This window comes from Lactuca sativa, chromosome 3, assembly GCF_002870075.4.
Source record: "Lactuca sativa cultivar Salinas chromosome 3, Lsat_Salinas_v11, whole genome shotgun sequence".
Lineage (NCBI taxonomy): Eukaryota > Viridiplantae > Streptophyta > Magnoliopsida > Asterales > Asteraceae > Lactuca > Lactuca sativa.
In genome coordinates, this window is record NC_056625.2 from 8,315,198 (window position 1) to 8,387,286 (window position 72,089).

Here is a 72,089-nt window from a genome sequence, read left to right on the forward strand (position 1 = left end):
GCATGCAAGGGCATAAAGTTGCCAACTTTATGCCTTAGGACGTCTTAATGAGTTCAGATTTGAAATAGGACGTTGAAATTCCAAGTATTAAGCACTTAATGGTCGTGATGCTTAATATGATTGTATGTTGGGCGTAATTTTGTGTACGTTGCGTGTACAACCAATGGGATCAATACACTAAGCGTACTAGAGTAGTATGTGGAGCATACACACTTAGTGGGTTTGGGCTTGTAAGCTTATTGAGCCTTATTCAGTTTTGGGCATGGTCCCATTTAGAGTTTTGGGTTGATATTCTGTTTTGGGCCATAGTTGTTTTGGTTGGGCCTTATTGGGTCAAGCGGCCCATTAATGGTCTTTATCATGGGCCTTAGGCCCATTAGCAAAAGGGAGACTTTTGGGCCATTATGGAAGGACTTAGACTTAAGTGTTTAGACTCTTTGATCAGGTTGTGTATAATCCTAATTTAGGGTTAATTGTATTATTATTCAGCATGTGGTTTCAGACTGTTAGGCAAGCAACTTTTGTGTTCAGCGGATTGAGGTGAGTCTTCTCACTACACTCATGGGTCGAAGGCACCAAGGCCGACCCATTAATTAATATGAGATGATTAGTAATGAAGTATGTAAATGTTGCTATTTGATCTACATGTGGATTTATGTGAAGACCATGGGAAGAGCCCATGGCATATGATTAGACCATGGGAGGAGCCCATGGCTCGGGGATACAAGACCATGGGGGTAGCCCATGACATTCCAAATGAAGACCATGGAGGGAGTCTGTGGCAAACTTATATGTATATATGTGTGCATGGTATTATGTGATTATATGATTGATGTGTCTTAGGAAACTCACTAAGCTTGTGCTTATAGTTTTATTGAATGTTTCAGGTACTTCTGGGGATAAAGGCAAGGGTCTGGCTTGATGCGCAACGTGCATTCTTCAGTGTTTGACATTTAGTTTTCAACTCTGAATTTAAAACACTATGGCTATGTAATGAGATTTTTGGACACATTGTGGTTGATATTTATGAAATTAAAAGTTAAAAATTTTCTGAAAAATTTGGACTGTTACAAAATAATCGAAATTTTTCTGTTTAAAAAATAAAAGTTTTGATTAAACCGTAAACTGACCCGAAAAATTAAAACTTTATTGGAGATTTATCTACTTAAAGTTCTAAATAAAAGATAATTTCATTTCATATCTATTTAAAATCCTTAAATTGCACTAGGTAGATTATGCATTTAACTAATACAAAAGGGGTTTGACCCTTGATGGGAAATCACCGGAAAAGTCCCAATATTTTACCCTAGTTTACGAAAAAGTCCAAAACTAAAATTTGTTTATGAAAAAGTCATAATTACCGGTAAAAATCACGATTTGGCCCTAATTTCCCGATTTACTGGTTTCATTATTTAACCAGTTTTTAATAAAGTCTCACTATTTTACCTTAATTTACGAATAAGTCCAAAATTATGGTTAAATAATAGGACTTTAATGAAAATTATGATAAAATAATGAGACTTTAATGTTTCCGGGTAAGTAATGAAACCGGTAAACCGAGAAAATAGGACCAAATCGTCATTTTTACCGGTTTTTTGGACTTTTTCATAAACCAATTTTAGTTTGAAACTTTTTCATAAATTAGGGTAAAATATTGAGACCGAACCTTGATTCACTAACTTCATATATTTACCTTTGGTACTCGCTTTTATAGGTTTAGTTCTTGATCAATTTGTGATCCTCAAACGTTTTTAGGGCTTAGCATCACTGATAGAACACTATGTAGGTCGTATGTATGAACGACTTCGTGAATGGACATGTAGAAAAGGTAAACTCTGAACAACACAGCAGGAGAATTATAAAATGCTTTGCAGTTTATTAGCTTATTGATTCTTGAATTCCTACTTGCATCACGGATGCTACAAATGAGAGATCCCATTTGTGATTTGACAACTATTTATGTATCGGAAATTCTATGAACAGATGAATAATTGAATGATGAATTAAAATTCTTGAAATGAAATCTTTGACCTTCAAATCTAAACCTCAACAGTTGTCCGATTAAGCGCCATATATCTCCACCTTTCTTTCTCCACAAAATCTGCATCCAAGAACCTTGAAACGAACACCCACACTCTATAAACATCTTCAAAATTTGTCAAAAACCCAACTGTAGCCATGATCACAGGTATCCCTACCTCTATCTTCTCTTTCCTTTTGTTCATCGGACTATTACGCCCATCATTCTCAATGCCTTTTACCTCTACTAATCTTTCCTTCTCTTCACAACTCTTGTCCACAAAACTAACATGTTTTAAAGTCGCATAACTAAGAGAAATGTTATGTCTATCTGCTAACTTCTGCACAAGTGTAGGTTCAACCTTTTCACCTTTCCAATCAAACACATTAAAAGCCACCACAGGACCTCGATCCACCCTCACTTTTGGCCCATAAACCCTAACCAAAGGCACCCCATCTTCCGAATGTGGATGTTGAAGACTACCGAATGCATTGACCAGCCAGTTGACCAGGTACCTTACCCTCGTACTTATCAATATCAAACCTAACGAGTCTGCATGATCTAACCCACGAAACTCGATATCTGAGGTAACCCCACTGGTGCTTGCTTCGTTTTTGTCAACGGACTTATCCAGTTTCCAGAGATCAGAAAAGGACAATTCCGTCTTTTCTTTATTAATTCCTTTGATTTCTTGGATTTCGAAGGTTTCTTGATTGGAGATTGATGAGCTGGAGGTGGAGCTTGAGCTTGCCATGGCTATGTCTTCTCGTTTTCCCGGATTGTTGAGACTCCCGGATTGTTGGAGAAACAGAGGGCGGTTAGAAGCTTGAACAATGTTAACCAATCCTGTGGTTGTAGATGAGTTATTGAGAATCGTTGATCTTGTTTTTTTAACAAAAAGACACCCGAATCCAGATGGGTTTTCTCCAAAAATCTTGTAAAATGAACAGATTAAGAAATCTGGGTGGAAAAGGGAGAGTCCTAATGTCTCCATGTCTTTTGCTCCAAATGCATTGGCATCAAGACAAACATGCCACCCGTTTTCTTGAGCTAAACTCATCCAAAGATACGAGTATCGTGTTCCCGTAACTTTAGATTGAAGCGGGAAAACGAAAAGTCCCTTTTTTTTCTTTTTCTTTTTGTTTTTATCCACAACCGAAACCGATTTCCTGAGTCTTTTCGATTGGATTCTCATGTTAGGCCACGAGAACAGGGCCGAGTCAACTCGCCCTGACCTTTTCTTACAACTCTCAATCATGGTTTCCACAGCTTCATTTTCATGGTCATATACAGTCAAAAGATTACGATTTGTATGAAAAGGGTAATTATCTGCCAACACTTTGAATGCCGATGACTGGTTAGCTGTAAAAACCAAAGAGTAATCATCCGATGAAATATTCATAAACCTAAAAATCCTCTCTTTAATAACCGATTCAAATTCCTGTTCTTGACCACCATGCGTAATCTGTGCATACAAATTCACTGATTTGTATATAATATTAAAAAAAGGCGCATTGGAATGTAACTGTTGCGAATACGAAAACAACCCATGACCAATGTAATCAAGACATACATGGTTATTGTTGGAGAGGTGATAGAATTCGTCACTCCGGATTCGGTCAGCTCGGTCAGTCTCTGGGTAGTGAGGGTAAGCTTTTTTCATGGTGGAAAACGATCGTTCGAGGTCGGGTAATGATTCATGGTTAGTGAATTGAGCATTTGGAGGAAGCGAAAAGGCTGTTGCAGCAATGAAATCATACCTGGAAGGTGAAATCGCTTGTTTGGGACTCTGTTCCTCGGGCAGCCCGAGTAGTTGAGTGGGGCAGCAACGTCTGAAACAGGCTCTAGAGACTTCCTTGATGCAAGGTGAAGTCATTTTTTTCGCTCTCAAGTTTCAAATTTGGTGTTTTGATTCATAAATTTCTTGTTTTTGAGAAGTTGCCTGATGAAGAGGGTGTTTGGGTTATAAATGATGAGGGGCACGGGGCACTTAACAATTAACATTGTCTTACTTTTCTTCACAATGTTACATTGTTTATATCATTTTAGTTGTTAATAATAAGATAAATAAAGCTCTGTTTGACTTGTATTATCAAATAGCGGATTCCAGGAAACTCGAAATTTCATATTGTTTTTAAAGCAAAATCCGTGTACTTTTTAGTAATTATTTGTTAATTGAGATGTGGGAATTGAATTTGAAGATTGATAATTTTAAATAAGCAATAATTGTGTCATGAGAACAACAACTTTATGGTCAAGTTGTATTTTACGTGGATGATGATTTTAGTGGTCCTTAAAGGAAATTCTTGCACTCCACTATTCCATGAAGTGGCTCATATTCGATAGCAAAAAGTAGTTTGTCTTCAGGGCAAAACGTTACCTCGTTAATTGACGTGTAATTAGTTGTGTATTGTCAATTTTATTATAAACTGTTATTAAATACTTGGGTTTAAAAAGAAAAGAGACGTAGTAAATTGAGTAGAGGAAGCCAGGAAGGGTCAGCATGATATCATTGGTCTATAGTTTATACAGCCTTAAAAAAAGTTATAGCTTAAACTAAGTTGTTCTCACATAAATGAAATAATAAGAAAATTGTAAATGCATAAAAATACACCAAATATCATTTGACATGTTTTATTTTTATTATGATAACTTCATTGTTTTTTTTTTTCTTTTTCTTTTTTGACTCGCTATAACTTGTAAGTATTATATAGCAAAAATTATTTTATTCACACCTAAAGAAATTAAACGTGTAGGACGGAGAAAAGAACATACTTTTTTTTTTCTTTTTCATTTTCGTCTATTTACTTACTTTTATGAAAATGGCCGGCAACTTATCTTTTTGTAGGTCAATGGCCTGGCATATGTAGTGGGTTTCCACAACTTGCCCTAAGCAATTATCCCTTCGAGGGTGATTTCGTGAACTAATTGCGGATATAAGTATATTTTTTGGTAAAATTAACTTATAGTTAACCAGAAATTAACTTGTAGTTGAAACTTAGAAGACAATAGGTGGAAGATGGAAATTGTAATTTTTTGTTTGTGTACAAATGTATATGAAAAATATGGTTGAACTCGGACCGGAACCGTATTGATCCGGTATCGAACCCGAAAATACCAACACCGAATTATGGATTGCATATCGAACCGATATGTACTATATGGTACTGTTTCGATTCCGATTCTAGTCATTTGGTATCATTCTCATTTTAATATCGATTTTCAGTTTGCAACTACAGAACTCGGTGCTCAAGTTTAACAAAATAGAAGGTTCTTGATCTGAGATGATGATAAAACACCAAAGACCACATAAAAAAGATAAGCCCAATCCGAGTACATATTAGAGAGCTATGAGTGTTCAAAGTTGAGGAAAAATTATACACATGTCTAGTAAGAAAACAAATGACCGAAAATTTAAGATTTGTGAAAATCACTTATATGCCCTATAAAATTTCTAGGGTTGATCATTTTAATTATTTAACTTTTTAAGTAGCTTTATGAGGGAATGAAGTGTGTAGAAACCTAACAAGTTAGTCTCTCTTACTTATTATGCCCGATAACCCTGCCACATCATCCCCATTTGACACATCATCGATGACATGGCAAAATTGTAATTACATCCAACGGCCCAAACGATGTCGTCTGGAATGTGAATCGTAAAGGGCATGTATGTACTATTCCATCCCCCTCCGTATAAAAATAGAGGATTGTTCCCGAAAATGGCACAATTTGAAACCTGGTTACCTTAACTGCACCTTTAACTTAAATCCCAATCGGCAAAACCACGCCTTAATGATCATCTCCAAATCATAGCTAGTCACTCAACTACAGTCGGCACATGGCTGAGAATATCTCCAACGGAGTCACCCATGAAGACATGGCAATCAATCTTCTTCATACATAGTTTGAGATGTCGCTTATAAAGGAGAAGATTGCAAACAACATTCATGAACTACAAAGAGACGTCACTAGAGACTTGGACACCCTAAACCATGAAGTCGATGATGTTAGGGCATGTCAGCTCGATCTGTCTAACATGGTTGTTGATTTGAAGAACTATTTATATTCACTACAAGCATCATATGTCAACATCGTCTTGGGTAAAAACAAGTGTAATAAAGTCAAATGGGTTGTTAGGGGTTTTTGTTGTCGCTGTTGTGGGGGTGTTGACCCAAAAGTTCTTAAAATGATTGAAGAACTTTAGGTTACAACATTTATGTCGTGGGTTTGTATTTTGTTATGATGTGCATATGGTTTATTGTCCTTGTTAGTAAAGCATTTTGTTTCTTGTGTTTTTGTTTCTGGTGGTAGTAGTTGGTGGTCGTGGTTGGTGTTTTTGTGATCATGTTGTTGTGATGATCAGTTTTTTGATGGTAATTATAGGTGATGGTAGTCGTATGTAGTAAGATGGATGTATAAATCATGTTTTAACTTGTCTAATAAATGTAAAGATGTAACACAATGTGACAACTCGAGAATTTCATTCGGTCAAACCCTAAAAGTCAATCACTCCACATTATAAGTCAAGTTCACTTTTACTTGTTTTTGGGAAAAATAAGTTCAATTGATTATTTTAATATTATTCTTGAAACGAACGGGTGAAAGAAAGTGTCGTCTCGGGTTTTGAAATTTAAAAACCGCAAACACCTCGTGTCTTAGAAGTTTGCGGCCAAACTTTTAAGTTTGGGTCGAAAAATCATCCAAAAATCGTAAACTCATGCATAAGCATGAGTTTACTCCCCAAGACTAGTCATTCTTGTGTTTACTCCCCAAACACCAAAAGAGTAAACTCCAAAATATCCTCTCAAGTATCATCTTAGATTTTATTCAAGATCTTCAATCTAGTAAGTGTTTCTAGCCCTTTCAAGTTAGTATATCACTTAATCTAGTGATTGTACATCCTTTAATCCATCCATTTTTGTGTTTTGATTAGTTTTTCCAAAACACCAAGAACACCAAGAGCACACACTAGTGTTCTTGGACTTTAAGTTCATTTAAAGCTTCCAAAATGTAAGTACTTCTATCCTAGAGTCATTTAAAGCTTGCTATACATGTTTATACCAAAGAAAAGTCCCAAGAACACCAAGATAAAGGTGTTCACGGTTTTGGGAGGTCCCAAAACCGTAAACACCAAGAATAGGGCCAAAATGGTGTGTTAAGGTGCCTAGATGCTTCACAATGCCTTAGAGACTTGTCTAGATTCATCCTTGAAGAGTTTATCACACAAAAAGCACCAAAACTTTCCATTTTTATGTGTTTACGGTTTGGGGATGTCCCAAAACCGTAAACACCCCAAAAGGTGTGTAAATGTCCCATAAAAGTCCCATGGTTGTTCCTTATGGCTAAATCTAACCTAGACTAGTGCCATGATTGAGCTAAGGACTTGAAAACCCCAAATACCATAAACTTAGGAGTTTAAGGTAGTAAACTCATGAAAAATGGTCCTTAGACCGTAAACTCCATTTAGGAGTGTTTTGATGCCACACGACACTTCCTAAGGCTAAATAATGAAGTAGGAATGCTTGGAATAGCTTAGAAGACTTCAAAACAACAAATGGTAAAAAGGTTAGGAGTTTATGACCGTAAACTCAAGAGTTTGCGATCGTAAACTCAAGGGGTGTTGGTCCTTAGGGAGTAAACTCATTTTAAGAGTGTTCCTTGAACCCCAATCATACTAGCCTTTCCCTACAACACTTAGATGTACTCCTTAGCACTTATAACACTTATACAAAGTGTTTGTCATGTCCTAGAGTGTATTCACTTGTTTATTATTTGTTTAAAGACTAATTGTTTATATACATATGTAATTAGGATCTTTGTGCGTGTCTAAGTCTTCACTTGACACCAAGCACTTATCCGACACTTCCTTCCGATCCACTCGCAACATGTGAGTTCATACCCCCTTAATCAACGTTTTAACTATTTTTAAATGTTTTATGGGGGGATACAAGTAGAATCATACTAGTTATTATATCAATCACATGTGATTGATAAGCAGCATTCAAATGATTGGCTACTCATTAGCCGTTTTACCAAACAGTTTCCTTCAATGATTTTCATAAACACTTCATATGTTTAAAACTCCTTAATAAACTGTACATTTTACTCTGTATGTTCCATTTCAAACTCATTTACAATTGTGTTTCAAATAAATGTTTATTTATACTTAAACTGTTTTATCAAACCCATGCTTTCAAACTGTTTTATAGATTGACATCAAGTCGATCTTTTCTTATATAATGATTATGTTCAAAGGTTTTACAAAACTTATTTTATGCTTTTATATTATCAATTGCATGCCTCTATATGTATAGTTATATAAGAAATGTTTAAAAGACTTAGGAAGGCTATCCACCCTATTTCTTTTTCGCGCTTGAGATGTGGTCTGGTGGGCTATCGGGTATCCGTCCGAAGGTTGTTTAAATATTAGTTATATATCATATGTACATATATAGTCATAAAGGTCCTTCCAGTTCATCCAATGCCCTTGGGTAGCAAGGGTATACATTCCCATGTTCATACGTACCAGTTAAATTACTAGAAAGCTACCATATGGGTAGTTTAGGAAGATACTAGAACTATTACTAGAACACGATATTATATAATGAGTCAGTTCATTCATGAGTCAATACTTGCTAGATAGAGCGAGAACACATTTAGCTAGTACACACAGTACATTACTATACATGCTAGATAGAGAGAGAACACACATTACAGCTAGTACACGCAGAACATTACAGTACATTTACATAGATACATCTACATGAGTACATTTACATGAATACGTTTACATATATACGCTTACATGACTACATTTACATAGATACATTTACATGAGTACACTTACACGAATTACTAGTACATTTTATATGTATAGATTCTGTTATATAATCCTCATTCTTATCTTTACCTTGTGATTCAATCACATAATCGACGAGATAGATTGGATTTAATATCCTAGTACCAAAGGATACGTTGCGGGATTAACCATTCCTAGAATCTCTGTTAGCTACAGAGGTAAAAGCACATCCACGGATGTCAAAGGTTGATACCATTACTGGTATACTTTAGGGGACTAACTATTCCTATACCCAGCTGTTAGCAACAGAGGTAAATGTACATCTACAGATGTCTTCAGTTAACATTGTTAGTTACCCTAGTACCAAAGGGTAATACTAAGGCTACATTCAGAACAGTCGGGTCTTGGTAGAAGGCTACATTCAGAGCAGTTAGGTCTTGGTGGAAGGCTACATTCAGAGCAGTTAGGTCTTGGTAGAAGGATACATTCAGAACAGTTAGGTCTTGGTAGAAGACTCCCTTTTATAGTAGTAGGAATCATAGGGATTTCTAGGGTTTTTCAAATGTTTACATTTGTTCTACAAACATTTTCATACTTATAGGAGTTTCCTTTCAAAACAATTTCAAGTCTTTCATTACAAGTTTTACAAATTAAGACACACTAATACTTATGATCTCACCAGCTTTAAAGCTGATACTCTCTTTCAAAATAACTTGTATCCTCAGGTTAACGATAGACAGGTACCGATGCAAGGTTTAGAGAAGATGGAGCTCGATCAAGACTCATCTTTCATTTTGTTTATACTTTAGTGTCTATTATAATTTGACAGAACACTTGTATTAAAATTATATTATTAATGCAATGGATGATGTTGTTGCTTGTTTACTACTTTTCATTGTTGTGATACTGTACATGACGTCCTCCGCCCCAGAACGTTTCCGCCGTTCTTAGTTTTGGGGTGTGACACACAAACCCATGAATGAAATGTTGGTTAAATTAAAATATTGTTGTTATAGATGTGAATGTGCATGTAATATGTATAGAAACAAACCATCAATCAATCATATATGTGATTAAGTAATACCTAGATTTGTTGATTTTCTTCCTGGGATAACATGACAAAGTCAAACTCTTTTAAACAAAACAAAACAAGGGTCATAATGTTTCTGTTGGGGACAAGGGAAAAAATAGAAGAATCTAATAAACGAGGCATCTTCTAGGACCACTGCAAAGTCCTTGTCTTTAACCATGAAATGGAAAACCATGGAAAAATTCTTTTTTGTTGTTTTAGTGCTTGCCCACTTGGATAATTGATTGGAAACCTGACATACCCTAATGGGTTAAGTCACATAAAAAGTACCGATTGAAATGCCCACAACACCCCTTCAAGGTCACCTGACACAAATGACTAAAGTACCTCTAACGGGTTGGCAGCTTTAAATAACTATATCAAGTGACTAAACTACCTTTACTACTGTAAATACTTAAAATGCCTAAACTATCCCTAACTTTTTAAATATTTGTAATGCCTAAACAAACATTACTGCCTAAGTATCTCAAATGACTAAACTACCCCTACCTATTTAAATATTTGTAACGACTAAAGTACCTCGTACACACTAATATAAAGAACATCATACATAATGTAATTACATACACAAATCCAAATATCAATTTTTAAGACTATTATAACACAAATTAACATAACAAACATAAATTACTTGTTCCCAACCACAATAATAACATTACTTAATCCACATAACACACATACAATTAAAACTATAATTAATCCAAGTCCATTGAAGATCCAACACTACTACCTTCACCTTCAACCCTTTTAACAAGTTTTAGTTTAAGAATTCTCTCAGACTTTTTCCGCTTGCTTAGTTAACCTTTACTATACATATGCCCAACAACTTCATTAACGCTACCCAGTTCCTCACCTTCATTAAACCTCACCACTTCCTCAGATTCATTTACCCTCACAACTTCGAGTCAACTTGTGGCTCAACTGCATCACCCATAACATCATCTTCCCCACCCCCATACATATTCACCAACTTTTGTGTTTTCATAACCTTTTGTTTCTTTGTGACATTAGTTTTAGGAGACCTTGGCACTTGAGTGCATGTGGTTTTGTTGTGTCCTTTCTATTTGTATATGTCACAAGAAACCTTTTTCCCTACCTTTGAAACCATATGTTTTCTAGACCTTTTAGAAGCATCCCTTATTCTTTTCATGGTTGGCCTGCCTGGAATTCTTCTTTTCAATGGAGGCAATGGGGGTATATAGTCTATAGAAGGCCACATATTCATTCCATTCATGCCATCAATGGATTGTTTATAGGTATTATGGAAGAACACTCCCAGGTACAATGGGTCTACATATGGTCCACCAGGTGTAACATTTAAATATGCTAATGTAGCTACTGAATGAACGCAAATATAGCCATTTAGTTTCCATAACCTACAACTATATTCCTTTTTTGTCACATCAACAATGTATGACTCATCCATTTTCCTTGTTTCAAACATCATACTCCTGATGGGTTTTGAGAACTACAACATTCCTATGGTGTACATGCAAACCCTAAAGCTTTGGATCTAGTTTGTCTAATGAACATGCAATAATCATCCAAAGCTATAAACCCTAGATCTAGCATACAATAATGATATTAACATATGAATTAGGGTTTAGATCTTACCTTGATTGTTATGTAGGAATAACAATCTCAATTCCTCCTTGTAATTGGCTTCTGAAAGCTTAGTGTCACAAATGTCACACCTCTAGTGGCTCACAAACACCAAGAGCAAGAGGATGAAGAAGGAGAAGATGAGAGGCACTCAAAAACGTCTAGAAACCCTAAGGAAACTCTTAGCCACATTTTTGGTACCCTAGGGGTCCTTAAATAGTGAAGTTATTAGGGTTATCTAACAAGGAAACCCTAATTTGACTGCTTAGGCCCTAAGCAACCCATGTACTCCCTCCTTAGAGGCCTTGGAAGATTTCTAATGGGTTTCCCCATAGAATTCGTCCATTCCTCTAATATGGAGTCCATTAGCCCAATATTCAACTATCACACAATTGATAGTTCTAGTCCCTTAAGTTTAATTAATCTCTTTTAGCCACAAAATTAATTCTTAATTAATTATTGACTAATATTAATTAAACAATATGATTTCTCCTTTAATATATTATTCTCATAATATATTAATAAATCATAATTAATCCTCTCTCTCCATAATTCATCCTATCAAGTTGCTTTGGTGAAGGTAACCCAAAAGGACCATGCACCATCGGGTCAAGTACATACCAAAATAGTTATGGACTTAGACACTAATCCAACAATATCCCACTTGGATAAGTCTAATAATTATTCTACGTATGACTTCAGATCATGATCCGCAATCATAGCTTTCAAAAGCCGCTGTCAACTCTGATCTTATCAGAAGCGTGTCCTTTAGATAAGGGATCATATATTCCTCCATTCTAGATATCGTATAGATGTGAGACATGGATTTAAATCATTCTCTTAGTCTATGTGTTGTTTCTTGATTTCCGATTTATGACGACTGACAACAGACTACAATTTAACACATCAACTTAGTCTCGGCTTGGCCAAGCACTTTAGGTGTCATCACCAAATCATCGAGGGGCCCAAAGATATCGCTCTTATCCCACTTTGGGTAAAAGGAACGAATAAACTTCTATTTAATGCTCGCTTATACTCACTCACCGAATCACACACAACAATACGTTTTATAACACCAAGTTACTGGTGCATTTATATATTATCAATGTGCAACTGATTTGCAAGATACAACTCACACATCTCGGTTTCAAGAATATAAGAGATTATTGTCTCACAAATCACTCGTGATAAAATCCATGAAGCGATCCAAGTGAGCGTGGATTTTAATCTAATACTCTAATCTTATAGCAGCACTCATGAAATCTATAGCAAACTTGTGTTATGACTAAACGCTTTAGTCAATCTACAGGAGGATTCATGATAGTCTTCATTCATTCTTACTTCCAAAGAACGAGCGGTTGTGGAGGGTTTGAATAATCTTATTATTCGGGAAGTCAAAACATGTAAACTGAAACACAAGAATAATACTAATCCTATATGGCCTCAAACCTTTGAGTATAAATAAAACACCTTTTATTTATAACCATATTGATTACTCATTATTTGTTATTTCGAGTAATCAACTTCTTACTTAAATTATAACAACAATTGTCCCATGCTCGTAGCATGCACACTATGTTTTTCTATGGTCCTTACTTTGTGAAATAGATCAAATGAACACATTTCCAATGATGCTTATTTCACAATTCCTAATCCATTAGTGTAAGAATACAAAATTCTCGCCACTACTAGACTATGTTAGATTCTAAAATTTTATGCAACGGTCCTTTCATAATATCATAGCGCTAAAGTCACCAAGACTTTGCCAATGAAATTACAAAGCACTTTATTGGAGATTATTACAAGACAATTCCATAGTTATGACGTCTCGTATTTAAAGTACATTCCTTTGAACATCCTTCTTGCATATAAGTTTCTAATTTAGACATAGATTCTTAACGTCCAACTCCCAATAAGGAAACATTTCCATATGACAACTCATTCTAAATAGAGTCTTATCTATTCATAATAATGTCGATATTGTCTATCTATTACTATATTTCCAACTGCTCATAAGCGACCAATCCTTGGCGAACCTTAGTTTGTCCTTTGATAGTTGTTTAATAAAGTTAGTCATGTCTGGTTCCAATCCTTTTTCCCTCTTAATGCCCTAGGCATTTGGAAAAATTTAAGAATGGTCAATTATTACAGCATATGCGATTGATCCTATACCCGAAGCGTATGGAACATGAAGCATAATGTCTTACATAAAGACATGATACTTTACCAGTCTTTTGCCATAATATTTCTATTTTACAAGTCCTAAAAACTCGAATTATAAAAAGGGATGCCGTAATCATAATCGAATTTTTGAGAATGCAATTCATTAAAATTTCTCGATCTAAGCTCTTAGATTTCGAAACAAAGTATAAAATTCTCTCCCTTAATTATAGCAAAAATGACTTTTCTACCCCTTGCAACTTTGCAAAGTGAAACTTATGTTTTTCTATAATTAATATTGCCAACTTGCAATACTTAAATAATAATCATGCGCCCACTAACATGATGATTATATCCATTCCAGCATAACATTTATGCTCCCACTAGCTTTGACACGTATTTAGATACTAGCTAAACTTCTAGAAAACAATACTTATTGACTTCCAAAGTTCATTGTTTCTAATACAATTTTCTTTGATAAGCCTTTATCTATGCTTCTCAAAATCACACACATTTCCATAGACAGCTCACATGTGTGTCTAAACTAATTCAGAACTTATTTTACTAAGTCCCAAATGTTCAGACTAATTGCCAAATCTCACAATTCGAACTACGAAAAGGGATGTTGTAATCATAATCGAATTTGAGAATGCAATTTACATAATCGCTATCTTCTTAAAATCTCTCTTAGTGAAAGCGTTTCCTCACAATCATTTTCATAAAGGAGAGAAACCTTATGACACTTAGATTTTATGGTGTATGTGTTCCTATTCATGTGAATTTGCCATAAATATAATCGAAAGATAATTTTCGTGACAAATTCAAACTCTTATGGATAGAACTTGTTTATTCTTAATTTCTTGCCATCAAGGGTCCCACCATTACTTCCAAGTTATCTAGCAGCTCACCTATACCAGTCAATGTACTTTCATTGAATATGGTGCTTGCCTTATGCAGTCTATTGAGAACTCATAGAACTCATATGCATAATCACTGATGTGCACAAAAGTACCCACTAATTTTAATATTTATAACCTAACAAACTTAGACTATCTATGCACTTATAGGCAGTGTACCTAGTCAGATTACAGTATAGTTTAGGTAAGTCGGGTGTCGATCACAGGGAACGGTTGATTAATTTAATATATTTAATTATAGGTTATAGGTCACATGAAAATAATAAAGAAATATCAAACTAACAATTAATTAACTACTCTCGATAAACTAACAGGAAAACAAATCTCTTCAGGTACTTTGGTTTAGACAAATTACACCTTAAAAACATAGACAATTGCATATATAAATTCATTTATTCATATTCACCGATTCCTAAAATGATTAGATTCGCGTTCACTATAACTAATCCTTTAGCAAACAAGTCAATTCAAACAGTGATCAGTTGATTAAACTAACATGCTTCCTAGTGTTCAGTTCGTATCAAGCAAGACTTGTAAATATAGTTAATCAATTTCGACATTTAATTAACCTCTTGTTGATGGTCATCAAACAAGGATCACACATTAACTTACTTATTCTCAAATTAATTCTAGTTTCACATTCGTTATTTCTAGTCTTATAATCTCGATGGTCATCAAAAATCATAAGAGACAAGCAAATCAAGCAGATGTTCATACAACTTAATTCACTTAACAATTAACAGAAAATAATCATCATTAATACATGAGGATCTTTTAACAAGCTTGGCAAGATAAATTAAACGCAAATAAACTATTTAATATAGCAATTAGTCTAATAATCAAAGCTTCATTCAATCATAAACACAAAATAAAAGGTTTTTATACCTAAATCAGAAACTAAATACAGAAAAGTACCACAATGGAATGCTAAACATGGTCACGTCAACAACCCATATGATTACCGACATGTATCCGCTCTCTAACCCTTCCGATCTCTGCTCCCGTTAGCTTAACGGCCTTCCGACCGCCTTCTAGACCCTCAAAATGGCTTAACAAAAGTTAATTGTCGACTAAATTAGGTTAGAAGTCGAATCCCCCCTCCTGGTTAGCTGAAAATCGACTTTTATAATCTTTGTGTCCGACCTAAGTACGCTGGGCGTACTTAGGATTACGCGGTGCGTACTCAAGATAATTACGCGATCAAGTCTATCCGGTGCAAGCGTGTACGCGGCGCGTACCATTAATTTATGCGGGGCGTAACCGCTTTGGTCATTACGCGGGGCGTAATGCGACTGTACACGGGGCGTAATCCACTTCTTCAGCATATTTAATTTCTTTTAGCTCCTAAGTCCGGTTTCCGCTTTGGTCTTTTCTTTTGTGCTTTATTGACAACGAATAGCTGCAAAACATAATTCAAAACATTATAAGTACTTTTTAGTTCTAAAATAGAATAAATAAGGCCAAAATATTAAGATAAAGTGCATAAAAATATATATATAAATACACATATCAAAATACCCCACACTTAGCCTTTGCTTGCCCCCAAGCAAATTTACTTTAATTTTACCAATATTGCACTAAACAATCCATTTAAAACTCAGCCATTATGCCAAGACCTCAACGCACACATTTGTGTCTAAAATTTTTCCTAAAGTACCCCCCATATTTTAAATACTCACAATCTTCATAAACACTCGCCCACTTTTTCCTTACAATGCTCATTTTATGCAACCCTCCGAATCCATCCTCAGAAAACCTCCTAACCTCAAGGTATTTTTAGTTGAGCAACCTAAGCATACATAATCTAGAATTACAATTATCGATACCACTATGGAGCTCTATTTGAATTCTTCATTTCTTTGACATTTGATCTTTGATCTCTTTGAATTCACCACCTTATTTGATTTGATTTCTGGTATCTTCAACTTTTGAATTTCTTGGAATTTTGATCTTTTGATCTTCACTTTAATTGCTCCAAAATTCTTCACACTTTACTCGTAATTCTCTCTCTTTTTTTTACACATGTAACTCACTTTTTTTTCACTCAAAACCTACATGCTTAAGCAGAGGCGCTCAACCTCAACCTTTATTGGCTAACGATAATAATTTTCCTGGATACATTTCAGGTTTAGGCTGCTAAACATATTGCATCCCTCAAACCAAGCGGGGTTATGTTTTTGTTCCATGATTTCACTAAAATAAGGGAGGCCACAAATGCACTATAACGTATATTGGCTCAACTAAACATTTGAGTTCTCATCGGATCATTTCATACAATATTAGCAAAAATTTAAATTATCACTAGATTTTTCTAAATTAAACTATTATTTCAAGTTTTCAAATTTTTAAATTTAATTCACTTTTACCGACCCCCTACCCCACACTTATTTCATACAATGCCCTCATTGTATGCTAAAACAAATTAAGAACATAAAAAGGGAGAAAAGGGAACAGACTCCCCTGGGTAGTTGTGGCGAGATCGAATGAGGCTGCTACAAGTTGTTTCAAATATCGCCGAAAGACTGAAAACTGGAACTGTTGCTTCTGAATTTGCCGAAAAATAAAATCAAGACCGCCATCTTCGAAAATGTGGTGCAAAATATTGCAATTAAATGCAATGTATAGTAACCATGACGTGGGAAAGTGTCGACCACGTCGTCTCGTCAAAAATGACATCCTCTTCTCGCGATGAAAAATCCCCCATAACATAGGAAAGTTTCAACCATGTCGTGGCAGCCGGGACGATACTTCTTCCTCGCGTCAAAATAAAACTCTATGGTGTGGGAATTGCTCATCCATATCATAAGAGTCAAAACATTGTGAAAATGCCAATCTTCAAAACGATCGCTCACGAAATAAATATGCACCCCACACTTATGACAAATTGTGGGTCTTGATTATAATCTTGAACTCTCATACTGCTCTCTCTAGCAACAGTCGGACCTAGCTGCTGAACTTACTGCCAGCTTCCTAAGGGCGAAAATTCTGCAGAAATCTAAACAACCAAAGAGCATCAACATGGAAAACAAAAGTAAAACAAACTAAATCAAAGTTTAATTACATACCAAATACAAAAAAAAACTAAGCTAAACTAAAAATAACACAAAACAAAAAATAAACAAAATAAAAAGGATCACTCGTCATCTCCATCATCATGTGGCTGTGTCCCAGAAGTACTGTCCCCATCAAATCGTGACTGGAATGGTGGTGGAAAGGGAACCGAATACTGAAACCCCTGGTGGGCAAAGAATGCGTCCAACGCATTCCCATACCACTGCTGTTGCCTGTCCACATGTGCAACATACTCGCTAAGGTTCTGGACCCTCATGTCAAGACGGTCAATACCCTGAGCCAGGTAGCGCATATCAATCTCCCGCTCAGGTCCCTGCTGCGCTCCCCAAGGAGCAGGTCGACGCCGCTGGACCCGTCTCAGCTGTGGCTCGGCGGCACCCTCCTCATCTGCCACATCATCTGCTCGAACCCTAAAAACACCATCACCACCCCGCTCTAATACGCGCATCGAATCCAATAGCTGAAGACTCATCGGCCTCTTGTCGTGAAACACCATCGATCTCGTGATCTCACGCATCAGCAACTGATATGACCGAGCTAACCGCGTGATAAAATGCCCTCCGCATATCGGGCTATCCCCCCGAAGTCCCCTGGCCCTCCGTCCCAAATATGCAGCTAACGCAACTGGAAGGTTCAGGTGCCTCCCTGGAGTAACTAGTGCCCATAAGAAATTCAAGTCCGTCGAAGGCACTCTCTCACTATTCTTATGATGCGTGAGAGACATAGAGATCAACTGGTGCAACATTCGGTATGTAGTAGACCGAATCATCCCCCCTCGAGCGGTAGATGGTGTATAAACTCCTCCCGTAATCTCGGCCCAAAAGGTGTTCTCGTTATAGTCCTCCGGCCGGTCCATGAGACAATCAGCAAGGAATGCCGGGAAGTGGACACTCCTCGTCTCATCGACTGTGTAAATACCAACCCAAGTCGTAAGCTCTATGACGCTGCATTCCCGGCTCACTCCCCCCAATATGAAGGCAAAAGTTGTCCTGTCATCGAGTGCCTTCCTAGGATCATAGGAAACTGTAGCGTAAAACTCCAGCAAAAACTCTCGATATACAGGCTCTTGGATCCTGAACAAACGTGCCCATCCCTGACACACAAACAATTCCACACCACTCGCGTCCAAGTGTGTGTATTGCAAAAATTCCTGGATCAATGCAACAAGTCCAGTCCTGGTAGCCAATTCCCAATCAAATGAGGGTGCAATATCAATCTCCTTTGTGAGAAGCAAACTCAAGTTGGTAACATAACGCGCCCGGGTAGCATCGTTCAGCGTTTGCGGAAATTGTAAAAAACGATGATCGGTCACATCCTCAGGTGGGTTGGTTCTTTGTGTCCTTCGGGCCATAATCTGCACAAACAAACACAAGCACAAAACAAAACACCATTTCACAGAATTAACAACCTTTTAAACCAACAAAATGGAACTGGATAGGGACAGTACGCTGGGCGTACATCCAGCATACGCTGGGCGTACATCCAGGTTCCACAGATCTACGTCCCGATTACTTTACTTGTGCTAAAATCATAACCCAACTTAAGATAAACACAGCAGGGCAGCAGACTGTTAATATTTTCGTGGTCCAAATGCAGTAGGAACAAAAAAAACGTGACCACCCTTAAAAATCAATCCCCATTATCCCGTAACTAGTGACAATCAAGTGTAGCAGTCAAGAACTCGAAATCAGTCAAGAACTCGAAGTCAACAGGGGTACGCTTGGCATACACCCCCGAGGTCAAATCAATGGTGTGGGACGGGGTTAAGACGAAATTAGGTCCTAGGGTTTAGTTTATTAACCGAAATCGGTCCATTCAAGCCCTAATCAACACTTACATTTGCGAAATCGGCCCTAATTCAAGAACCCCATAAACCCTAGATTTTGAACAAAGGCTAAATGCAACTTATTCCATCGATTGAAACACAAATACATAACATTGAGTAACCGAAAAACTTACTTGTGTGTTGATTTTGACAAGAAAAGAAGCAAAATTGAGATTATTGGAAGGGAGTTGTCGTCACAGTTCGTGTGCGAGAGAGGAGTTGTGAAAAGAATAAAGAAGAAGTCAACGGGTCAAAAGATATACCTGGTCGCCGTGTTACGCGGGGCGTAACATTAACCCCCTGAAATGTCTATCCGCGATCAGATGTTGAATTATGATGGGCGTAATATAACTTACGCGGGGCGTAAGTTTAATTGAAAATTTTCTTTTTCTTTAATTTAACTTCCTTTTCTTTTTAATTATTTAATCTAGGGACTTAAAGCTTATTTATTTTTTCCTTTTTAATTTCTTAAGCTAATGATGCCTTCATGATGAGTGATAATAAAAAAAACGGAGATGTCATAATCACTTATCTTTGTCAAGATCAAACAACAATGGTTGATCAAAAACCTTTGCATGCAAGAATTGGTTTGCGAAAACACCCACTTTTGGGACCCGTTAGAATATTTCCTTTGTTTTCCTTGCACCTTTAACTAAAAGCGGAACAAGAAGTGACCTAACTAGTCAAGAACAGCAAGAGCTCGGTCTTCCACTTAACCACCACAATACGCCTTGCTATACTACGCCTCATGGATTGAGTTGGACAAATCAACAAAGTAGTAGGCTAAGCAGGTCAAGAATTCCCTAATCGCTTTCATCCTCGAAACCCATGCAAAAAGTAAAGTCAAGCAATGTGTAAAATCCCAAATTCCTGCAAAATAATAACAAGAACCTTCCCGACAAGTGAAATGATATCATCGAAAATCAAACTAAAAATAAAAACTAACTAAAAACAAATAACGAATAATCAAATAAACTAAATTAATGACAAACCGTTCCCCGGTAACAACGCCAAAAACTTGATGTGCACAAAAGTACCCACTAATTTTAATATTTATAACCTAACAAACTTAGACTATCTATGCACTTATAGGCAGTGTACCTAGTCAGATTATAGTATAGTTTAGGTAAGTCGGGTGTCGATCACAGGGAACGGTTGATTAATTTAATATATTTAATTATAGGTTATAGGTCACATGAAAATAATAAAGAAATATCAAACTAACAATTAATTAACTACTCTCGATAAACTAATAGGAAAACAAATCTCTTCAGGTACTTTGGTTTAGACAAATTACACCTTAAAAACATAGACAATTGCATATATAAATTCATTTATTCATATTCACCGATTCCTAAAATGATTAGATTCGCGTTCACTATAACTAATCCTTTAGCAAACAAGTCAATTCAAACAGTGATCAGTTGATTAAACTAACATGCTTCCTAGTGTTCAGTTCATATCAAGCAAGACTTGTAAATATAGTTAATCAATTTCGACATTTAATTAACCTCTTAATGATGGTCATCAAACAAGGCTCACACATTAACTTACTTATTCTCAAATTAATTCTAGTTTCACATTCGTTATTTCTAGTCTTATAATCTCGATGGTCATCAAAAATCATAAGAGACAAGCAAATCAAGCAGATGTTCATACAACTTAATTCACTTAACAATTAACAGAAAATAATCATCACTAATACATGAGGATCTTTTAACAAGCTTGGCAAGATAAATTAAACACAAAGAAACTATTTAATATAGCAATTAGTCTAATAATCAAAGCTTCATTCAATCATAAACACAAAATAAAAGGTTTTTATACCTAAATCAGAAACTAAATACAGAAAAGTACCACAATGGAATGCTAAACATGGTCACGTTAACAACCCATATGATTACCGACATGTATCCGCTCTCCAACCCTTCCGATCTCTGCTCCCGTTAGCTTAACAGCCTTCCGGCCGCCTTCTAGACCCTCAAAACGACTTAACAGAAGTTAATTGTCGACTAAATTAGGTTAGAAGTCGAATCCCCCCTCCTAGTTAGCTGAAAATCGACTTTTATAATCTTTGTGGCCGACCTAAGTACGCTGGGCGTACTTAGGATTACGCGGGGCGTACTCAAGATAATTACGCGATCAAGTCTATCCGGTGCAAGCGTGTACGCGGCGCGTACCATTAATTTACGCAAGGCGTAACCGCTTTGGTCATTACGTGGGGCGTAATCCACTTCTTCAGCATATTTAATTTCTTTTAGCTCTTAAGTCCGGTTTCCACTTCGGTCTTTTCTTTTGTGCTTTATTGACAACGAATAGCTGCAAAACATAATTCAAAGCATTATGAGTACTTTTTAGTTCTAAATAGAATAAATAAGGCCAAAATATTAAGATAAAGTGCATAAATATATATATAAAAATACACATATCAATCACTCAACATGATTGGCACTGAAATAGAATTTGTTTAACACGATAGTTTACAAACCTCAAGTCGTATGCTAGTGTTTAATAGGTTTACTCTTGATTAGTTCTTGAATCTTTTCAAGATCTTCAGACTCCCACTGACCTCTTGACATATTAGATTCTCTTATCAAGAAACATTTCTTGATAAACAAATCTCCAAGAGTTAGTGGGTGTCTATATCAAGACAAACACTACACACCAATTTCAAACGTGCAAGAGTAAGAGATACAATTTTCTTCTTCTCATTTGAAGAGTGTGCGTCACTCAATTCACAATCTTGGAGTACGATTCTAAGACTTGATTTTGGAACGAAGTATAACTCATCCTTTTGATTTAACCATTTCAACAATTTCCAATTCCTCCTCTTAGCCATACTAGTGCACTAAGATGTCCTTTAGAGGATCAATTGTGATATGGTTCTTAATCATTAATACGATCATAACACTGATATAAAAGTACTCACCCTTCTTCTTAGATTGGAGAAACTTTTATCTTTCTGCCTTCATTGACTCTTCTTATTCGTTCTGCTATTCATTGAAACTTTTGATTGATTAAGAATTACACTTAATCTTGTAAGTATAACCACATTTACCATACTTTTGGTAAATTATGATGAATAGTCTCATTTTTATTTGTGGTGGACTTGACTAGTGCACAACATTGTGTTCGAGTCCTTTAGTCCTTCACTTGACTCACATACTTGTGTGATCAAGGAATTAGTCTTAATTTCCTAAGTACCAAGATTTCCATACATCATATGATTCTAATTTTTTGTCCAATTGCAACTTAGGTGATTGGAATCTTTCCTTACTTAGAAAATTTTGACATTACCATAAATAACATAACTAAGAATCACATCCATTTATAGAAATACACAAACATCAAATTTTCACAATGATTTCATTGCAAGGATATATATATATATATATATATATATATATATATATATAAAAGACAAATCAAAGTTTATGTTATTCATAAAAGTAGTGGAAAACATGTCCTTATAATGCAAAATCAACTGAAAAACTATGTAATCAAATATTCCTAACAACTATATCATAACTTTCTATGCTCAAAATCTGATCTTCGAATCCATGCAATTGTGATCCATTTCTTCGTGATTAGAGTCATCTTGCTCTTCCATCAAGCTTTCTCTCTTTTCTCTGATCCTGCAAAACATTCAAATGTAATCTTATCACATTATGTATTAATAATCAATGAATAGGAACTTAATGGAGTTAGATAGTGGGTATTATTTGAAGTAGAGCCATACTTCTTGACTCTCCCATCTCTTAGATTCTTTAGGTCCTCTGGGCTGCTTCGTATCCAACGCCCTTTCTCTTGGCAGCAGAAACAGGTGGTTTCTCCTGGAGCGACCACGGAAGCAGGGTTGGTTGAATTACCAGACAAATATGCTCCATTACTTTGCCAAATCATTTCTGATTCGGCAGCAATAAGCATGTAAGTTAGGTCAATGAGTGCCGCGTCAAGATCCATAATATAATACTCTCTTATAAACTTATCATATGATTTAGGGGGTGACTGAAGAACCCAGTCTACAACCAACTTCTTTGGAAAAGGTACACCCAACATTGTCAACCTATCGATGTGTGATTTCATCCCTAGGACGTGAGCACACACGTATTTTCCATCTTCATGTTTCATTGCTAACAGGGCTTGAGTGATTTTGAAGTTTTCAATTCTTCGATCTTGTGGGTTTGGGAGAACAAAAAGAGGAGGTGGAGGAAGTGAAACCAAGCTAGTCCACAATGCAGGGATCGATCTTTCACCTTCATTGTAACAGACTTTCACTTTGAGCAGGAAAACCTTTTCCATGGGATTCAGGAAGACCACGGTTAGATTCAGACATCTACAAAACGGGAGAAAAATCAAGTTAGTTGATTTATTGAGTCCCTAATAAATCACCCAAATGAGATATTAAGGCTAGGATCCAACACAATACTCTACAACTTGGGAGAGGGATGTCGTAACCCAAATTGCAGAACATTTAAAGGTAAGTGAATGACGATTCATTAATTTTCCATCATGAAAAACAAAAAAGAGATTAGGTTTTAAATGTATTGAAAAACTCCTAGATCCTTTTAGATTCATTGAACTTTTCAATGGCATGTTTAAATCTCGATATGCCCCTTGATTTGTGACTGGGATGCTGAGGATCACAAAACATGGTGTGAATAACCATGCAAACTTACATGGTGCCCCCAATTTTACAGTCACATATTCGATGTGCCAGTTAACCACACACACTCCACCGAACTATGACAAACATTGAGTCACCCTTTGCTAGCTTTGCTTAGAACCATTTAATGTGCCAGTTAACCACACATGCTCCACTAACGTCTTCGCAAGAGTGTAATTTCATGGAATTGCATCAAATTCACTTTTGCCTAAAGTAACTAAGATTGGGAATTTTTGTAAAAATAAAATATTTAGTTACTTTATACTTCATTATACTTTTAATGGAAAGGGTTAGCTCTATCCTACCCGTTCGGCTAACGACCCTCCACCAATCAAGGAAGCGGTGGGTGAGAGTGGACATCCATTAAGCGACCATTTTATAGGCCATAACCTTAGACCCCCCTTATAGATCGACTTCGTGAATGAGGCCTACTAACGGTAAGACTAGCAGTTTAAGTTATACATATATAATATTAGACCTTTAATGTTATATATAGTATAAGGGTGTATTTTACACTTTTAAAATACTAGGTGATCTAATTTAATAAATTGCACTTTTAATTTAAATAAATGCAAACCATATTACTATAAATTTATTAACTCTCTTTTAATTATACACTTGATTAATTTAATAAAACCATAAGGGTGCAATTTGAACTTTTTCAAAAATTAGGGTTTTAAAATTTAAAATTTCAAAAATTAAACTATTAATCAAACAATTTTAAATTCCAAAACTCGAGGGCAAGTCTTGAAACATTTCAACACATTAGGGTTTAGGATTTAAATATTTCAAAATTAAACTTTTAATCAAAAATTTAAATTCCAAAACTTGAAGGCTAGTTTTGAAACTTTTCAAAACATTATCAAGAATATTCTAGATCAAAAATTTAAATACGATAGTTAACAATTATTTATGGTTATCTAATTTTGACCTAGTCCAATTACTTGCAAGATAATTCACCAAATAACTTAAATAATTAAACATTATCTTATAAGGCAACAAATATTTGATTAATTGGCAATTATCTACTATTTTGACAAGGATAATCACCCAATATCATAAAAATCCAATTCTTATCAATAAATCGTTTTGGTAATTATCCCACAGCAAAAGAGCATAAAATCCCGAGTTTCCCTCTGTCTGTCCCCCGGACTCGCTAAGTCGACCTGACTCGCCGAGTTCATCCACTCACTCGCCGAGTCAGTCAGGCAGAGAGGAAAAAATTCAATTTTCAGGCAATAAACGATCATATATGCATCAAATTCATCAACAAACAACCCTAGGCTCTGATACCACTAATGGGTTTTGAGCACTACAACATTCCTATGGTGTACATGCAAACCCTAAAGCTTTGGATCTAGTTTGTCTAAGAAACATGCAATAATCATCCAAAGCCATAAACCCTAGATCTAGCATACAATAATAATATTAACATATGAATTAGGGTTTAGATCTTACCTTGATTGTTATGTAGGAATAACAATCTCAATTCCTCCTTGTAATTGGTTTCTGAAAGCTTAGTGTCACAAATGTCACACCTTTAATGGCTCACAAACACCAAGAGCAAGAGGATGAAGAAGGAGAAGAGGAGATGCACTAAAAAATGTCTAGAAACCCTAAGGAAACTCTTAGCCACGTTTTTTGGTGCCCTAGGGGTCCTTAAATAATGAGGCTATTAGGGTAATCTAACAAGGAAACCCTAATTTGACTACTTAGGCCCTAAGCAGCCCATGGACTCCCTCGTTAGAGGTCTTGGGTGATTTCTAATGGGTTTCTCCATAGAATTCGTCCACTCCTCTAATATAGAGTCCATTAGCCCAATATTCAACTATCACACAATTGATAGCTCTAGTCCCCTAAGTTTAATTAATCTCTTTTAGCCACAAAAATAATTCTTAATTAATTATTGACTAATATTAAACAATATGATTTCTCCTTTAATATATTATTCTCACAATATATTAATAAATCATAATTAATCCTCTCTTTCCATAATTCATCCTATCAAGTTGCTTTGGTGAAGGCAACCCAAAAGGACCACGCACCATCGGGTCAAGTACATACCAAAATAGTTATGGACTTAGACACTAATCCAACAACCCCCACAAGACACAACCTGCCAATGCCTACATAATGTAATGCAAATATTTAGAGTTGAGAGAGATAAGGTATGTATGAATAAATAAGTGTAGAAACCTTTGCTCAGTTTGGAGAATATTCAATATTGTTCTGATATTTTGACAAACAGAGTAATGATTCCATCCTTGACCTGTTAGTTTCATACTCACCATCCTTTGCTTCACATATATACGAATGTCCGCTAACATGTTGATAATAGGTTTCTTCTTAGCATCCAAAATGACACTATTAAAGCTCTCTGAAAAGCCATTCTCCACAGACTCACAAGATGAATTGTGAACTTTGAAAAAAGCTAAATACCAAGTCTTTGGATCTCTATCAATAAGATGCATAACAGCTTCAAGATTTAATTTTTCAGTCTATTGCATGACTATGATAAAATGTGCTTTAGTTGTTGCCTTGCTTGCAATCTAAAACAAATTTTCAAACTTGGCTCCAGTAAACTTCTTTCTAAAATTGGCATAAATATTCCTAGCACACTGTCTATGTTCTGCTGTTGGGAATACTTCTTTGAGTGCCTCAACCAAACCCTTCATATAAAGAAGGAACGAAGTTTGAAATGTAAATATTAATTATACTACGTTTAATATTTATGAAACATATTTTTTGTTGATCATAAATTAAAACCAAACCACTTCCATCATCCCAACATTGCAAATCTTTTGAAAGATTTTCAATGAACCATTTCCAATTCTCCTTGTTTTCCACACATACAACCACCCAACTAACTGAGAATATTCCATTGTTACCATCCCTACCAACAACACAAAACATCTCACCTTTGCAAAAACTTTTCAAAAAACAATTTTCCAAGTTAATGATCCTTCTACACCCTCCCCTCCATCCCTCTTTGACTGCAGCAAAGCATATGTCAATCTTGTTGGAGTAGTTCTTACCATCAGGCATTGCATCCACATAAAAATTTAAATAGTGGATCCAATATTTGATCTTTTAATCTCCTTACCATATAACTAGATTCTAGCATAATTTTCTACAACGGTGCCTTCAGCTAGAGTCAATGTATACTTCTTGGCTCTCTTACACTAACTCATACTCACATCAACGCCAAAAGTAGTTTTCACCTCCTCTGTAAGAAATCTGACACCCATCTTTTGATTGTCATTTTTTTAAGTAAAGTGGGTACCTATCCATTTATAAGTGACAATTGTTCCGAATTTTAAATTCTTTGCCCAATTATGGTCACTAATAAGAGACTTGATTTGGAAAGACTTATCATCACTCATCCATGAACCCCAAAACCTAAATGTAAATTTTCCATCACAACATTTGGCTAGCAACCGTCTACTATCATTTTTCACAAAACATAATTGGTAACCATTTGAAACATCATAGTTATAGAGCACGTCTTTCAATTGTTTATGACTCTCAAACCTCATACCTAACACAGGTTCCTACTCCTTCTAATGTAGATTTTTATTGAAAATGTTTGGCAACTCAGGATAAACATCTTCATTGTTATCCATGTCTTCTTCCAAAGGCTCACCCACACCTGCATTTTTACCCATGTCAACATCAGGCCCATTATCCTTTTTGAAAAAAATAAGGGCTGCCATGGTCATCCTCATCGTCATCAACATCTTCATCCTCAGCTCCATGGTCATCCTCATCCTCATCTTCATCCTCATCCTCATCCAAATGCCCTGTATCAACTTCCTTAATTAGTCCCACACCATCAATAACTTATTCCTCTATGTTATCAACAACCTTTTCTTTGTGTTCATCCAACCATTCCTACATGTTACTATTACCAAAATGGTCTACATACTTAGGGAGTATAACACCACATTCATAAGAAATTGATATAAAATGGGCATAATCCATCGATCTCATTGGTAATTAAGGTCAAACCTTTTGGAAAATCAATATTTGGTTGGTAGTAATAGAGCTTCTCACACTTTTCTCCAGTGAACATTTCGATAAACTCATAACACCCATTCTTGTCTATGCCTGCAAAATCGATGTCCGACAACCTCTAAGTAATCCCACCGGTGTAGCGTATGGGGTATTTGGCGAAAACTCCTTGGAAGTGCACATCAAATTGGATGAATACAGGATCCATGTTTGAGGTTTGAGGAGACGAAAACAAGTAAGAGTTTATCGAAAGAGATGGAAGTGGTGAACAGTCGAGGGAAAAAGGTCTCGTTTAATATCTGTAAAGCTATGTAATGAATAGTGAGTGAACAAATTATTATGTGGCATTATTTAATGACATGTCAATGGACGAACTACACATTTATCACGATATGTCGTTTAAGTAAAACATGTGGCCTAAATATGACCGGCTGACCCCTTCATAAATGAAATAATGACGTAATCGACCCGACAAAATATAGTTTCTTCCCTCATAAAGCCACTTACAAAGTTAAGTGACTAAAAGGGCCAACCATAGAAATTTCATAGGGCGTATGTGCCATTTTTCAGGTACCTATATTTATGGGTATGTAACTCAAGCTATATTTATCCAAATCGGTTGATTCTTGTGCATAACATGTAACCAAAGAAAATGCAAGAAAAAAAGTTAAACTAATTTCTAACATGTAACCAAGACATGGAAGAAAATGAAAAAAATAAAAAAAACTAATATGTGTTCACATGAGAGAGTTGTGAGTGTTCAAAATATAGGAAAATTATTATTAGAGTATTTAATAGTAAGTAAAACAGGAGGAAAATTATGCACATACTTAGTATGAAAATTTTAGTTTTCAAGTACCTATGTTTAGGGCTATATAATTCATGTTATACTTATCTAAATTAGTAGCTTCGTGAGCTTAACATATAGCCAAGACAAAGAAGAAGACCCAAGAATAAAATTAGCTTATTTGAAGCTTTTACGAAAGAGTAATCAGGGTTGTAATATGGCATGGTTTGGTAACTTTTATCCAAATCCGCAGACAACAACCGGGTAGCACTGAGAACAAAAAAGTGGAAATACGAGGAACCAAATACCAAACCAATAAATGACATATGGTATGGTTCGATACCAATACCGACTCATGGTACTTAGTTCAATACTTTCGGTCAAATTCCTTACCCATAGACAAAAGTAGCCATAAACTTTTAAAAAGGGTAAAATGGCATATAAAATGAAAACTAAAAGATAAAATATTTTAAAAGTTCTATGAATTTACTTCAGAAACATTTTATTTAAAATAAAATATTTAAGTTGGTATTCCCAAACAAAACTTTTTTTGATTCATATTTTATATTAAAAAACAAAAGTCTTAAAAGCTAGTATCCGAACATACCTTACTTTGCAAAAAAAAAAAGGAAAAAAAATAATTTTTCTTTTCAAGTAATCACAATATGAAGGAATTCAAAAACAACTATTGATTTATTAGTTTTTGAGTGTGTATATATATATATATATATATATATATATATATATATATATATATATATATATATATATATATATATATATATATATATAAAGAGAGAGAGAGAGAGAGAGAGAGCTATATTCAAATGTGAATTGATATATATTGTGTTAATGCTATTTTGTAATAATGAGAAAGAATATGTTGTTTGATAATGTGAATACGTTCAATCTTAGATAACTATTGTCATTATCATGCATTCTCACCAATTAAATCGTCTATAAGGTTATTATAGACATTTTTGTATTATTATTCTCATTCTATCAAAATGTTGTCAAGATGTTTATTGAGTTGTATTCTGTAAGAATGAGAATGCGTGAGAACAAAAATGAATAAAAATTAGTGAGAATGCATGTAAATGACAATAATTATGAGAAGATGAGGTTCAATAGAAAATCATTATTAACGATGGAACCAATTAACCAATTTTTTTTTTTCAACTTTTAGAGAAGATTTTTATCAATAAAAAAACTAAAAATACAAAAATTCATAATTTTTTTTTTTATCTTTTTCCGATTAGGTCAAATTTGATAAAAAAAAATTTACTCATTTTTTCGTTAAATTCACAGTGTAAATCTGTGTAGATTCACAATGTGAATCTAGATTCACACGGTGAATCCGGAAAATATATAATTTATTTTTTAGCATTCACAATGTGAAGTTATGAATTTAGATATTTTTTCGATAAAAAATGAACTCTAAAACTTGAATAAATATTTGGTTCCTTGAAGAACCATTTATAGTGGTTCTCTATTAAACTTTTCCGTGTGTGTGTATATATATATATATATATATATATATATATATATATATATATATATATATATATATATATAGAGAGAGAGAGAGAGAGAGAGAGAGAAAACCTTACTTTTTAGTCATCAAAAATCATAAGAGACAAGCAATCGAGCAGATGTTCAAGCAACTCAATTCACTTAACAATTAACAGAAAATAATCATCATTAACACATGAGGATCTTTAAACAAGTTTGGCAAGATAAATTAAACACAAATAAACTATTTAATATAGCAATTAGTCTAATAATCAAAGCTTCATTCAATCATAAACACAAAGTAAAAGGTTTTTACACCTAAATCAGAAACTTAATACCGAAAAGCACCACAATGGAATGCTAAACATGGTCACGTTAACAATCCATATGATAACCGACATGTATCCGCTCTCCAATCCTTCCGATCTCCGCTCCCGTTAGCTTAACGGCCTTCCGGCCGCCTTCTAGACCCTCAAAACGGCTTAACAGAAGTTAATTGTCGACTAAATTAGGTTAGAAGTCGAATCCTCCAATCGATCTGTGGAATTATCTTTAAATATACGAATCGACTCGTCGAGTCAAGTGGTGACTCGTCGAGTCCCTCTCACATTCCCCGTATTGCGATAACTCTCTGGGATCCCGAGTCATTATCTTCTCGATTCTTCGATTGGACTCGCCGAGTAGACGATCTGACTCGCCGAGTAGGTGCCTTTTTCAGTGTTTTTCTTCTTTATTCCATTCTCAATCTTCTAACTGTTTCTCCCGCTTCCTTTCGCTTCCGAGCTTCATCTTTGGACTGAAAAACATAATTTAACACTTTTAAGTACCTTTTGTCCATAATATGCGATAATTAAGTTAATAAATGAATAAAAATGTATACTTAATATGAACTAATTATGCACATATCAAAATACCCCACACTTGTCTTTTGCTTGCCCCCAAGCAAAACTGAATTTTAAACATATTAGAATCATATATAACAACTCCAATCTAACCCAGCCATTATGCCAAGACCGCAACGCATACATTTGTGTCTAAAATTTTTCCTAAAAACCTCCCATACTCCAAATACTCACAATCCTCATAAACACTTGCCCACTCATCCCGAACTATGCTCATTTTATGCAACCCTCTGAATCCATCCGCAGAAAACCTCTTACCCTCAAGGTGTTTTTAATTGAGCCACCCAAGCATACATAATCTAGAATTACAACTTTTTGATACCATTATGGAGCTCTTTTGAATTCATCTCTTCTTTGATATTTGCTTTGATCTCTTTGAATTCACCACCTTTATTGTTCGATTTCCGGGTATCTTCAATTTTTTTGGATTTCTTGGAATTTTGATCTTTTGATCTTCACTTTAATTGCTCCAAAATTCATACAATTTCTTTTGTATTTTTTTTTCACATGTATACCTTATCATTTTTTTTTCACTCAAAACCCTACATGCTTAAGCAGGGGCGCTCAATCTCAACCTTTATTGGCTAATGATAAAAATTTTCCTGGATACATTTCAGGTTTAGGCTGCTAAACATATTACATCCTTCGGGCTGAGCAAGATCGTGTTTTTGTCTCATGATTTCACTGAAATAAGGAAGCCACAAATGCACTAGAACGTATATAGACTCAACTAAACATTTGGGTTATCATGCAATTATCAACACAACTCTAACATGGAATCCTAATTTTTTTACCAAAATTTTCTAAATAAAATCCTAAGTAATACTTTTGGTATGCAAAATTTTAAAATTATCCTAAATTAAGACTCTAGATTTTCTATTATGTAACCAACCCCCTACCCCACACTTATTTGATGCAATGCCCTCATTGCATATTATGCCTAATATAAACATAAAAATAAACTAAAGAGGGAATTGGAACAAACTCCCCTGGGATAGCAGTCGATAGGCTGATCACTTCCATTTTAGTTCCAACTTCAATTAACTTTAGACATGGTAACATCTCATCCATGCCTTGGGTGTCAAAACTCGTGTGGGTCGCTCCAAATACGCGGAAAACAGTGTAAGATCTCCAGGAATGATTACGGAAAAGATAAATAGTCAAGTGGTACTCTAATTAGCATCAAATCAGCAGCCCCTTCGACATGAAACCAAACGACTCGTCGAGTATATACCAGACTCGTCGAGTTACTTCGGGAAATCTTCGGATTTATGAGAATTAAGGGCGACTCGTCGAGTCAGTTTAGTACACTCGACGAGTTGGTCACTGAATGAAAATTATAGAATTCTGCATCTGATCTAGCTTCCAATAAACTCTCTATACTTTCTGTTCACTTCTAGACTCCCTTGCCAACATCTCTAAGGACCGGACTCAATAGTTTAACTCTAACGCTCTTCCTTTCTTGACTCTCTTTCTCACTTTGATTCCCTGACTCTAAACCCATTTGAAGCTAGTACTCCTAATTCAATTCTGAAAGCATCTGAAGGGTAAAAGTTTTGCAAAGATCTGAAACATCAAGAGCATCAACATGGAAAACAAAATTTAAACAAACTAAAAATAAAAATAAAAACTCACTAAAATAACTAAAAAAACAAAATAACAAAAAAAGGATATCATAATCACTCGTCTTCGTCGAAATCAAGCTACAATTGTTGATTAAATCCCTTGCATGCAAGAGGTAGTTTGTGAAAAAGAACAGCAAGAGCTCGGTCTTCCACTTAACCACCACGACACGCCTTGCTATACTACTTCTCATAGATTGAGTTGGAAAAATCAACAAAGTAATAGACTAAACAAGTCAAGAATTCCCTAATCGCTTGCAATCTCAAAACCCATGCAAAAAGTAAAACCAAACAATGTGTATGATCACGAATTCCTGCACATAGCAACAAAAATCTTCCCGACAAGTGACATAATATCAACGAAAATAAAATAAAAATAAAAAAAATAAAAACAAATAACGAATAATCAAATAAACTAAATTAATTGATAGTCGTTCCCCGGCAACGGCGCCAAAAACTTTATGTGCACAAAAGTACCCACTAATTTTAATATTTATAACCTAACAAACTTAGACTATCTATGCACTTATAGTCAGTGTACCTAGTCAGATTACAGTATAGCTTAGGTAAGTCGGGTGTCGATCACAGGGAACGGTGGATTAATTTAACATATTTGATTATAGGTTACAGGTCACACGAAAAGAATCAAGAAATAGTTTAATAAATCTCAAACTAACAATTAATTAACAACTCTCGATAAACTAACAGGAAAGCAAATCTCTTCAGGTACTTTGGTTTAAACAAATTACACCTTAAAAACATAGACAATTGCATACACAAATTCATTTATTCATGTTCACCGATTCCTAAAATGATTAGATTCATGTTCACTATAACTAATCCTTTAGCAAACAAGTCAATTCAAACAGTGATCAGTTGATTAAACTAACATGCTTCCTAGTGTTCAGTTCGTATCAGGCAAGACTTGTAAATATAGTTAATCAATGTAGACATTTAATTAACCTCTTGTTGATGGTCATCAAACAAGGCTCACACATTAACTTACTTATTCTCAAATTAATTCTAGTTTCACATTCGTTATTTCTAGTCTTATAATCTCAATGGTCATCAAAAATCATAAGAGATAAGCAATCGAGCAGATGTTCAAGCAACTCAATTCACTTAACAATTAACAGAAAATAATCATCATTAACACATGAGGATCTTTAAACAAGCTTGGCAAGATAAATTAAACACAAATAAACTATTTAATATAGCAATTAGTCTAATAATCAAAGCTTCATTCAATCATAAACACAAAGTAAAAGGTTTTTACACTTAAATCAGAAACTTAATACCGAAAAGTACCACAATGGAATGCTAAACATGGTCACGTTAACAATCCATATGATAACCGACATGTATCCACTCTCCAATCCTTCCGATCTCCGCTCCCGTTAGCTTAACGGCCTTCCGGCCGCCTTCTAGACCCTCAAAACGGCTTAACAGAAGTTAATTGTCGACTAAATTAGGTTAGAAGTCGAATCCTCCAATCGATCTGTGGAATTATCTTTAAATATACGAATCGACTCGTCGAGTCAAGTGGTGACTCGTCAAGTCCCTCTCACATTCCCCGTATTGCGATAACTCTCTGGGATCCCGAGTCATTATCTTCTCGATTCTTCGATTGGACTCGCCGAGTAGACGATCTGACTCGCCGAGTAGGTGCCTTTTTCAGTGTTTTTCTTCTTTATTCCATTCTCAATCTTCTAACTATTTCTCCCGCTTCCTTTCGCTTCCGAGCTTCATCTTTGGACTGAAAAACATAATTTAACACTTTTAAGTACCTTTTGTCCATAATATGTGATAATTAAGTTAATAAATGAATAAAAATGTATACTTAATATGAACTAATTATGCACATATCAGCCACATATTCTGCTTCTGCGGTAGAAAGAGATACACACATTTGTTTTCTTGAAGACCAGCTTACAAGTCTTCCTGCTAGAAGTTGGCATCTACCTAAAGTACTTCTTCTATCGAGCTTACAACCTGCATGATCCGCATCGATGAAGGCTTGAAGACTGAAGTCATTGCCTGCAGGATACCATAAACCCATAGATTTTCTTCCTTTAAGATACCTAAGAATTTGTTTGGCTGCGGTCATGTGAGACACTTTTGGATCAGCCTGGTATCTTGCACATACACCAGTTGCGAAGACAATGTCAGGTCTGCTTGCGGTGAGGTACATCAGCGAACCGATGATACCTCTATAAGTCTTATGATCCACAGATTCACCAGAGGGATCAACAGAGATCTTCTAACCGAAGGCCATAGGGACCTTAGCGGAAGAGCAGTTGTCCATTGAATATTTCTTCAGAAGTTCTGTGGTGTATTTTTCTTGATGAATGAAAATTCCTTGCTAAATTTGTTTAACTTGAAGACCTAGAAAGAAGTTGATCTCTCAATTCATGCACATTTTGAATTTGTTGGTCATGAGCAAATTCATCTACCATACCTTGATCAGTAGACCCGAAAATGATATCATCCACATATATTTGTAGCATCATAAGGTGGTCACCATTTGCTTTTCTGAATAATGTGGGATCAATCACTCATCTTTTGTACCCGTATGAGACAAGAAAATCAGAGAGTGTCTCATACCAAGCCCTTGGAGCTTGTTTCAGGCCATAGACTGCTTTTTCAAGCTTATAGCAGTGGTCTGGAAATTCAACATTTTCAAATCCTGGAGGTTGCTGAAGATAAACCTCTTCTTTTAGTTCACCATTGAGGAAAGCACTCTTAACGTCCATTTGGTGTACCTTGACATTTTTGTGGGATGCGTATGCTAGAAATATCCGGATGGTTTCCATGCGTGCTACCGGAGCATACGTTTCATCGTAGTCAATTCCTTCTAGTTGACTGTAGCCCTTGGCAACAAGTCTTGCCTTGTTTCTGATGATTGCGCCAGATTCGTCTAGCTTGTTCTTGAAACCCATCTTGTACCAACAATAGTATGACCTTGTGGAAGAGGAACAAGTTGCCATACTTTATTTCTTTCAAAATTTTCTAATTCTTCTTGCATTGCAGCTATCCAGTCTGGTTCAAGCAATGCTTCTTTGATCGTTCTAGGTTCAACCGAAGACATAAATGCTGCATAATGGCAGTGATCAGATAAGTCCTTGGAAGACCGAGTCTGGATACATGCGGATGGGTTGCCAATAATTTGACCTGGTGGGTGGTCTCTTGTCCATACATGAATACCTGGCATCAGATGATCAGCAGCTGCGGTAGAAGAAATATGTTGGATGTCAGAGGAATCTGCGGTTGGGGATTGCAATTCCCCCTGGATTTGAGAGCATCCTGCTGAAACATCTTGATCTATTGGAGCATAATTTCCTTGAGGAATCGGCAGAGGTTGAGGTTCCCCTTGGATTGCGGATGGGTGTTCCTCTGGAACCTGAGAAGGTTCCCCCTGAAATGCAGATGAAAGAGTGACAATTCTAGGATCAGATCTAGTGTCAATATTATCTATGAGTTCGTCATCTGAGTCCTCCGAAGGTTCGTTTGATGGAGAAGCTTCACTTTGGGCAGGAATGTAAGCAGCATCAGGTACTGGAACCTCAACGGTTGCAACAATATCCGGAGTAGAGCTTTCCCCCTCAACCGGAGAGGTAGAAGTATTGAGCGATACTACTTCAGATAGAGAAGGTCCAGATACATCGGCATGTTGTTGTTGAGCTGTGGGTGACACTAGGACTTCGGATAGTTTCGCTGTTTCAATGGGATCAAACAAATCATCATAGTTGATTTCAACTAGATTCAGAGGTCCGGAGGTGGCTGGAATGTCACTTTCCATGATTGTAGTAGTTTCGGTGGACGGAGGTGCAATGCGGATGTTAGAGTCATCAAATTTCACATCAAAGCTTTCAATGATCAACCTTGTTCTTCTGATGAGCACTCGATATGCAACCTTGTTAGTGGAATAACCAAGGAAGATACCTTCGTCAGACTTTGGTGCAAACTTGTCGAGTTGATCTCTATTGTTGATTACGAAGCATCTACATCCAAAGATATGAAAGAAACGAACATTGGGTTTGTGATTGTTGAGACCTTCATATGGTGTTTTATTGAGACGCTTGCACACAATACTTCGGTTTTGAACAAAGCATGCGGTTGCTACTGCTTCGGCCCAGAAGTAGAGAGGAAGATGGGCGAAGTTAAGCATGGATCTGGTTGCTTCAATGAGTGTGCGGTTCCTTCTCTCTACTACACCATTTTGTTGCGGTGTATAGGGTGTTGAAAAATTGTGAAAGATACCTTTGGAAACTAGGAAACTATTTAGAAGATGATTAGTGAACTCAGTTCCATTGTCACTGCGGATGCGTCTGACTGGAAGCTTGATTTGAAGTTCGATTTCTTTGATGAAGTTAATGAAGATTTGCGGGGTCTCTGATTTGAGTCTGAGAAAGAAGACCCATGTGAAGCATGTATAGTCATCAACAATAACCAGTATATACTTTTTGTGGTGAAGACTAGCTTCGGTTGAAGGACCGCAGAGATTGATGTGTAATAGCTCCAGTGGTTCAGAGATAGAGGAATCCATTATCAGAGGATGGCTTGCTTTTGATTGTTTACCGCATTCGCACGCTGGACTAAGAGTATCATTGCTGAATTTGAGAATGGGGAGACCACGAACTAGTTCTCCACTGACGAGGTTGTTGATGTACCGAAAGTTGAGATGAGCTAGCTTGTGATGCCATAGCCAGCAGACTTTGGATACAGCTTTAGACAGAAAACACAGCTGTGGTTAACCAATGATGAGAGAAACATCTAGAGGATACATCGTGTCTTCGGAGCGAGACTTGATTAAACAAGTGCTGCGATCATTCGTCATTATGTAACAAAATTGATTGTCAAATTCAACTCGATGTCCTGCTTTACATAGTTGGCCAACACTGATAAGATTGTGTTTAAGACCTTCTACATAAGCAACCTTCTGAATGGAAAAGTTCCCCGTAGTGAGAACACCGTAACCTCGGATGACACCGTTCGCATTGTTGCCAAACGTGACATTTCCACCATTGCATATAGGCCTGAAATCCCGAAGGTACTCTAACCTTCCGGTCATGTGCAAGGAGTAGGCACTCTCAATTAACCATTCTTCTGCTTGTTCCTCCTTGCACAAAGCCTGAGAATTATACGGTTAGTTTAGGCATCCAAACAAGTTTGGAGCCAGGGACGAATGATGTATTCTTAAATGATGCATGGTCCGAGATTGCATGGACAGGTCTTTTGTAATCTTTTAGACCTAGTCTTGGGTGTTTGTTCAGATTTGGATTGTTACGAGTCTTTTCAAAAGAATGAGATTTCTGACTTTGATTTGACTTGACATGAGACTTTTGACAGCCGCACTGACATTTGCAAAAAGAGGGTTTGTCATTGAATCTGACATTGTGCTTGGTCAGCGGTTTATGGCGTGAATTGGACTTGAAATTGGTCCGAGGTGGGTAACTTCTGAATGATTTGACATTTGATTTCTAAAAAGTTTGTTTTGAACGAGGTTTCGCACGTGTAAATCTTTGAGTTCCTCTAGGTGGATTTGGTAAAATTCCTTTCCATATGTTTTGATGTGATTTTAAAAGTGTTGGAGTGGGTAAAATTCCTTTCCACTTAGGGTCATTTGAGGAATAGACCTAAAAAACGTAGTTTCTAACAAGTTTGACACCTTTTTGGGTTGTGTCAGAAGTAGCAGGAATGGCTTTTGAAACTGAACTTTCATTTTTGTTTGTTTTCATGAAAGAAGAATTTTTTGAAATGTAATTGTGAAAACAAATTTTTCTGAACTCTTGGATTTTGGAATTCTCATATGTTTCTTATTTTTTTGACAAACTTGGCCTGCTTTTGTTTCGAGATCTATTTTCTTCTTTGAAAGCTCTTTTTGCCAAAAAAATTGGTGAACCGTAGTCATTGTTAATCAACTGCGGTTTCCTGGTAACTTTTGAATGAATTTGAAAACGTGGGCTAGAATCATCAGAACTTGAGGATTCTGGAATTTGAGAGCATTGGCCTACTTCAAAATTTGCTATAGGTAATTCGTGAAAAATCGGTTGAAGAGTTGTAGTTCCTTGAACTGAAGAGCTGCAGTCATTGTTATTCAACTGCGGTGAAGATGATTTGACTATCACAGAGTAGGTTTTAGATGAGACTACGGTGGGACACTTCTGGGACAATTGACTATAGTGTGGAACACTGTGGTCTGAGGACAAAGATGGAAAGTCCTTTGAGACTTCGGGGCCTTCAACAACAATTTCTTCATCAACTACGGATGAAGCTTGAGAATTTCAATGAGTGGTGCTAACGATGGGAGCTTGATCACATGTGTGACTAGAATCCTCGGGCACAATTTCCTCAATGACACAATTATTTCTCAAATAGTGTAATCTACTGAAGTGAGTTTTGATATCTTCGGGAAAAGTCTTGTCATTGACAGGGAAATAAAATTCTCTATTAGGAGGGACATACACTCTGTCTTTGTTGAACCAGGGTGAGGAATCCATTGCGGTAGGATACCCATTTGACCAACCCCAATTATATGTATTGTCTACGGTTCCATTGTTTACCAAATTTTCAATAGCCTCACTTACATTAAACAAATTTTCAATTAAGAGATTTAAGCGTACAATTTCTCTCTGAGCTAAATCTCTCTGATTCAAAGCTATCTCTAATTGGGTTTCACTTAAGATTCTAGCATCTTTCTCTAACTCTAGATCTTTTTCTAACATTGCCATCTTAAGTCTCTTGTTATCCAGTCTTCCTCTCACATGGAACATCTCTTGGGACGCAGCGTTCTTCTCATCTAAGGCTTTGTTATAGTCTGTAAGGACGGCAGCACAAGTGTCATTAAGATCATCTATGTAGGGTTGACAATCATGCATGCTATAGTTTAAAGTTTGGATCATGAGTTTTACTTGTTCAACGATGCTTAGAGTCCCACCTTTCTCCATATAGCAGTGGTTTTTGTTCAACATTTCTGACCCATCATCATCCGCAATGGCCAGCATGCAGATTTTCCCTTTTCCTTTAACACTGTTGATGGTTTCTTCTTCATCCCCTGATGACCAGACTTGATGGTTTCTTTTAACTTGAGCCACATATGCTCTGACCTTTTCTTTTTCTTCCAATTCTTGAGCCATTCGAAGATAGAATGCTCTGTCCTTGACTACATTGGCCTTACAGTCTTTTGCGAAGTGATTTTCTTTATTGCATTTGTGACAAATCACAACATCAGTCTTGTCTTTTGACTGAGTACCGGAGTCATTGTTCTGAGGAGACTGCGATACCTCCTTGGGTTGATTATTCTGAGAGCCTTTAGGATACCGAGAGTGGTTGTTCTGAGGACCGAATTTACGGTTGAATGGAGGTTTATTGAATTGTTGATTCTTGCGGAACGAAGAAAGTGGTATGCGATTGAACTGTTGGCTAACTAGAGCAATAGCCTTCTGAAATTCTTCTTGATCATCATACTCAGAATCTTCTTCGTATGACTGTGGTGTGGTGTCATACGATGAAGAATAGGGTGACTGCGGTGGTGCTTGTGCTATGAGAGCAAGCGGTCCTCCGATGTCAGCACAGTCTTTGAGTACAGTGGATTCTTGTGCTCGAAGTTCTCCATAGAGTTTGTAGAGTGATAAAGAGTGAATCTTCCAGTCACTTTGGACTATCATTTTGGCCGTAGTCCAATGTCTTCCTAGGCCATTAAGGAACTTGAGACTGGTTTCATGGTTGCTGCGGATGGTACCAGCATTTGATAACTTTGTGACTATCAGGTTGAATCTCTTGAAGGAGTCTTCCAAACTTTCACCAGCATGAGCTTTGAAGTTGTTGAAGTCATTAAGTGCGGTAGTGAGCTTCTTATCTTGTGCTTGTTCTGAGCCTTCATACAGGTTTTTGAGTACATCCCAGACCTCTTTTGCTGACTTGCAGTTTATGATAATATCAAAGTTGTCAGGAGCGACACCACAAGAAATTTCATAAAAAGCAACAACATCATTTTTCATTTTATCGAGATCATCCTTGGTAGGACGGCTCATAGTTGGTTGACCTCCTCCTAGTCTGGTTGCCGCGCCGTCAGTTTGGATTGGTGTGAGGACTGGAACATGTGGTCCGTCTTCCACGGATCGCCATACATCTCTACTCAGTCTTCTTAAATACCTCTCCATTCTTTGTGAACAGTGATGATATTCATTTGCTACCAGTATTGGAGCTCTGTTAGAACCATCAACACTATTAGAGACATTCAAAGATAACGATTGTGCCATTTTTTTTTGAGAAATGAGCTTTAGTGGTATAGAAGGCTTAATGAGAAAATCAGAGTTCCGATATTCAAAAAGCAACCACTTTGGCTCTAATACCAATTGTTGAGAGAAAAACTTGGCGACACACTTGAACAAACGTTAGAACAAGTTGCGGAATAGTTAATCTCTAAGGATCTAAAAGCTCAACAATAATATAGTTAGATAGTTAGATAGTTAGTTGCAGAAAGTAAAGAAATATAAATGACAATAGTTGTTATATCAAGAATACACTTAAACTGATTCATAACAACGAATGCATTCATTCCGAGTTAGTAAGCGAGATCAAGTTTAGTGATTAAGTCTAGAAGACTTGCTCCGAAGAGAGGTTATGTTTCAGTAGCAGTTTGAGTGTGAAGAGTAATAAGATAGAGAATTGATGAAGATAAGAGAGATGGTTGAAGGAGAAATCTTGTGTATTAAGAAGTTAAGAGTTCACACACTCACATACATCACGCGTACTTAATACATTAGAAAGAGTCTCTATTTATAGATTTTCAGAAATAAACTACTCTATAAGCAGCCGTGCAAGGCATGCTGGACAACAGAGTACATTACATAGGATAAGTAAAAGAAATAACTAAGACTATGGATGCTGAAGACTTGATGACTCCGGATGTTGAGATGGTTGCTGATGGAGAACGGTTGCGGTTGAAAGGTGATTGCGGTACCTTAGTTCAAGAGGGTCACTTTTATGTTTTAACATCTAGACTTGCAGGACGTCATTGTTACTGGCACATCTTAGAAAGATCCTGCTCCTTCCGGGTCCCCAAGGATTCTCTGCCATGTGAAGAGGCGCTTTGCTTTTCTGGAAGCCTCTTTCGGCGGTTGTGCTGAGACAGTTAGCGCCGATCCCCCTCTTAACATGAAGCGTAATCTGAGTTTCTTGCTAGGGGGTTCCAAGAGTTCCACCAATGTCCCTGATGAATGTTCTCCGAAACTGCTAGAGAGGGCACACAACAGGGAAACTGAATCGCCCAATCATTCAGAGGAGGAAAACATCAAGGTGCCTAGCCCCAGTCCTTCTGCCGGAGGAACCGAGGCGAAGACCGAGTCTGTGCCTTCCCAAGGTCTCGTATCAACTACTTCTAGGAAGACAGGAACTATTCCTCCTTCTACAGGGTCTCACTCGGATGTTTACAACCCATCTTGGAATCTAACCCCCAGAGACCTAGTATCCAACCATGACACCGCTCTTGAGTGGTGTCGCTATTCCTTTCCCCCTACTACAAATGAGTCTTTATCTATTTTAGGGGATGAGCATATGGCAGATGGCCTCCGCTACACTGTTTCCCAAGTGTCATTTTACCTGGTTGCATCTGCTGAGCGCATCTTTGACATTGAGAATATCTAATCCCAAGCGGATATGGTGGGAGTTGAATGTCTAGAGCTAAAAAACGAGGTGACAAATATGGAAACTGACAAGCATAGATGGGAGGCCGAGCGGGGGTTGTCGTTGCTCGAAAAGGCAAGATTGAAAGAACAAGTGGAAAAGCTGGAGGAACAGGTGAGGCGCTTGAGCGATCGCGTGGGAGCCCTAAGTTTGGAGAATGCCGGCCTACAAGCGGACGGCAGAGCTGGAAGTCAATCTGGTTGGGGAGAATGTTTTATAAGGTGTGATGGAGAAGGACATTTTATGGATCCTTAGCGATGGGCTCAGCCGGGTGGTGGACAGGGTGATTGAGAGCCCTCAGTTTTTTCAGGGTTTAGTTCATGTACAAGCAGCTTGTGTGGCGGCAGGTGTGGAGCAAGGGAAAAAAGTTGTTGGGGAGCTGGTGATTGCCAGGGAGTTTGATCTAGAGGGCAAGGTGGACGTGCCCACCAAGACCCAAGTGATGGAAGATGCCATAGTGACTTTTACTGAATCAGATTTTGCTGGCTATCTTTGCCTGGGTAGTCTGGACATAGACGGGCTCCGTGACCTTTGCCAAGACGCTCAGAGTGATGGGTCAGGCCCTGACCCAAGCTCTTCCTGTGGTGATGGTAACAGCCTTGCCTATAAGTAGTGCTGCTTGCCTAATTTGCTTTGATGTAATCTCTATGAACAATATTTTCTATGTCTTTATTTGTGTTTTGTCATTGCTGCCCTTGGTGGCAGCCTTAAAGTCTGGAAGTCCGGCAATCTCACAATGTTTACTTTTGGCTATTGGGTATGAATGTTTCTTTCAACCGCATATATTCTATTGTTTGGTTACTTTGTGTATGGTTTATGTTGTCCATCACATACTATTTATACATGTGTTAATGTATCTCATAGGGAACCGCATATATTCTATTGTTTGGTTACTTTGGCTATTATGTTTCCCACCCGCGAAGAGTCTTTTCAGCATCGTCTCTGTTTTCACTCATGTCTAATTCTTCAGATTCGGATTCTGAAGAGTCTGTGGTTTCATATTTAACGGAGGAAGGTGGGGAATAAGTTTTATATGGGTTGTTTTGAGGTGATGATGGGGGTACTTTTGAAAAAAATGGATCTGATTCGTTCTAAAAAGGAGTGTCTTGTGGTGTGGAGGTTTCTAGGGGTATAGAAGATGATGAACCAAAGAGACCAGCTAATTGTTTTTTTCTTGCTGCTTCTTTCTTCAGTTTCCTTACAGATCGCTCGATTTCTGGATCAAAAACTAAAGGTGTACCTGAACGGAATTTTTTTGGCATAAAACCATTAGAAGGCACCATGTCCCTAGCAACAACGCCAATTTGTTAACACGTTGTCGTGCTCGTATTAAACAAATAAATTTAACACTGCTCGTTGCACTAAAAATATAGCACAGGGAAGCAGGGTCGAATCCTCAGGGACACAACCTAAAAGTCAATGTCTTTTTGCATCAGGCACATTTAGTCAAGGAACATAATATAAAAATGGGGATTTTAAATTTAACTAAAAACTAAAATTGAAGTGATATTAAAATTTAACGAAAATTGATAATAAAAGTGGTTTCAACTCTACTGCGACTTTCCTAATCATGCAATCAACCCAGATTCGGTTATTTGAGATGCGGTCTATCTAAGTTGGTACTGAGAAAAACTAACAAGCTCTAGTAATTTCTCTTTTACCTTATTTAGTTAACCAAAACAAGCTCTTCAATTAACCCTAACTTTTTACTGTTCAATTAAACAAGCTCTTAATTAAATCAGAAAAGTTGCAATATAATCTATGTAAAATTCCAAGTAATACCCAATACTTCTCACAAGCTCAGAAGCATAAAGATATGATTTTTCAGTTTATAATAAAGTCAAATGCCAAACACGAAACTGATTTATTACTTGTTACTTTTACCAGTTGATAAGAACAATTATGTATTCTATAAATGACTAATTGGATTGATAAAACCCTAGCTAGGTGATCATACTAACAATAATCAAATCAAACATTCATTAAGAACAAAACTGAAGAATCTAGATATAAACACAAATCAAAAACCATATCAATGATCAACCACATGAAAAGTACCTTTCTTTGCAGAACTAAAAACTAAGGTTTTAGCCAGACATGGCTAAAATCTGCTCTAAAACAATAAAAGGAAACATTAAACTACTAAATCTTACTAAACTAAACGTAAGAGATGATCTACAGTCTTCAGATCTTCAGAATCGCTAAATCGGAGAAGAAATGCCTCCAAAATCGTATTTTCGTCGTTTGGTACATCTGGAATTGCCAACTTAGGTTACTAGGAGGTTATAAGGTCTATTTATACTTCCAGGAGTAAAAACGATGCGCATGCGATCGCATGGGCACAACCTGCGATCGCAGGTTTTGAAGAATACGCGTCTCGTGCCTTTTTAATGAAGTAGGATGCTATTTTGACACTTTTTAGCCAACCTGCGATCGCATGTACATAACCTGCGATTGCAGGTATTGAGTTTTCACTCCCGGATGAATTTTGGGCACTAAAAAACCTCGAATCCATGTTGCGACCTAACCTACGATTGCATAAAGGCTCCATGCGATAGCATAAAGGCAAAACTGCGATCGCAAGCTATGCCTAAGACGTCCGAAATTTCGTCTACTTTTCATATCATTTTGAATCACTTCAATCAGAGTTACGGTTCTCGAGATATTGTCAAAATACTGACAGGGGGTCAAAGTTGCCAGCAACATCCTTTAACTTTAGATTGCATATTCTATCTTCATGTGATCAATTCGATCGAATGTTTCTTAACCAAAGCATCTTGCAGTCATTCCACAACATACTCCATAAGTTCCAAGCTCCATTTTAATCTCCAAACGCGCATCCAACTGCTCCCAAAACACTGCTCCACTCAAACTATCTGAAATTGACATAAAAACATAAGCAGTACGGGAATTCTTACGAATGACATGAGATGAACATTATTAAATCAATGACATGCAAATGTACAAAATATGATACTAAATAATAATGAAAACTACCCTAAAATATGCAGAAAATGACATCTAACACAACACGACATCCATCAATTCGGGCTGATACCAGTCCTGCCTTTGTACCAGCCATATAACTCGCCGGCGACTATGCATAGCCATATGTATGCAAACCCGTACCAAATGCAGCAACATATGGCTTACAACGGGATGTTGTCCTCATACATGGACAATCCCAAGTGAAGCGCCAACTCTAATTTCAGTCACGAGCTGCTGTAGTATGGATTCCGCACACGGTGATGACACCACACATGCCCAAATATGATGGTACCACAGATCCAGATGACCACATTGACAATTATGAATGGAAGATGACTTTCTCAAGATGGATCGTCGCTTCACTTGCACCTATTTTCCTTTCACCCTCACTAGCAATGCTGGCAAGTGGTTCAAATCTCTGAGGCTTGGTAGCATCTCCAGCTTTGAGCAACCGAAATACCTTTTCCTCAACAATTTTATGCAATTGTGGAAAGGCAAGGGGGATGCTAACTCTGTAATGGCATGCAAGCCGAAAGAGGGGGAATCAATCCGTGAATATTATGATCGGTTCATGCTGGCGACATTGAATGTTCCAGGACATGAAGAGTTCTTGGTAACAGGTGCTTTCGCCTAAGGTTTACTCCCAGGGCTCCTATCGAAGAAGATACCAGGAACCGTTCCCCGATCCCGGGATGAACTCAAGTTCCGTGTTGAAAAATACATGAGGCAAATCGAAGGGGAAGAGTGAAAAGAGGCCAATATCAAATCTATATCCAATGAATAAGAAAAGCATGAGGAGGCGGTGTCACGACCAATCTCGGCCCAGCAGGGAAGCAAAGATGGCGACCATCAGCGACACAATCATCACCCCCGGCATATGTCAAGACGGTACAGACTGTTCTACAGGGACGATAGCAAAAGTAGTCATACTAACGTTCATGCGGTCAACAAGGCCCCAGCCAAGGAAAACAAAGACAAGCCCAAGTTCTGTAAGTACCATAAAAGCAAAACTCACGACAGAAACGAGTGTACAATGCTAAAGAGGGAGATTGATGAAAAAGAACTAGTAGGAAACATTGTTGATATAGCAAAACACCTCAGGGAAATATTCGACGAGGATAAAAATCAGCCTGAAAATCGAAAGGATGGAGGAAGAGACCGAGAAAAACGGGTGAAGATACTCAGCATCACCGGGCCTCGCCCATGCACCAACCTCTAAAGTTGATATCCCGATGCAAGGCCATACCGCCAAAACGTCCTCAACATAGCATTCTCGATGAATAACCCAAGGCCGGAGCATTGGGATCCCAATGATCCATTACACATCATCGGTTTCGTTAGGTGACACCGTGTTGAACAAGTTTACATCGATAACGGAAGTCGAGTTAACGTGATCTACAAGCACTGCCTTAGCCAACTGCCCATCAAATGGAAAGAGTACCTCTAACTACCACGCCAGGGCCAGCTAGTCGGTTTCACTGGTCATCGCATCTGGCCAACGGGAACAATCAGACTCCCGTTCACTCTGGTTAGCCATGACAGGGCAAAGGAAATAACAAGGGTGCTCAATTTCTTGGTTGTCAACTGCCCGACTGAGCACAACATTCTCTTAGGATGACTTGCGCTTTTCCAGTTGTGAGCTATTCCATCTACCATCCATGGCATCATCAAATTCAGAACAAGTGATGGATCAGCCACAATAATAGCGACTAAGCCAGCCAATAGGTGTGATGCTCAATGAGGAGCAAGGCAGGAAACCCAATTGCGTCAAAACGACAATCACCAAAAGACAGAGACCTCACGCTGGAAATCTGCTGAAGCACGAGTGTCGACCCAAGAATCAAAGAAGAGATGGAAAGATGTGTTTAATTGGCTCACAACCCCTCTTCTACATGAAGAAAATAACACAAATCCAAGGATTGCTCAGCCAAAAAAAGGGTGTGAAATACACAGCGAAGAAACGCTCGCCCACATGCAAATGCACACGTTTGGCCGATAATCGACACCCATGCCAAGCCCCGCATAAGAGCAATTTCGGATCCAGAGCAAACCCTGTCTGATGGAAAACGTGAATCGAAGTTCCTTAGAACAGAGAAGGCGAGCACAAGAAACAAGACCAACAGGGGCAAAATGTCGTTCCCTATGACGCACAACTCTTCCCAAAGTAGGGCACCAACAAAAGCATTTGGAAAGCAAAATAGCTCCTCCGGTAATTCAACACACTACCTAGGAAGTAGGTGTATAGAACCGCACATATGGAACTCTCACCTAACCAATGGGGGGGGGGGGGGTTCCACTGCCGCAGTGCTCGTCGGGTCAAAGAGAAAGGGAGGCGACAATAACCCCAGAGCACTTCAAGAGACACATTGTTCCCCCATACCGGACCCTGCCAGGGGAAGCAAGAGGAAACCTTAACCCATGAAGGCCCGTATACATAAGGTGAAGAAAGGACGTCGCCGCCCAACAGGGAGCATGGTCTAACTCCGCACAGGATAACCATACTCCTGGAGCTGACGCGAAAGTTGGGCATGCGCGTTGGAGCTTAGATACCAAGTGTCTATCGACTTATGTCCCTTCTTTCAATTTAAAATGATTAATATAATTTTCATTTTGAAAGAGTTTTCCAGAATTATGTTTAAAATGCAAAAAAAGTAAAGGACGTCACCGCTCAACAGGGAGCATGGTCTAACTCCGCATAGGACAACCATACTCTCGGCGCTGACGCGAAATCCGGACATGCACCCTGGCATTTAGATACCAAGTGTCTATTGATTTGCGTCCTTTCTTTTATAATTTGCATTTCGAAAGAGCCTTCCATAATTTTGTTTAAATTGCAAAAAAGTAAAGAGGTTGTGCATATTTTCCATGTACCAACAATGGTTGATCACCTACGCTACTTGAGCAAAATCTATGCAAGAATGCAACTGCGGGTCTTAAAAGAGTCATAATCTTTACCTACAATGTGCCGATAACATCTCCAAGATGAGAATGTACAAATTCCAGTTAAAGGCACAAGAAAAAGGGGTTATAAAAGGTTCATAACCTTTTCCCTGATAATACAACAATATAAGGCCTCAAGGTGACAATCTCGGCCTATGTGTTGGCAGCTAGACCATACAATACAGTCCTTAGTAGTGGCTGACATCTCGCAGCTTAACACATTAAGCCCGAATGAACAGACGAATCAACAAAGCACAACTCAGTAGTAGCAGCTATGCGAAGTTTGTGGCACACTAGTCAATACGATGTAAACCCTAGAATAAGGGAAAGTATACAAAAAATAAATCATAGTAGAAACGTCGAACAGTCATCACTTGAATATATTACAAGAAAAATCAAAATGTACATACACGCACGTACAAAAAAAAGTAAAAAGGAAGAGAGCACTTCCATGACAAATCATGACAAAATGTACAATTACTTCCCTTGGAAACGATGCATGGGAAGACACATCTATTTCAAAACCAACAAAGGGCATATATAAATTAGCCCTCAGAGTCTGAGGAAAAACCTCCCGGGATCGGCTTGCCATAAAACTGGCCGAAGCTATCATAATCTAACTACCCTAAACAGAAGAGGCCAGCAAAATCTGTCTCGACAAAAGACGTAAGGGTAGTGTTGACTTCCTTGGCTCTGCTCGCCACTTGGCCAAGACCCAGAACTTCATATTTACCAGAAGACGTGGAGCACTCACTCAATTGTCTCCCATTCTTGAACCCAAGCGCTTCACAAGCCTCACAAACATCCTGGACCCCTTTGGTGAATTCAATGCTCTCAATGACTCTGTCGATCACACGAACCATTCCTTTCTCAAGCACCCATTGCAATTCACCCCGTGCAATGGCACCATCAACATGTGCTCGAGCCAGTTGGCGTTGGCACCAGGCCAATTTATTCTCCAGCACATTCTTTTATTAGGTTAAAAAGCTTACTTGATCCTCGAGGCGCTCTGTCTGGCCCTCCAGAGTGACCACATGCTCCTCCAGAATGGCCTTCTCGTAGGCCACAACACAATTTTGTTCAGAGAGAACGTGACGATCAGCCTTTGCATCCTGGATTTCCTCCTTCAGACTTACAATGGTATTGCACAAAGGTCTCAACCGCGCTTCGGTCACCCCGACATGGAATACCTGGCCGGCGGCTGCAACCATCAGAGCAGAAGCCTAGGCCACAACATAACGAAGGTCACCAACAACTTGAACCCTAGATTTGCCCGCAAGAAATCTCATCGTAGCCGGGGAATGAGCATAGACACACCATTAATGGGCATTGGTATCATTTGACAGTAAATAATTCCCAATAATCGCCTAGCCTGGGGCATTAGCTTTGGAACATGAGGAGCTAGGCGTAGTTCTTATTCTGCCCTCCGCTAAAGGCTTCTTTGACTGAATGGGACCCCTGGGGTGAACCCAATGCACTCCCGACTGAGGAATCGGATCTAAGATCAATCGGGGAGGTCGTAGTAAACGATAGAGGATGTGACATCACAGAATTAGGGATCACCACTTTATTTCTCTGCATAGATGCCGGGACCGTGCTGCCAAGAACATCCCCAATGCTTCCAAGAAGCCTGCTCGTAGATACAATCATGTGCACTTTACGAGGACGAAGACCCACATCATCAAATTTTGTCTCCTTGTCCAACGCCAGTGCAACATGCACACTACGCCTTTTTCGGGCAGGAGCAGTAACCCTCCCAGCTTGTGCGCCCACAGATGAACAAGAAGGGACAAAATTCATTGGACAAGCCGAGGAAACGAATCAAACGGCCGGTCAGGAAGGCAACACACGCCCGCTAGAACCAAAATTTCCGCCTTCCATGAAGAGAAATCTAGCTAGCTCTCATATACGCCTTTTAGATACGGTAGGGGGAAGAGCCTCTACAAGATCGACCTCCCGATGATAGAGTCTACCTCGATAGTGGCCACGCAAGGCCATCACCAAATAAATCTCGGCTTCAGCACCTGCACAAATTATAATTAAATGTAAGGACTCATCAGATACCCTGCTCCTCCTCCCCTTCTTTTCTTTCAAGGGGAGGGGGGAGAAAGGGAAGAGACGAAAGAAACTAAAGAATATCGAATCTCAAGAAGAACAATTGAGCCACCTTCCCGCGGGCTCGCCGGGCGGCACTGATACCAGCAGCAGCGAGAACGGAATCCTCCCAGTTCTCTCCAACAATGGTAATGCCGCCTAGTTGCTAGCCGAGGGTTAGGTTGCTCCCGAACAATTTGGGAACACGATCAGGGAAGTCCCGTGTTTTGTGGTACCCACGCCACACAAGGTCCCGGTTAACCCAGAGCCATTGTCGTTGCTAATTTTTCTTCGGGACGTCTTGTTTAGAGATTAGCTGATGAATGCCCCGCCTTTTGCCCAAAGTATGAACACCAGAATTCGTAGCTGAACAAAAGAAGTAACCGAAAGCCCAGAAGGTGGGGATACAACACAAAGACCGACAAATCAGTTCAAAGCCGACGATTTTATTGACGACACTTAGATTCAACTTGTCGACGGAGAAGCCATAATGGTCCACAATCATGTTGAAGAAATCAGATGTCGGAAAACACAACCCCGCTTCGAATAAAGGGATCGGAACTCCCACTTTCCCTTGAGGGAAGTCATGGATTGGTACCCCGCTTTTCCGGAATCATTACACCATGCTCCCGTAGGAAACCAAAATGATCATGCAAAAGGTAGGATTCCTCCAAAGTAGGGACTCTACCATGACGATCCATTGCCTAAGAACAAACAATGATAGAGATGGAAAACTCGCAGAATACCCAAGATGAGGGAAAGGATATAGAGATAGACGATAAAGAGGAACGATGTTGGAAAGGGGGAACTTTAAAGACAGAACTGGCAGCACGAACTGTCCCCCTTTTCTCGGGGCTGGCGTATAATGACGACACTGTCAAAAACTCGTTCCAAGTTAGAAATTATCACAGACGTACACATCTTGAGAAATAGGCTCGAACGTTGATGCTATTAGGCCAACACAAACGGCTACAAGCATACGGGACTAGTTAACGTATCCCTCAGAGGGAACGTCAAAAAGAGAAGTCAAAACTAGTACCAAGATCGGCTTGAGCTGAACTCAGTCGAACCAAGTCCGAAGCCAAGGCCGCGCCTTCGCCAACATGAAAGAAATAGGTGTAATAGTTATGGTACAAAGCAACGCTATAATCTCCTCACGAAGGGATAACATCCCGGCCAGCATTGTACCATTCAGAGCGTCCCACGTGCTCGTCAGAAGATAGCCACGATCTCCGTAAATAACTGAAAGATCCTTCTCTAGCCAATGAGGAGAGGATGCAAAAAAGGTGTGACGAAGGATCTTCCAGTAGGAGTCCGCCACGTCACGTCCCACGACGGAATGTCCAACAAAATCAGTTGAGGTCAACATGCTTCTCGAACCATGTATAAAAGGATCCTAATTATTTGAATTATTTGATCAATTATTTTGCATGAAATTAGATTATGTCAAAATTAGATAGTTACCAAATTAATTGTTTAATTGTATTAGTTGAATTTTGATCGAAATAGTTTTGAAATGTTTCAAAAACTTGCCCTCAAATTTTGAAATAATTAAATTCCAAAACCTAGAATTTTACAAGTTTAAAATTCACCCCTATACTATTATAATATTATAAGAATAATTATTATATATGTTTAAGATAAATGCTAGTCTTACTGTTAGTAGGCCTCATTCACGAAGCCGATCTATAAGGGGGTATAAGGTTATTGCCTATAAAATGGTCGTTTAATGGGTGTCCACTCTCACCCACCGCTTCCTTGATTGGTGGAGGGTCGTTAGCCGAACGGGTATGATAAGGCAACTAATTCCTCATTAAAAGTATAATGATTAATAAAGTAACTTAATGTTTTTATAAAATTCCCAATCTTATTTACTTTAGGAAAAATGTGAATTTGATGTTATTCCATGAAATTACACTTTGTACCCTTGCTAAGACGTTAGTGGAGAATGTGTGCTTAACCGACAAACTAATTTGGCTCTAAGCAAAGGTGGGAAAGGGTGACTCGATGTTTTTTTCATAGATGGAGCGTGTGTGGCTAATCAGCACATTGATCAGGTGACTGTAACATTGGGGGCACCATGTACATTTGCATGGTTATTTATTCCTTGTTTGTGATCCTCAGTATCCCAGTCACAAACTTGAAGGGCATATCGAGATTTAAACATGCCATTGAAAAGTTCAATGAATCTCAAAATATCTAGGAGTTTTAAATACATTTAAAACTTAATTCCTTTTGTTTTTCATGGTGGAAATTATTGAATCGTCATTCACTTACCTTCAAATTATTTGATGTTTAGATTACGAAATCCCTCTTCTAAATTGAAAATAATGTTGTTGGATCCTAGCCCTAATTTCTCATTTAGGTGATTAATTGGGGATACTTATCTAATCAAACTTTTGTCTCTTTTCCTTTTCAGGTGTCGAACTCAAACAACAATGCTTTTGGATCAACCTCTTCTGGCTCATTCTCACTCAAGAGCTTGTGTGGGAGGGTGATCTTCGATGGGACCAATTTTAATGATTGGATCCGAAACATCAGAACGGTTACCCGCTACGAGGACAAGGAGTATGTCCTTGACAGGGAGCTGAAGTAGGTGAACGTCAACACTGCTACTCCCGAGGAGATCGTTACCTTTGAGGCCCATGAGCAAGATGCTACGAAAGTCCATTGCATCTTGCTCGCGACTATGACTGCAGAACTCCAAAAGTCCTACGAGGACTACTATCCATATGAGATGCACCAGGGTTTGCTGGACAGGTACCACCAAAGTGCCAGGCAGAAGAGGTACGAGATCATCACTTCGATGATCACGACCAAGATGAGGGACGAAGAGTCTATCACTTCTCACCTGCAGAAGATGCAGAGATATATCGACCGCCTACTGAAGTTAAATGTTAACTTCGATGAAGAGCTGGCGATTGATATCATTCTTCACTCACTGCCACCCTGCTTCAACCAGTTTCTCATGACCTACAACATGAACAAAGAGGAGGTTAGCTTGAGCAAACTTCAAGGCTTATTGAGGGATACTGAGAGCAACCTCAAGGATAAATCTGTTGCATCAACTCCTGTTACAGCTACCCCTGTCTTGACCATTGGGCAGGGGAAGGGTAAGAAGAGGAAGGCTCCTTCTAAGAGCCACCATAAGGGAAAGTCTCATGATGGCACCTCTTCTAGTGGAACCAAGGCTGGTCCCGCTGTACCCACCTCAAACCCGAAGGATGCTGAGTGTTACCACTACCATGACAAAGGGCATTAGAAACGAAGCTGTCATAAATATCTGCAAGATATCAACGATAGGAAGATCAAGTCGTCCTTCGCAGATATTTATAATATTCAATCTAATAACACATCACATGCTATTTCTTGGGTTCTGGATACATGATGTGGTTTTCACATTTTCTCCGATTTGAAGGGCCTGAGAAGAAATACGGGGTGTGGAGCATGGGAAGATAAGCATGATCATGGGGAACAGAAGATCATCGCCTGTTATCAAGATTGGAGTTTACTCTTTAGTTCTTAGTAGTGGGTTAGGAATAGAGTTGAATAATTGTTGCTATTCGCCAGAAATGGCAAGAAATATCATTTCTTTTCATGGTTTGTATAGACTAGGATTTAGATTTTCTTTTGATAATGAAAAAGTTTCTATTAATGCTTTTCTTAATGGTGTTTTCTATTTTGAAGCATTGCCTTGTAATTGAATATATGAAACTATGATGGTTGTAGACAAATTAGGAAATGATGTGTTGCATATTGACTCTTCAGATCGTTCCATGATGAGTCGTGCTTCACTACCTATCTCATTCTGGGGGTATGCATTAGAGACTACCTACCGTATCCTTAACTTAGTCCCTACAAAAAAGGTTGCCAAAACACCTCACGATTTGTGGATAGGGAAAGCTCCCTCGTTGGCACATATAAAGGATTGGGGTTGCGAGGCTTTCGTAAGACGAGAGACTCACGACGAGCTCAAACCTCGTAGTGAGCGGTGTATTTTCATTTGCTATTCGCAGAAGTCCTTTGGATTTCTCTTCTATAGACCGAGTGACAATGTTGTCTTCGTTGCGAGGAAAGGGGTTTTCCGAGAGCAAGAACTCATAAGCCAAGAGGACAGTGGGAGGCAAATCAATCTTGAAGAGCTTCAAGAATCGAACAATAAAGGAACCTCAAACACTGGCACTCAACCTAATGAGGAAACTCCTGTTGAACCGATTGACGAATCCATACCCCTTAGACGTTCCAATAGAGTTAGTGTTCCGCCTGTGTTGTATGGTTTTCATATAACAAGTGAGGGTAATTCCTTTATTAGTGATAATACACTAATAAATTTGGATGAACCTAACAGCTACATGGAAGCCATGGCAGGCCCGAAGTCTGTGAAATGGAAAGAGGCGATGGACAGTGAGATTCAGTCCATGTATGACAACAAAGTTTGGAATTTGGTTGACAATGTGCCGGGTCGTAAGATGGTCAGGTGCAAGTGGATTTTCAAAAAAAAGACCGAAGTGGATGGGAAGGTACACATTTATAAGTAGCGATTCGTTGCGAAGGGCTTTACTCAAACTCCCGGAGTTGACTATGATGAGACCTTCTCACCGGTCGCGAAGATAAATTCTATTAGGGTGATGCTAGCCATTGCTGCATTTCATGACTGTGAAATATGGCAGATGGATGTCAAAACCGCTTTCCTTAATGCGAAGTTAGCTGAGGATGTTTACATGAGTCAGCCAAAGGGTTTTGTCGATTTGAGGCACCCCAATAGAGTGTGTAAGCTTGAGAAATCCATTTATAGATTGAAACAAGCATCTCCTAGGTGGGATCTTTGTTTCGACTAGAAATTCAAAGAGTTTGGTTTCCTGCGAAGCAAGGATGAGTCATGTGTATATGTCAAAACCAGTGGGAGTATAGTTAGCTTCCTTGTATTGTATATCAATGTGATACTACTCATAGGAAACGACATCCTCCCCCCTGCAGGAGGTTAAGTCCTAGCTTAGTAAGTGTTTCACTATGAAGGACCTCGGAGAGGCTGCCTATATTCTGGGAATAAGGATAGTGAGAAACAGGAGTAAAAGACTAATAGGAATTAGTCAGAATACTTACTTGGACACGGTACTAAAGCGTTTTAGTATGGAGAATTCCAAGAAAGGGGAGTTACCGATCCAAAGCAATGCCAAGTTGAGTAAGACTCAAAGCCCGAGTACCGAAGTCGAGATAGCAGAGATGAGCCGAGTACCTTAAGCTTCCGCAGTTGGCTCGATCATGTATTCTATGTCTTGTACTCGCCCTGATGTGGCCTTCACTTTGAGCATGGTCAGTAGATATCAAGGGAACCCTAGCAGAGCACATTGGACTGCAGTCAAGAATATTCTTAAGTACCTTCGGAGGACCAAGGAATGGTTTCCTGTCCTCGGTAGGAGTGATGACTTAAGGGTACGAGGGTATAGTGACGCCAGTTTTCAGACTGATCGAGACAACAATTGTTCTCATTCGGGCTGAGACTTTACCCTGAATGGAGGAGCAGTGACTTGGAAAAGTTCCAAGCAGGAGACCGGAGCTGACAACATGTGAATCAGAGTATATAGTGGTGAGATAAGCGTCAAAGGAGGTGATATGGTTGAAGAACTTCATCGGAGACTTTGGAGTTGTGCCAGCCATAAAGGAGCCTACGGATATTTGCTGCGATAATGAAGGAGTGGTTGCCTTGACCAAGGAATCGATGGATCATGGCAGATCCCGAAATATCGATAGGAAATATCGCTTTATTAGACATCGGGTGGAAGAGGGACTCCTCGTAGTGAAAAGGGTATCGTCAGAGTATAACCCAACAGATCCCCTTACGAAGGGACTGAGTAAGGTTAAACACTTGCAGCACACTAGGAGCATTGGGATTAAGGACGATATTAGTTTAGATTAGATAGGTTTGAAACGTGTAATTGATAAATTGTAATTAACATTTGACGATTAAATAAAGGAGTATTAATTATGAGTAAAGTTACTGTCTTGTGTTAAATATTTAACTATTGTTTCATTTTGTGTGTTTTGACTTCCTGAATAATAAGATTATTCGAACAGTCCACAGTCACTCATACTTTGGAAGTAGTTATGCAAAAGAATGTCATGAATTGGTTTGTGGACTGTCTAAATTGTATTAGACATAACAACAGTTTGCTGCAACGTTCATGAGTGCTTATGAAATAAGATTTGAGCATTGGATTAAACCTAGGGGTGTTCGTTTGGATGGATCAGTTTGATCCGATCCAATCAAGTGAATCCAAATTGATTTCGGTTTTCAAAACATGGATCCGAATAGTCCAAACTAAATTTAAATCCGATCCGATCCAATTACAATTTGGTTGGATCGGTTTTTATAATTTGGTTTTCAAAAAACAAAACATTTTAGAACAACATATAATTATAATATTACCCAATTTTACATAAGAAGTGAAACAAATTATTTAGTTGTGATTTTGAAATTTATAAACGACTACTAAGAAGGTATGTTGTAGTTAAATATTTTATAAATAGAAAACTTTTGAGAGAAAATGTATATTAATAGTTTTTTATCGGGTGAAACGTTTTGAACCTATTTTAAAGAATAAATTATAAATGAATATATATATATATATATATATATATATATATATATATATATATATATATATATATATATATATATGTATATATATATATATATATATTAAAAATAAATAAATAATAATTTTTTATTCGGTTTTTTTGGACTATTCAGTTCTTATTTTATAAACCAAAAACAATCTGAAATCCAAAATAATAATTCGGTTTTGTTGAAAACCAATCCAAAAATCCGAATATCCGAACCAAATAGTCCAATCCAAATTGTCTAATTGGACTATTCGGTTTTTTTCCAAATAATGAATAGCCCTAATTAACCCACGCTTGCTGGCATCAGTTCATGAAATTTATCACGAGTGATCGCAAGATGATAATATCATATAGTCTTTAAACCTAGATATATGGTGTATTGTTTTCAAGTTGGTTGTGCATTGATAATGCGTAAACACATCAGTAACTTGATGTTATAAAACACATTTTTGTGCATCATATGATGAGTGAATAGTAAATGCATATAAGATGAAGTTTATCTGTTCCTTTTATCCTAAGAGGGTAAAAGCGATATTTGGGCACCTCGATGATTTGGTTTGACTTTTGTGTCGGGCCCGGTTAGGATTGAATTGATGTGTTCAATTAATTTCTATGTCAGACAAATCAGAGATCGAGAAACAAACTGCAGGACAATAAGTATGACTATGTTCCATGTAATTGTCCGCACGATATCTAGAACAGAGGACTATACGATCCCTTATCTAAAGGATAGGTCACTGATAAGATCAGAGTTCGACAACGGTTTTTGAGAGCTACGATTACTAATCGGATCTTGAAGTCATACTTGCATTTATAGTTATTAGACTTATCTAAGTGGGAGACTATTGGATTAGTGTCTAAGTCCATAACTATATTTGGTATGTACTTGACCCAGTTGTTGCATGGTCCTTTTGGGTTGCCTTCACCAAAGCAACTTGACAAGATGATTTACGGAGAGAGAGGATATTATGGTTTATTAATATATTATATGAATAATATATTAAAAGAGAAATCATATTGTTTACTTGATATTGGTTAAGAATTAATTAAGAATTAATTTTGTGGCTAAAAGAGATTAATTAGATAAAGGGGACTAGAATTGCCAATTATAAGATAATTGGATTTGGGCTGTGGATCTTATGGATTAAGGGAGTGGACGATTTCAAGGTGGAAGCCCACTTGGAAATCGCCTAAGGGCCTTATTCTAGAATGTTCTTGGAGCTGCTTAGGGCCTAAGCTATCCAATTTGGGTTTTGACTGAAACCCTAGCAGCTCAGCTATTTAAGGATCCCTAGGGCTTCAGTTTTTGGCTACTAGAAGAAACCCTAGAGTTCCTATAGCCAAAATTATGCCCTATTCCCTCTCTTCTTGATAATCTTCTTGCCTTGGTGTTTGTGAGCCATTAAAGGTATTACAATTGTGATACTAAGCTCTTGAAGATTGAAGATTCTTGCTAGTATCAAAAGGTAATAATCTAAACTTGTATTAGTTTTAGATTTCGATTTTATAGTATGCTAGATTAGGGTTTGCTAGCTTTGGATAAATTTGCATGTACAATAGAGAAACCTAGATCCAATGCTTTAGGGTTTTGCATGTACACATAGGATGTTCTTTTGCTCAAAACCTATCAGATTTGTGTGTGCAAGGAGTCTCTTCTCAAGTTATCCTTTGTTCTCTATGTGTTGTGATTCCATTTGAGACATTCATACTATTGGTGTTAAGCTCTTAAAGGATAAAGGTTCAAGGTTGCCAACAAGCTACAAGAAAAGGTATGTTATCTAACTTGTTTTATTACCTAAGTATCAAAGTTTTGTATGCTAGTTAGGGTAATACCTTGGATAGATCAAGTTTGCATGTGTAATAGAGAAAACATAGATCCAAGGTATTTAGGGTTGCATGTACACCTTAGGAGTGTTAGAATGCTCAAAACCCTTTAGTGGTATCAGAGACTAGGGTTGTTTTCAATTATACTTGATGTTACTTGTTGTTTAAGCTTGAAAAATCAATTTTCTGTTGTTCTGGACAGTTGACTCACCGAGTCCAAGCACAAATCTGATCAACTCGCCGAGTTTGTTCTTGCACTCGACGAGTTGGTGCTCCAGAGTGCAGTTTTTCGACTTTTAAGGCTGGAATTGGACTAGGATCATTACCCTAAACTGTTTTCAGACTTATAAACTTGTTTTTGATGTGGTAATGATCATGCTTATCCAATTTAGAAGATAATTGTCAAAGTTTCCATGTTTTGTATTAGTTTATATGATTATGCTAATTACATGAAATTTGTTTGATATGAATTATCTTGTTCATATGAGTTTAATCTAGATCATGGACATTATTTGACATGCTTGGTAGTTTATTTGATGATCTTTATAGCCTTTGATGTACTCCATAACTTGTCCTCAAGTTATGGAAAATGAAAAGTTTTTCTTTTAAAGAATTCATTAAACTCATAGGTTATGGTATTGAAGAGTCTTTTTCCATAAATGTTTTTATGAACTCCATATCTTGTCCTTAAGTTATGGATTTTCAAGAGTCTTTTCATTAAAGCATATATTAAACTCATATGTTATGGATTGCAAAAGTTTTTGAAAAGTTCAAAACTTGCCCTCAAGTTTTGGAATTTGTAAATGTAGAGTCTTCTTTTGACACATTTAGTTCCAAACCCTAGAATTTTAAAATTTTAAAATTAAACCCTTATACTATTATAATATTATAGGTTTAATATTTATATATATGTATAAGAGTAAAGTCAGTCTTACTGTTAGTAGGTCTCATTCACGAAGCCGGTCTATAAGGGGGTATAAGGTTACTGCCTATAAAATGGTAGTTTAATGGGTGTTTACTCTCACCCACCGCTTCCTTGACTGGTGGAGGGTCGTTAGCCGAACGGGTAGGATATGAATATAATTCTCCCTTCATTAAAAGTATAATGATAAATATAAAGTAACTAAAGACTTACAAATTCCCAATCTTAATTACTTTAGGAAAATATGAATATGGTGCTAACCCATGAAATTGCACTTTTCACCTTGTTAAGTCGTTAATGGAGCATGTGTGGTTAACCGAAAAACTAATCTGGACTGAAAGTGCGTGGCAAAGGGTAGCTTGATGTTAGTCATAGATCAAAGGAGTGTGTGTGGTTAACCGTCACATTCATTAGGTGGTTGTAACATTGGGTGTACCAAGCTAATTTGCATGGTTATTCACATCTTGTTTGTGATCCTCGACATCCCAGTCACAAGCTTGAAGGGCACAATTGAGATTTAAACATGCTATTGAATTGTTCATTGAATCTCAAAGGATCTAGGATTTTCAATTCACTTAAACCTAAAAAAAATTCGTTTTCATGGTGGAAATTGGTAAATCGTAATTTACCTACCTTCAAATGTTTTGCAGTTTGGATTACGGCATCCCTCTTCCAAATTGTAAAATATTGTGTTGGGTCCTAGCCTTAATATTTCAAGTTGGGTGTTATATTAAGGACTAAATCAACTAACTTGAATTTCTCCCATTGTAGATGTCTAGTTCAGATAACTATGGTCTTCCCAAATCTTTTGGAATAATCTTTCCTCTTGAAGATGATGTTCCACGGTTAGATCGTGGAAGTCATACTTCACTTCCTCCATCTCCTCCAATAATTCTCCCTAACGCACAATTTTTACGATCAATAAGGATCATACCGTGGTTGTTGACTGGGTTCTTCTATCACTTCCTGAGTCATATAGTGAGTTCATTAAGGACTACTGTGTGACAGACCACGACATGATCCTTGTTGATCGTAACTATTTTCTTGTTGCTGCTGAATCAGAACTGATGTGGCACACTGGAAAAACAAATTTGATGGGAAGATCTACTCCCCAAACTTCCATGGACATTGACAATGGAAACATTGGAAGTCCAGAAAAGATTTCTCTTTCCATGGGAAAGAGAAAGTCTAAGTCTGAGATTGTCCCATGTACCATTCCCAAATAGTCCAAATGATTCTGTTTCCAAGAAAACGGGCATTAGTTGTGAAGCTGCCCTGACTACCTGAAAGATCTGAGAAAAGGTAGAATCGAAAAGTTTGAATCTGCTTCAGGTAAGTCAACTATCTAACTCTATTAAGTTCCTAATTGTTGATTCTTAATACATGATGTGACTAGGTTGCATTTTGATGTTTTGTAGGATCATGCAAAAGGAAGGAAGCCTAAAAGAAGAGTATGTTGAATCTGATCGCGAAGATGGATTTCAATCGCATGGTTTGAAGATCGGATTTTTGAGCTCCTGCTTAGGATTTATGATAGATTGCTTGGAAGTATTTAATAACATAGTTTTCATTTGTAATTGCATTGTAAGGAAAAGTTTTTTTCCCCGTATTTTGTAGATAAATAAAATTTTGTTTTATTTTATATGTCTTTACAATGGCATTTATGAAAATTAATGTTTGTATGTTTCTATGTTTAGCAATGGATTTGATTCTTTCATTTGTGGTAGTGTCTAAATTTACCAACTAAGGAAAGATTCTCATCACCCAAGTTTCAATTGGACATAAACTTGTAATTATGCAAGTTGTAGTGTATGATGAATGAGAATTTTCATCTTTGGTAAATTAAGACTGATTCCTTGTTCACATGTATACGTGAGTCAAGTGAAGGACTAGGGGATTGGGTACACCGGGTGTGGGTTGGTCAAGATCCACCATAAAGATCGATAAGACTATTCATCATGATTTACTAAAGTTTAGTAAACACGATTATGCTTACAAGTTTAAGTATAATTTTGAAACATTAGAAAAGGTTCAATATATGGCATAATGAATGAGAAGAATCAAATTAGGTAGAAAGATAAAAGTTTCTCCAATATGAAAAGATGGGAGAGTACTTTAGTATCATGTTTTATGATCATCTTAATGGCTATGGAAAACTATATCACAATTGATCCTCTAGAGACATCTTAGTGCATTTGTATGGCTAAGAAGAGGAATCGTGAATTGTAGAAATGGTTAAATCAAGAAGACTAGTCATACTTCATTCCTAAAACAAGTCTTAGAGTCATACTCCAGGATTGTAACTGTAACATCAAAAATTTAAAAACAAATTTTCATTTAAAAATAATCGTTTAATTCTTAAAAACACTTTGCTTAAAATCTCATTCATAATCGAATTACAAAACATAACTCCATTTTCACTTGCATAATAAGCCAGGATCCTCAAAACATGACTCTTTCTCTGGTGTGTACAATCGAGTCGGTGCCGTCCCGTGATCCTGAGGGAAACCTGAAATACATAACACAAAACACTATAAGCATGAAGCTTAGTGAGTTCCCCAAAATACTACACATAACACATATTAGCCACTCGAGGCTATAACTCTGTGGGTCCATGGACCCTACTCTGTGAACCTTCTAGTTCTAACTCTGTGAGCCTTCCGGTTCTAACTCTGGGAACCTTCCGGTTCTAACTCTGTAAACATGCACAACATAAATCACATAGAAATAATGCAGTACAACACATAGCATACACAACATACAAATACTCTGTCACATAACTCTGGTTACCTACTCAAGGTAAAGTACAGTGAGAAGACTCACATGGCAATCAGAAAGCATTTATCCGCACATGCGAACCTTGGACTCGCCACCGCCTAACACATATGACAAATATCTCTAATTAATATTCGAAGTCCCAACTCTAATTAACCGGTGATTACTCTTTCCCTCTCTAGTCAGGTAATGGGTAAAAGACCATTTTACCCCTCCCTGACCTCTATTACCTCTGTTGACCAAAACTCCCAAAGTCAACATAAGACAACTCCAGTCAACGGTCAACACTGACCAGACTCGGCGAGTACACAAGAGTGACTCGGCGAGTCCATGCGGGTTCTCTAAATCCTTTTTAAACCTCTTAGACACGACGAGTTCCCTCTACACTCGTCGAGTTACTCGGCAACGAATCGCGGGGCAACCCCGACTCGACTCGTCGAGTCTGCCTATGGACTCGGCGAGTTGCTCCCATGACAACCCTCATCTGACCTTCTGAGGTCAGATCTGCTTCACCAAACCATAAATCTAATTCCCTCAAAGCCAATAACCACGAAAAGGTCGAACCTTGGGCACTCATGCAAGGTTCTACAAGCTCATTTGGGTGAAACCCTTCATTACATAACAACCCTAGTTCAAAACTCCAAATAGAATGCATAAAGCAGGATGGAAGGGACTCTCTGGACCTCTTTGGGTCCAGATGTATGGCTTCACACTCAATGGGACACTATACTCCACAAATCAAGCCATAAAAGAAGCTAGAAAACCCTAAAATCACCAATCTTACCCAAAACAGAAAAAGGGAGAACGATTTGATACCTCTATGGTGAAGATGCAAGCTCAAAAGCTTTGAATCGACACACCTACCCTTGACCTCCCTTTTCTTGAAATGACTTCTCCATTGCACAACCAACTTAATAATGCTCCAAAATGCCTCTTCTTCACTCTGTCAGCTCTTCGGTTCGATAGGAGTCTCTCAAAGGTGTAGGTGGCCGCCACTGAAGGACATAAGGGCCTTTAATTAGGTCCCAAACCCAGACAATTAGGGTTTTCCTTGACAGCGCTGACTCGGCGAGTCCAAATACCCGAATCGTCGAGTCCCTTCATTAAACTGGTCCCCAAAACACGATCCTACTCGACGAGTCTCCTCATTCCCCAATATAAAATACTCAAATTCCCATACCTGGATATCCGAATGTTACAATTCTCCCCCACTAGAATCAGACTTCGCCTTCGAAGTCTTACTCTGGAAACAACTCCGGATGCTGCTCATGCATCTCGCGCTCTGGCTCCCAAGTAAGCTTTGACCCCTTCCGATGTTGCCACTGGACCTGCACCAGAGGCACCTCTTTGTTCCTCAGAACCTTGATCTTTCAATCCCGAATAGCCACCGGTCTCTCAACGTAGTTCAGGTCCACATCCACCTGAATATCCTTTAATGGCACTACTGCCAACTCCTCGGCTATACACTTTCGCAGCTGCGACACATGGAAAGTGTCATGGATCTGACCTAGCTCTGCAGGTAGCTCCAACTGGTAGGCTACCCTGCCTACCCTCGCGATCACCCGAAAAGGACCGATATATCGGGGCCCCAACTTGCCCCTCTTCCTAAATCGGATCACTCATTTCCAAGGAGAGACCTTCAGGAGTACAAAGTCACTGACCAAAAATTCGAGCTCGGACTGGCGCCTGTCCGCATAACTCTTCTGGTGACTCTGAATGGTCAACAACCTCTGTCTGACCTGCTGTATCTACTCTGACGTCTGAAGCACGATCTCTGTACTTCCCATCACACGTTGCTCTACCTCTCCCCAGCAAATGGGGTCCGATACCCCCTTCCCTACAGCAGCTCAAAGGGTGGCATACTGATGCATTAATGATGGCTGTTGTTGTAGGAAAACTCGGCCAAGGGCAAATACGGGCCACAATTTTCCCCCGAAATCTAATACACATGCCCGAAACATATCCTCGAGCGTCTGAATCGTTCGTTCGCTCTGAAGTGTCCACAGACATCACTATGGTAAACTCTAGCTCATTTCTCATATTCATCTTCGATACCAAGCACCAGGTCTGCTTTTGGCCCCACAACTGAACCCCCAAAAGTCACACACAACATGATCCAAAATATCTCACTAACTTCCTCCCCGTGACCACTATCATGGCCCAGTGACACGCAAGTCACGATATTCCCTTTTCCTCATAAAAAATACAATCCAATCGAAGATCGACTCAGCTCTAACCTCTGGCATCTGCTGCGCATATTCTCCCGCGTGCCTCGCTGACCCTCCCGATAGAGACGGAGACCCCAGTCTCGCCCCGGTTTAACCACTAGGCTCCAAAAACTCCACACTAGGGCTACTCAAGCCTAAAACTCTTCTGCATCATGCACTTATTGGAGAACACTCCATCATCACACTCTCTTGCCGTCTAGTGGGTACTATGGCTTCCCGCAACATTACGACAACCTCTGACTAGTGAGTACTACGGCTCCCCGTAGTATCACAACTCCAACTAACTAGTGAGTACTACGGCTCCCCGCAGTACCACGACTCTCTCCCTCTGACTTGTGAGTACTACGCTCCTCGTAGCATCACAACACCCTCTGACTGGCGAATACTACGGCTCCCCGTAGCATCACAACTCTCTCTCTCTCTCTCTCTCTCTCTCTCTCTCTCTTTCTCTCACTTGTGAGTACTACGGCTCCCCGTAGCATCACAACACCCTCTAACTGGTGAATACTACGGCTCCCTGTAGCTTCACCCTATACTCTCATTCTCATTACAACGCCACACTATGTTCACTAACTCATGAACCAAAGACTATCATAGATAGTTACACACACACTTGCCTTGATATGCATTACAGACTCTGGCGGCAACCTCCATAACACAGAACCTACCTCTGTAGAGATCCATTTCCTTAAATAATCCCTCTTGATGACAATACACGAAGGGCTCCCACTGGAACCGTGGATACATGATACATCACTAGTCATCTTAAACCCAAGACTCTAAATAACTCCGAAATCGGGACGCTATACGCGGAAACCACGGAACACCCTAACAGAGCATCACAATGTCCTGCTTCTACCACTGATCCCCTTACTCCTAGCACCATACACATACACCAATACATTTCCTCTGAATCCCATAATAATTTCCTGTTTCACTCAATGCGCAACTTCAGTGCATCTAAACACTCAATTGGAATACAAGGAAGGCGCTAACTCTTCAGAACACACTGATGATCCTCCGAAACCCTTTCCACTACTGCTAAAAATCCAAGCAAGAATACACATCCCAGCCCGGGAGTTGGCTACTCGACAATCTTCTACCAATAATTCAACCCAGAAGTTCTCAACTGCCCATACCATCATTACGAGTCTTCCACTTGAAACAACTCTGACCACCACCAGATTCTTGACCATTGATCACCCACCGTGGAGACAAACATCCTTCTCTCCGACATATACCACATGCATTATCTCGCCCTGCACCTTTCCTTGATCACCAATGACCCTGATCTCATGAATTCAAGTCGCAGGTTTCTGTATCCAACCCCTAACCGCTCTTGCACAAATCTCTGGTTCTCTCAATAAACCACCCGGTTCTCCCCCACTTAGGGTTCGAACCATCACTATTGGACACATCAATAACCTCACAAACTATTTTTACCAGCAATAACACACCTGCCCCTGGAAAGTGCAACGCAACGCCCGATAATCCCCTTTAAGGAAATCAATCGATCTCATAACTCTGAACCTCAGACGAAATCCTCAATAACTTCTCCTCACGACTGCCTCTAGTCGTTCCAAGTCTCATACCAATCCAATACCAAACAACTCAACTGTCCAATAACATCACTGACTCATAGACTGGACCACGAAATCATCATACTCCCCCACCTCGTCTCATCAACCGACGTTCTAACACATGGATCATCCCAAGAACAAGGACCCACTCCCATATTCAATACCCAACATAGATAGAAAAACCACTACACTGATTAACTCAACTGGACTCCCCACTGATACCTCTACAATACGCCCTACTATACTCAAATAGGTGTAACGTGGTCCTCGACTATCTCAGTCCCAACTGACTATCTACTCATGGTAAATCATTGTCTCGCGGCACACATGCTACCTGATACTCTGATGGAAAATCATCATCAATGACAACCTGTAGGGTTTACCCCCAAACCCAAAACTTAAACATCATGCCTCTTATGTTCCGCACACGAACATAAATAGCACCACCCAGGTCATAGAAGGTGACATCTCCTCTATCGACTGATTGCTCAACTCAGACCGAAATTCTCCCCTCCCTCTGACTCCTTACCAAAATACTCTGAAAGGCTCTCGACCTCCCTCTCAAGGGACGCCTCTTCGAACTCAATCATGGCCCACAGGCCTAAAACCCATAGCGTCCAATCTCTACCTCATCAATCGTGACCGGATAACCGGAGAACCACAAGCATCATTCACTACGAACCATGGTACCCATCCCATGACATATTTTCTCAATATTCTCCGGTGTATGGTACCCGAACCATAGCATCACTCCTCCATCTGCTCCGATGTATGGTACTCGAACCATAACATCACTCCTCGATCCGCTCCGATGTATGGTACTCGAACCATAACATCACTCCTCAATCCGCTCTGATGTATGGTACTTGAACCATAACATCACTCCTCAATCCGCTCCGATGTATGGTACTCGAACCATAACATCACTCCTCAATCCGCTCCGATGTATGGTACTCGAACCATAACATCACTCTTCAATCCGCTCTGATGTATGGTACTCGAACCATAACATCACTCCTCAATACGCTCCGATGTATGGTACTAGAACCATAACATCACTCCTCAATCCGATCGGATGTATGGTACTCGAACCATAACATCACTCCTCAATACGCTCATTAGAACCTTCAGAATACTCCATGTATCAAGTATGGGTCCTCTGCTTTCAGTAGTACGGGCCCATACTACCTGCCACATCTACCCATACTTTCCACACGGACTATCCCGGAGCTCCTAAGTAGCTGCTCGACCTTCTCGTTCACCAATTCCATCGCGCGCTCGCTCCCCAGCGAAATTCTCTACTCTGCCAGCACACTCATCTGGCTAAGGTTACTCCCTAGGCTCTTCCTAGATTCCCACACTTCTCTGCCATCAGCTGCTGAAGAGCTCCTAATGATGCCAGCCATCTACCTCCTGAATATCATCATATTCGCTTGGTAGCTGACTCCCATCATCGAGAGTTCCACAAAGCACGAAGCAAGCAGCATTCGAGCATCGAAGAATATATATGACTCACTCTGGGTGATAACTCCGCTTGCTCTGCTCATCCTCGAAAGTACCACCGAACTCTATAACTCTTCCCCTCGTGGGTTCTAACTATTCTTTCGCTAAGTACCATGGTACTTATCTAGGTATCTCCCCTAGATTACTCCTCTACTCAAATCCCCTAAAGGATTCCAACTAAATATTCTCACTCATCACATACTCAAAAGCACATCGCATATAACAGCAATTCCTAGGCTAAGGCATCACAAATCAGGCCACTCTAGTCCTAAGATATGGAATACCTAGCCTGTCTCTAGCATGCAATAATATCTCATAAAGTGCATCATAAATATCTCATAACACAAAAGTAAGGGTATTTTGGGAAATCACCGTTCGGGCTCTGGCTGATTGTACACACTTCTCTTTCTCGCTTTCTCTTTGAACTCTTATTCGCTTTAGAAAATTATTTATTTGAAAACTTTTCTTACTTCCTCAGTGTGAGTCCAGATTTACCCGAAGGCGCATCCGAATCCCTCAAACCAAGGCTCTGATACCAACTTGTAACACCGAAAATTTCAAAACAAATTTTCATTTAAAAATAATCGTTTAATTCTTAAAAACACTTTGCTTAAAATCTCATTCATAATCGAATTACAAAACATAACTCCATTTTCACTTTCATAATAAACCAGGATCCTCAAAACATGACTCTTTCTCTGGTGTGTACAATCGAGCTGGTGCCGTCCCGTGATCCTGAGAGAAACCTGAAACACATAACACAAACACTGTAAGCACGGAGCTTAGTGAGTTCCCCAAAATACTACACATAACACATATTAGCCACTCGAGGCTATAACTCTGTGGGTCTGTGGACCCTACTCTGTGAACCTTTCGGTTCTAACTCTGGGAACCTTCCGGTTCTAACTCTGTAAACATGCACAACATAAATCACATAGAAATAATGCAGTACAACACATAACATACACAGCATACAAATACTCTGTCACATAACTCTGGTTACCTACTCAAGGTAAAGTACAGTGAGAAGACTCACCTGGCAATCAGAAAGCATTTATCCGCACATGCGAACCTTGGACTCGCCACCGCCTAACACATATGGCAAATATCTCTAATTAATATTCGAAGTCCCAACTCTAATTAACCGGCGATTACTCTTTCCCTCTCTAGTCAGGTAATGGGTAAAAGACCATTTTACCCCTCCCTGACCTCTATTACCTCTGTTGACCAAAACTCCCAAAGTCAACATAAGACAACTCCAGTCAACGGTCAACACTGACCAGACTCGGCGAGTACACAAGAGTGACTCGGCGAGTCCATGCGGGTTCTCTAAATCCTTTTTAAACCTCTTAGACACGACGAGTTCCCTCTCCACTCGTCGAGTTACTCGGCAACGAATCGCGAGGCAACCCCAACTCGACTCGTTGAGTCTGCCTATGGACTCGGCGAGTTGCTCCCATGACAACCCTTATCTGACCTTCTGAGGTCAGATCTGCTTCATCAAACCGTAAATCTAACTCCCTCAAAGCCAATAACCACGAAAAGGTCGAACCTTGGGCACTCATGCAAGGTTCTACAATCTCATTTGGGTGAAACCCTTCATTACATAACAAACCTAGCTCAAAACTCCAAATAGAATGCATAAAGCAAGATGGAAGGGACTCTCTGGACCTCTTTGGGTCCAGATCTATGGCTTCATACTCAATGGGACACTATACTCCACAAACCAAGCCATAAAAGAAGCTAGAAAACCCTAAAATCACCAATCTTACCTAAAACAGAAAAGGGAGAACGATTTGATACCTCTATGGTGAAGATGCAAGCTCAGAAGCTCTGAATCGACACCCCCCCCTTGACCTCCCTTTGCTGGAAATGACTACTCCATTGCACAACCACCTCAATAATGCTCCAAAATGGCTCTTCTTCACTCTCTCAGCTCTCTGGTTCGATAGGAGTCTCTCAAAGGTGTAGGTGGTCGCCACTGAAGGCCATAAGGGCCTTTAAATAGGTCCCAAACCCAGACAATTAGGGTTTTCCTTGACAGCGCCGACTCGGCGAGTCCAAATACCCGACTCGTCGATTCCCTTCATTAAACTGGTCCCCAAAACGCGATCCTACTCGACGAGTTGAGGCGTCAACTCGCCGAGTCTCTTCATTCCCCAATATAAAATACTCAAATTCCCATACCTGGATATCCGGATGTTACAGTAACCTTGAGTGACATAATCTTAAGAAAGGTTTAAAACACTTATCAAATGTAGAGTAAAAGTTTTCTACTCTTGTACATTTGAAATTGGTAAGTTGTGATGATTATGGATAAAACAAAGACCAACTAAGACTAATTGTGTGAAGTGTTTGTCTTGATAAGGATCTACACTAACTCTTGAATATTTGATTTGTCAAAGATTGATTCACGACAAGAGAATCTTATATGTCAAGAGGGCAGTGGGAGTCTTAAAGATCTTGACAAGTTTCAAGAACTAATCAAGAATAAACCTATTGTTAAACACTAGCACACGACTTGAGGTTTGTAACCTATCATGTTGACATATTCTTATTTCGATGCCCATTCCAGTTAAATTTGACTCTACATGTTGGTTCTATGAGTTCTCAGTTGTTTGCATAACTACTTGGAAGAAATGGTAGGCCCTAGAGCTGCCAAGTGGCAAGACATTAAGATTGAACAAGTTCAGTCCATATGAGTTTGGATTTATCACTGACCTTGTCTTATGATTATGGTTATGACAAATTCACATGGACAGGAACACATACACAATAAAATCTAAGTGTCATAAGGTTTCCCTTTGATTCATGAAAATGATGGAGAGGAAGTGCTTTCACTAAGTAGATTTTAAGGAGATATCAATTGTTATGTTTGCATTCTCAAATTTGATTATGATTACAACATCCCTTTTCATAATTCGAATTGTGAGGAATGGAAAAAAGTCTAAACATTTGAGACTTATTGTTGTAAGTTCTTAAAACTGTTTAGACACACATGTGAGCTGTCTAAGGAAATGTGTACGATTTATAAAGCCTAGATAAAGTCTTATCGAAGCATCTCATATTAGAAATTTGAACTTTGGTAATGAGAGTCAATAAGGATGGATTTCTAGAAGTCCACCTGATTTCTGAATACATTTCAAAGTTAGTGGGAGCATAAGTGTTATCCTAATAAAGGTAATATTATTATGCTAATGGGAGCATAATTATTATGGAAAGTGTTTCAAGTTGGCAATGTTAATTATAGAAAACAAAAGTTTCAATTCGCAAAGTTGTGGATTTGAAAAGTTGGTTTGCTATAATTAAGGGAGAGGAATTTATACTTCATTTCAATTCTAAAAGCTTAGATTGTGAGATTTTAATCAAATTTAGTCAAATATATATGAATGTTATGTTGGAATGGTTCAACATAAGGGAATTCCGTATATGCAAATGTTAATTGCGTTCTTAAAATTTGATTATGATTATGGCATCCCTTTTATTAATCAAAATTATAAGAACATGGCAAGTAGAAATATTATAGCAAAATATTGATCAAGTATCATGTCTTTATGTTAGACATTATGAATTGTATCCCATATGCTTCGGGTATAGGATCGATTGCATATGCTATAATATTCTCGTGTTCTAATTTTTTGAATGCCTAGGGCATTTAGAAGGGAAAAGGAATAGAACCGGATATGACTAAAGTGGTTAAACAATTATTAAGGACAATCTAAGGTTCGCCAAAGATTGGTCGCTTAAGATAAATGGAAGTATAGTAATGGAAGGACCATATTGACATTAATATGAATAGATAGAAGTCTATTAATAATGAGTTGTCGTATGAAAAATATGGAATGTTTCCATATTGGGAGTTGAAGAATAGATGAGAAAGCTAGAAACTTTTATGCAAGAAGGAGGTTCAAAGGAATGTACTTTGAATTTGAGACATCA

The 72,089-nt window shown here is 38.3% G+C and overlaps 2 protein-coding genes across 3 annotated transcripts; both read right to left on the reverse strand.

The window, feature by feature from the left end:
* Window positions 1–1,853: 1,853 nt before the first annotated feature.
* Window positions 1,854–4,190, reverse strand: LOC111920783 (uncharacterized). Of its 2 annotated transcripts, XM_042899943.2 has the most exons (2): window positions 3,594–4,190; window positions 1,854–3,485 (listed from the first exon to the last, which is right to left on the reverse strand). In XM_042899943.2, the coding sequence occupies exons 1-2, from the start codon at window positions 3,894–3,896 to the stop codon at window positions 2,040–2,042; spliced, it is 1,749 nt and encodes a 582-aa protein (XP_042755877.1). In that variant the 5' UTR covers window positions 3,897–4,190; the 3' UTR covers window positions 1,854–2,039. The 2 variants fall into 2 exon arrangements, with proteins under 2 accessions (XP_042755877.1, XP_023772109.1); XM_023916341.3 differs by having other exon boundaries at window positions 1,854–4,190.
* Window positions 4,191–27,711: 23,521 nt separating this feature from the next.
* LOC128132716 (uncharacterized) lies at window positions 27,712–36,784 on the reverse strand. Its single transcript, XM_052769632.1, has 4 exons — window positions 36,647–36,784; window positions 36,190–36,400; window positions 27,862–27,951; window positions 27,712–27,800 (listed from the first exon to the last, which is right to left on the reverse strand). The coding sequence occupies exons 1-4, from the start codon at window positions 36,782–36,784 to the stop codon at window positions 27,712–27,714; spliced, it is 528 nt and encodes a 175-aa protein (XP_052625592.1).
* Between the last annotated feature and the right edge of the window lie 35,305 nt (window positions 36,785–72,089).

What these genes read in the sequence shown, in the direction of transcription:
- LOC111920783 (XM_023916341.3), bottom strand. Translation starts at nt 3,896, where the DNA reads ATGACTTCACCTTGCATCAAGGAAGTCTCTAGAGCCTGTTTCAGACGT.
- LOC128132716 (XM_052769632.1), bottom strand. Translation starts at nt 36,784, where the DNA reads ATGGAAAGTGACATTCCAGCCACCTCCGGACCTCTGAATCTAGTTGAA. An exon ending in CTCAACAACAACATGCCGAT is followed by an intron (nt 36,401 to 36,646) that starts GTATCTGGACCT and finishes TCTGCATTTCAG; the next exon opens with GGGGAACCTTCTCAGGTTCC. An exon ending in TGACGATGAGGATGACCATG is followed by an intron (nt 27,801 to 27,861) that starts GCAGCCCTTATT and finishes GTAAAAATGCAG; the next exon opens with GTGTGGGTGAGCCTTTGGAA.